This window comes from Haliotis cracherodii, unplaced genomic scaffold (assembly GCF_022045235.1).
Source record: "Haliotis cracherodii isolate W230 unplaced genomic scaffold, xgHalCrac1.p SCAF_3, whole genome shotgun sequence".
NCBI classification, from domain to species: domain Eukaryota; kingdom Metazoa; phylum Mollusca; class Gastropoda; order Lepetellida; family Haliotidae; genus Haliotis; species Haliotis cracherodii.
Genome location: NW_027266286.1, coordinates 43,138,479 through 43,210,567, shown reverse-complemented (window position 1 = coordinate 43,210,567; position 72,089 = coordinate 43,138,479). Strand labels below are relative to the sequence as shown.

The window sequence follows — 72,089 nt, the reverse complement described above, 5'->3', positions numbered from 1 at the left end:
ATATGCATTTGGTCGTTGCTGCATTTTGATTTGATTTAACCATATCAAATTCGCAATTGAAATATTGTTTGTATGCCTAATATAATATTTAAACACACGAGAGTAACAATATCTTTAGCATTTTAATGTAATTCTGAAAATACTCGATGTTTCAGACGTATTTTTAGTCAGTGAAGTAACTTTTGAAAGTGCGTAGGAATACAGTGTATGCGTGAACTGCCCTATTTATCATATAATGTCTCGTAGGTGTAATTATATATGCAGGCTGAAATGTCTTGTATTACATTTCAAAAGTAACGAAGAAAAATATGTTTACATGAAAAACATGAACGTGTTTTTTTAAACATAATGTTTGGAAAAAGAACATAAACACATAAAATGAACACATTTTACTTGTATATAAACATGTAGGGAAAGGGCCACATAAGTTGGATAACAATAAAACCTTTTTAAAACAAACAATTGTTGTGTCATTGTGGGAATGTGCTGACTGTGGTACAATGGAGAACGGGGCGGAATACGAGGATAGTAATACATCGTCAGATATACCAAGATGTTTGGAAGGACTCTGTTATTGAAACGTTTCGTCAGTCTACAGCTGATATGTTATCACATTCTGTATCAGACAGTGACAGAGACCAGGTTCCACTTAATCTCGAATCTGCTGTAGACACTTTAGTTGATATATTTCATATTTGTGCTGAGTCCTGTGATCTTTTAAGAAAGATGTATAAGCAAAGCAAGTCAAACTTTCCATATCAATTTTTGTTAATTTGTTTTAGGAGTTGGTAAATATGTATCAAGCACAGCACTATTGGCTGAATGGGGAATATATGGTTTGCATGTGGGTTATCATATGACGTTTGTTAAATACTGGTGTAAACTTATAAGAATGAATGATGAAAGATATCCCTGACAGTGTTATTTGTTAATGAAGAAGCTGGATGAATGTGGTAGAATTACTTTGGCAAGTCATGTTAAATATTTACTCGACCTTTATGGATTTGGTTATGTGTGGCACGAACAGATTATTAGTGATGTTAATTGTATCTTGCAGTTGTTTATACAGTGTTCGTTGGCTTGTAACAAACAGAGTATACAGATGAAAATTTATGTTTGTGTGTGTTTGTTTGTTGTTTAACGCCGCACTCAGCAACATTCCAGCTATATGACGGCGGTCTGTAAATAATCGAGTCGGGACCAGACAATCCAGTGATTGACATCATGAGCATCGATCCGCGCAATTGGGATCGATGACATGCATCAACCAAGTCAGCGAGCCTGGAAACCCGATCCCGTTAGTCGCCTTTTACGACAAGCGTCTGAAGATCTATTCTACCCCGGAATCTTCACGGGTCTGAAAATTTATGAGACTTGTAATTTAAGGTTACGTATTATTCACACGTTGAGATATCATTGGATATGGAAATTATGTTGCAGCTTTCAGAAATACATATCACAGATATATGCTGTGCCTGTCGAGAATAAGTGAATTGTCTACACCAAGTTTTCTGGGGAGAAGAGAAGCTATTATTTATTCACAACGCTTTTGTCGGCTATGTGAAAATGGTTCTATTGAGGACGAAGTATATTTTGTTTGTCTGCCCGTTTTACACATCATTAAGACAAAAGTATATTCCTGTAAGATTTTATAACAATCCATTTATTAATACCTTTAGCAAAATCTCTTGAATAGAAAAAAGGAGGAGGAAGCTCTACTACTACGTACAAAGACCAAATATCATACCCTAAGTATTGTTTTCAATGTAAATTGCCTCAACTGTGTGTTACTATATACAACTGAAATTTACATGGGCCTATGGCCTCCCATACATGAATAAAACATAAGAGGTGAATTGCTTTGTCGCAATATCTTGTGGATATCTCTGGGCGATGTGGCGATGGCCACTCTCAGTCACCATAGTTTCCATACACTACGCCCACAGGTCCAGAAACACATTCAAATAACGACGTCCACAAGCCCCAATATATCTGTGTAAAATCCTGTGAGTTGTTGTTTTAAATCGTCAAGCTACCACAACACACCCATTCTAGTGCATAACGTACAGAAGCCCACCGTCTATCCAGTGTTCGCTCCAAAAGGTAACCTGCTTAATCACCGGGCCATGCAAATGTCTGAAACTAATTTTTTACCTCATTGTGTAGCATGATGATTTGTCGTCTTCTATTTTGAAAAAAGAGGGATGGCTGAAATGTTATGAGCCTAACTACGAAGGAAGTAAAGTATCCCCTGAACGTTTCCAAGGATCAACACGCCTGGAAGGCTTTGGTTGACAAACACAAGGGAGAAGTAAAAATTCCCCGCCCGGAGTGTTTATTTCTTAAAAGCATCTGCAGCCTATTTGTCATTTAATCCTGCACATTTCTTTAACTTAAAAGTGTAATGTGTGTCGTAGGATTGTGTTGAAATGCAAGATAAATGTCTGGTAAGTGAGGCTCACTGCTTTATGACGGGGGTCATGCAAAAGGATCTGGAACTAGGTTGTGATCGTGCGTGTATACTCATTGTTTACCCGAAGTGCACCATGACGTGAAAATTTTGGCGTCGGGCTAAAGATAACGATTATGGTTGAAACCAAAAGCTGTATTCCTTTAAAATATGAATTGTAGTCTGCAATAAAATGAATTGAAGAAAACAATGTAATTTTGGGGGCCAACAATGCTGTTTCTTCCGTAGTTGGAAGAATAATATTGGCTCACACACTAGGCAACAAACATGGAGGATGCAGGATCAAATTGACTGGGCATTCTCTGGACATGCTATCATCAGTTATCTCCATCTGAAGGGCTAACTCTAAAAGCCCTCCATGCGGGTAAAGCATCACCTGTACGGGACGATGCTCCTTTCTTTAACACTCTTTAGAGGTGCTTAGCGTAGTTAAAGAGTGAAAAGAGAGCCTCGAAGATGATCCAACATAAGGAAGCCCTTCAACTATCACCACAGAGGAAAATGTTGATTAAATACATGACATGATCATGGTAGATCGAGTTCAGAAAATTCTGAAAAATGAACTTAAAACAGATTTCAACACGCTCGGTTGTAAGGCTTCTTACTCCGATCCGGGTTCATTATCTCTCGTGAGAATATATATTGGTTCAGTCGATTTTGTTAAGCGATTTCTAACCATGTATGAGTTCTTTGGCTCACTACTATCAGCCAGAGACAACACAACAGTCAAGGTATTCTGACCACTCCTCCGAAGATGGAAAAATCTGTATCAAGGTGACCAAAGTTGAAAGTAGGAAACATCACTTAAGGTGTGTTGTTCCACCAGGGCAATGCACATGTTCACAAGTCTGTTGTCACCAGAGCTGCAATACATGACTGTGGTTTTGAACTGATTGAACGTCCTCCTTATTCACTAGGGTTGGAACCGTCAGATTTCCACCTCTCCCCAAGCTGGAAGGACTGATCCTATGGGTTAAACTTTAACGTCGCATGGGCATCATTTCAGCCATATATCGACGAGTAGCTTGAAGGAAGAACTGTCTGTCAAGCAATATGCAAATGATGGTGACATTCATTGGTTCAGGGGTGCAGTTCACCCTCCCTATTTGACGCAAAGTAATCATATTACCAAACACTTTGTGACATGTTCCCAACAAAAATAACAATTAATTGATTTTTTTGCTGTCAAACGTGCATTCGTAATTTTCATTCCATTTTAAGTGAATCGCCATTGTCTAGAACACTATCAGCACTTGAACTATCCAGTCTCTGTCATTGGTTGCTAGCTTGCAACTATGTTATTTTATTTATATATCATTTGTGTGGATAATGAACACAAAACTTATGCATTGTTAAGATTATTCAGCGTATTTTAATACAGACAATCAAATATATAGTATTTAAAAAAAACTCAAACAAATTAACAAAGAAAAGTAGACTGATTTGAAACAATTTCCATTGACTAAAACGAATATTGACAACTATATTGATACTCTATTGGTGAAAAACGTAATATATTCTTTACAGTTTTGGACAAATGTCATGCTATTCACAAAATATCCCGGAGCATCAAAATATTCTTGGAACCAAAAAAGGATCTGGCATGTGTACACATGAAGCTGTCGTTGACTCATTCTGGGGTCACGGGTTGCCAAGTCGCCTAAAGTACCTCAATTCACTGCGCAATATTGCGCGCCCTAGGGTGCCAAATATCCATGCTGGTGGGCTTCAATCCCAGCTTCGCCTTGACGACGTTTCTCTTTTGTCAGGATCATACCTGTTCATGTGGGTTTCACGTGGCGAACGTTTGAGGACTGCAACTCTTCGAGATTTTCTCTCATAGCATGTTGAAACGCGGTAATATTATTGAAATACTTTTCACAGTTGGGTTAAACCAAACGCATAATATGAACATGTATATAGGGGTCTGGGTGGCCCAGTCGTCTAAGCCGCCGCAATTCGCTGTGCAGAGTTGCTTTCCTTCGGCACGCAAGAAACCCTTTTATTGTGGATTCGATTCCCGGTTCGCTCAGATTATGTTTCTAGGTTTGTCAGCACCACATCCATACTCGTGGGTTTCACCGAAGTGGTAATCGTCTGAGACCTGCAACACTTTCCTCCCTCATTTAGCTGACACGCTACAATATATCTGTAATTCTATAACAAGCGGCGTTAAACCCAACTCACTCACTCATATATACATTGAAAATACTAAGAAACCGCTTCCTACAGACTACTGCCATGATAAAATAGCATTGCTTCTCATTTCCAACAGAATTTTAAACAGCATATTGAGGAATTCAAATGATACTTCCCAATGATACATGATTAGAAGTGGTAAAACAAAAGTTAATTATTGTTTGTTATGGTATTAATATGTAAATATCGTGTAAGTATATTTCGACACATTCTGTGATCTGTTGGTACTTCTCCGCAGCCTTCAACATCTTGGAGACACTTTCAACATGATGTCCTCTTTGGTTTGAAGAATGTTTGGATTCCGAGCAAACGTCAACACATCCTGTGAACAAACCATGACATATGCAATTGTGAAATGAATGAGAGTGTTTGCTGCTACCTAATCAGGACCAGGGATGGTGAACTACCTTCAGAAACAAGCTATCCTTATTGCATCATACAGGTGACTTCTCCACCAACAATAATCAGTGCTTGTATTTTGTTTTGCCTTTCTCGTTATTCATTTGGCACAGTGTAACCAAAATTTCAAATAGATGTTGTCAAAAACGAAAATAGAATTGCATTCTGTCGAAGGTGTGGTCTGTATGGCGAACTGGCCCATGTTAAATGTTATGTCGAATGGATGTTGTCGATAACACGGATGTTGTATGATAACCCTGACACTGTATGTTATTCCAGAACTATGATAACCCAGACCAAGTGAAGTGATGTGTTTCATTTCTGTTTCATTTGTGTGAAGTCAAGTTTGTTTTCTACATCGGTTAGTTGATTGTAAATATTTTTTCTGTACACCTTCACGCCAAACATGTATATCTTGGAAAGGAGGAACTAGTCATTTGTTTCTGAATATCCAGAACCACCTCTCAAGTAGTGGACCCCTTATAGGAAGAGGATAATACACATGGTGGTGACAAATGTTTATAAAAGAATCCTACCGGTGTGTCGGGTAAGCGTTCAAACTTCACAGTCCTCAGAACGTTAGCCAAGGCTACTTTAACCTCAACCAGAGCTAGCCGCATCCCAATACAGATCCTTGGGCCAAATCCGAATGCTTGGAAGGAAATAGTTTTGGCTTGTTCTTCATGCCTGAAAGACAATTTCTTGACATCACTCAAATATCATATTACAATCTGTTATGTACAAGTCAACGTTTCGAACACATGAACGCTAATGTTACGTTGTTGTGCGGATGTCTGTGTGTGTTACTGTTACATCAAACGGAATGTAGTGTGTGAGTGAGATTCAGGCCGCTTTGAACAGTATTCCAGTAACATCAGGACGTGTCAGCTTGATTTTGGAGGTGAGATTAAATTGGGTTTAACGTCGCGTACAAGATTATTGCACTTATATAGCGACCAGCCCCTTAACGCCGAGCGCCAGACAGGGTAACAACAAGTACCATCTTTTGGTATGACGCGGCTGGGGATCGTACTCTGGACCTTCCGCTCTCCGGGCAGACAAACCCAGAACCATAATCTGGACGAATCGTGATTCGAACCCACGATCATAGTTTTCTGGCAGGCACAGCGAACTGCCACGCTGAGACAACTGGTCCACCCGTTATCCCAAAATAGATGGTCTAATATTCTGGAATTGGGTGGTATTTTCTACCCGTATTTTCAGAAAGTTTTTTGTAAATAACCAACAAGTTGAATATCAAGAGGTCAGCCCCATACCTTTCAGGCTTGAAGGAATCAGGATCCTCGTAGAGCTGAGGGTCTCTGTGTATTGCCATCACTGGGATAAAGACAGTTTGACCCTTAGAGAGAGTTAAGCCCCTGATTTGAATTGTCTCAGAAACAACTCGGTTGAGCCTGCAATAGAGAGATAGTTTGGTAAAGCATGATGTGATGTTGTAATCTGTTCTTCAACTGTTGTTCTGGAATGAAGTTTAATATGTTGTGGCACTCTACCAGCTGCTTACCAATCATAATAACTTGATCATGCAATCGGTTAAAGTTTTATAATATTACAGGTGGTAGCTATAACACATAATCCGTGCATATTTGACTTTTTAACTCTTTGGCGCCAAACAATGACAACACCACAGGCATTCACCATTCAACTATATTGGTGTAAAATTAGAAGACGCGAGCCTGGTATCATTGAGACTCACCCAATATTATTTTTCTGGAAATATACGCCAAAAGCAGAGAGTAACCAGTCTCGTTTACCCGACTAAACTGTTTCCATTACGCATAAAAGACACACAGCGGTGAAAGTCAGTGATGACACCAGGTGTTCGTGATAAGGGAGAGCTTCTTTTCCCCGGCCTTAGAAAAAGGCATACTGAATCTAAATACTGGTCTTGGGTGTATCTACAGCTGGGGCGTATTCAAGTATATGTCAATTGTGCTTTACATCCAATAATAATACATTTGTAATGCCATCCAGTTCAAACACTATATCTTTGATTTGTGTTGTTTATCGCCAAACTAATAAATATTCCAGCTATATGATGGCGGGCTGTAAATAATCGAGTCTTGACAATCAATATTGTGATATTGTGTGCAATGAACCACGCAGTAGGGGTACGTTGACACGCAATGCACAAGTCACCAGACCTGAGCTCCTGATCTATTTGGTCACCTCTTACGACTATCGTAGCTTGCCGGGGACTGATTCTACCCCAGAATCCCCTATTCCAACTAGTCGCTCTACATGTTAGTCGCATTATGCCACACACGTGAAGTATATGATATTTATGATATTTTGCCTTGATATCCCCATAGTCAAACCTGTTAACTTACACAAAACCCGGTGGGTAGAGTCGAAGCGTCTCAGTGATGACATTGTCCAGATACTTCAGTTTCCCAATGTTGTCGTAGTTCGGTTCCTCCTGGAGACAAAAAACATCAAGAATGTTAGTGAGTGAGTGAGTGAGTGAGTGAGTGAGTTGGGTTTAACGCCGCTTTTAACATTATTCCAGTTATATCGTGGCGTGTCAGCTTAATGTGGGAGGAAAGCCCGAAGTGATGCAGGTCTCAGACGTTTACCACTTCGGTGAAACCCACGAGCACGGGTATGGTGCTGACAAACCTAGAAACATAATTGGGGCGAACCGGGATTCGAACCCACAATCATAGGTTTCTGGCGTGTCCAAGGGACGCAACTCTGCACAGCGAATCGCGGCGCCTTAGACGACTGGGCCACCCGTGCCCCCTCAAGAATGTTAATGCGTCGTTGAGGAAAAGAGTGCTTAAATCGCTTGAGTCGCTTGTTGCAGAGAAAAGAGTAGTAGTGTACATTGTAGAAGGGTATAGGGACTGTGAATCGACTCCTATAAGTTAGAACCACAATAAGATGTAACTAGTTATAATTATGTGTGCGTTTATTCTATGATGTACCTCAGTCAAACAGTTAATGATTCCTCTAATTACATAGGGACAATGCTTCCCACAGACCACAAGCCATAACTTTAAGAACGAGACTGAAAACAGTCCGAGAAGGTCTTACCATTTCTAAGGCATCTTTAACAATTTAATAGTTACTAACATTTCCCAATATTTCTTTGATTTCATTGTACACCTTCTCCTGTACATCCGGGTTCTTGGCCAGGTTGTAGGCTGTGTAGGTAAGGGTTGACCCGGTAGTGTCGTAACCAGCGATAAAGAACAGTATGCACTGAGCAACTATCTCTTCCTCCGATAGATCTGTAAGTGAAAACCTATGTCTTTCATTTCAACATTGTATTGCGGTGCACAGAGAGTATGTAGTCTGATTTATGTATGTGTATCATATATATGAAGGTGTTATATATATATCATTTGGGACACACACACATAATTTTACATTTTTAGCATTTCTTTACCAAATAACCACATTGTTAAATGTATATCTATAGACATGTAAATAATTTAGTTATGCTTATATGGTGTATACAATAAACATGTTCTCTCCTTTTGTTGTTCTCGCTATGTAGAAAGCCAAAGGAGGAGGAATACTCGGAGTGTTCTTATACCCCAGTTAGCAGTTTTCACGTTACGTGGGAGCGTTATTTATCTTATATGAGCAAACAAGTGTTCATGTCACTGCCCTCATCGAATTTCGAAATTCTACAACATCAGTTATCGTTGTTTATGCACCACGTTTTGCTACTTGCACAATAATATATACCCTGTAACCTGAAGTCAAATATAGTGAGAACAAATAACTGGGGGTAATGACCTAACGCACAATGCATGTGTCCTGACTTGACAGATGTCTCGACCAGGCAAAGCAATAATTGAATATATGAATGTGATAGCCCTCACTGTTGGGATACAATGACACACACGGGGGTCTATTTTGCCCCAAGTTGACTACTTACGCCTGACTGAATGTTTGACTGTTTCACCATTGGCGTTTTCTCCAGGCCCCTCCTCTGTCGAAGCGTCCATCATGAGTTGTAGGAAGTCTGGTCTCGGCTATAAAAATGATAATTTTTAAAAACCTTATTTTGTATCTGTGGCACGAATAAGAAAATACATTGGTATTAGTATTATATTGGCACCAATATGTACACACTCTATGCTGAAATAATAGGCACCCATATGTAATAACTTTTACAAGCTACATCAATTCTTATAATTATGAGTACTCTAATGGCCATCCAGCCACGCATCCGTACACCTCACCCCTTACTGTACACACACCATACACCACACACTACACACTATACTCCCTAATGACACCCACAGACAGATACATATAGACACAAATAGACACACCACACATGCAGACAGACACATACCTCCAAATACCCCTAAATGACAGATATTACAAACCACAACACATGCACCACATACACCCACCCCACAGACAGTCACCCGCACAGGCAGGTTCAAATTACCCCTAATGACACGCCCTATAATCAGACACAGACCACACAGACAGGCTTACACGACACACTACACACAGGGACAGACAGACACACAGACATATATACTCAGATAAAAACCACACACAGAGGTAGACAGACAGATAAACATCACACCCTCAGAAAAAACACCACACACAGAGGCACACATCACACAAACAGACACACATCCCTCCCCTACTGACACACCTTACACACCACAAACACATACAACTATCCACAACGCAGACAGACACGCACTGCACACAGACAAGCAGACAGCCGTCGCCCCTTGTGACATACACACATATGAAGTTACACCTCAGACACACACCACACATAAGACACAGAGCTCGAGAATACGCATTAAATAAACTGAAATATATACGCAGACAAAGCAAATCCTAGCGTATCAAATACGCAACAAAAACTATGAATACGCTGATGAAATAAAAATAATGCGTATACAACAACTATTAGATAAAACGATTGCGTATATTACAACAGTTTGCAAAATGATTGTGTGACAGCTGATCGCGAAATTATCTAGCTGGCAGTTACATTCGTAAAAGCTGGTGCGACAAACGTACTGATAGATGCCAATTGAAAAAGCACATCGTGCCTTGTCAATGTACATGTTGTATCTTAATCAGTCGCTGATTGGTACTTAAAAAAATAGCGCCTTTTTATGCAATGCTAGGTTTTAGCAACAAAAATAGTTTCCTGGAGAGTGAGCCGCAAGCAGACACAGAAGTATAAACTAATATGTATATATTTAATGAATTCCAGGGATTGTTACAAAAGATGGGTCCAAGTTAAAAAACCCGAATGTCAAGAAACCGGTGGGTAAAATAATTGAAAACCCTCTGGAAATTGTGTATACCGACTCAAAATCAAACCCTTGGCTCAGCACAGACACCACACACCACCATCTAAAATTGAGTGTTTATATCATACCTCTTGCCGGCGAGCTATCTCATTCCGCCGCTGTTCAATCAGTTCCGCTGTGATCTTTTCAAAGAAGGTAACTACTTTTCGTGGAAATATTCCCAAGCCAAGATTAATGAAGATTGGTTCAAGTATTGGAACAAGATCTACAAACACAAACGACCTTAAGTTGGATACTTTGAATAACAAAACAAATACATGCGTTTATGTAAAATGATTTGGGGTTGTATCATGAAGAGAAGTTACTTTAGCAGGCCTGATAAGTCAGTTCCTTTGTAACTCACTTGTCAATGTTGCGCATGCTTCGGCCAGTTTTGTTGTTGCGAATAGCATCTTAGCATTAGCAACGAAAGGGTCGTTGAAATTATTTTGAGAATCGATCTGAATCCCAAAGGCAGTTTGTGCAATCACGTCCGTGGCGTAAGATCCAAAGTATCTAAAACGAGATCAAATCAAAATATTAATGTAATTTGAACATGTTTTCAGTTTGTCCTTCTAAAGTTATACAGAATACAGAACAGACCTTTAGTTTTTCATCATCGGGACGCTAATGCAGCTGTTTATGTCTCATTAGAAGTTTATACACTTAAATATTTTAATTCAATGACATAAATGGCCAAGTGAGCCTCTACCGGTGGAGAACCCAGGTTAGAATTCGAGCTAGTATGAGCTGTATGAGCAACGAACCAGGGATTCAGGGTGGTATGCTATTCCACGTTTTATTCGAATCTTATATGTTGTTTTGGATATCGTTCTGTTCTGTATCCACACAGGGATTCAACACGGGAAATATTTCAAATATTTGCAAACAAATCGAGGATGTGGGCCGATACTCTTTTTGGTGGCACAAGGATGAATAATGGGGAATTGTATGATACACTTTTGTGATGTGACAACAAATACCACCACAACAAAGTACTCACTGTTTCATATTAAACCTGTGATTTACCCCCCTGTCTTTTGAGAAGTTAGTGGTTAGAGTCTTCGCACAATCGTTGATTGCTCCGCACATCTAAGTACAGAAGAGAAAACTAATTTATGCAATGCTTATCAATGAGCCATACTCGCTGTCACAAAGTGTAACAATTCACCTCCTTGGTTCGGTGGATAGAACGTCTGCACGGAAGGTCAGTTGATTCATCCGCTGGTCGTGTCATACCGAAATACGGTATTATATGGCACGCAATGCCTGGCATTACTGGTCGCCTCGGAGGCAGTAACCCCGGAGGCGTGCACGCACGTTGTAAATATTAGTGAAATAATCGCGAACTTTAACCCCATTTCACTTCACCTCACCAAATGTCATAAAGTTCAAAGGCCAAAGATTTTATTTTATATGCTATGGTAGTTTCTTTACCTTATATCTTTTTTATTGCTTTTTCAAAAAAGACAAAAATGATAAATGATTTTTTATAATTGAAATACTCATACTTATATGAAACTCACTCACTCCTCAATACAGAAACGATGAGAGTACTCACCCGCCTCAGTTTGACGCCAGTGAAAGTTGGGGTCATGATATTTCTCACTCTCTTCCAGGTATCATCCTCCAGTGCAAACAATGCTAAACTAAACGGGTAGGGTAATGGAAATTTCTGAAAACAGAACATGACAGAAACAGCTGAACAGACATAAGTGATAAACAAAAATAGAGGTTTATCTTCATTTGTGTGATTACACTATCTCCACAATAATTGATTTCGCATCCATTTTTCGGGGTTAATAGCATTTGGCGAAAATCCCGTGAAGTTTCCTCGTTTCCGAGTTAGAATTGTTCTTGAAGCGGTTACCATGGTCATCAACAGCTAAGGCATGCTGATATGTTCAGTGTTTTTTTCGGGATCGGGTGGTCAGGCTCGCGGACTTGTTTGATGGATTTTATCGTATCCCAATGGCGTTGATCGATGCTCATGATGTTACTGGATTGTCCGATCCAGACTCGATTATTTACAGTCATGTAGCTGATACGTTAAACAAACAAACAAACAAACAAAGCAGTTGCTTATATGTTCAGTGTTTAGTTTTTAGGATGAAGTTATCACATCAGTGACATTATCGGTTTCAGTGGAGCTTAAACATAACTAACAAAAGAACATATTGCTTACCCGCCGGTTTCTAAAATTGTCGAAACTCTTGACGAAAACCTCCTTCAGAATTTCAAGATCAGTGATAACATAGGCGGGTTGTCTTCCCAAGAAGATCCTAGAGAACAGAAACATCAAACTCAATTGGATAACATAGTTCATGTGATATAGCTGCATTGTGGATTCAAACAATATAGTTACACAGAAGATGGTATATATGAGGGCTTGTTAAGACTTCTCATATCGATAATGAACCTTTTTAATTCCAGTCAGGAAGAGGTCTCCTGACGCCACCCTGAAAACCGATTAACGGCAGCTTTGATGTCATCGTTGTCGTCATAGCGCTTTCAACGAAGGTGTCCTTTCAGTTTAGGAAACAGGTGGAAAATCACTTGGTGCCAGGTCTGGCGAGTATGGCGGGTGGGGAAACACTTCGAACCCACACTGTCGCACAACAGCCTTTTGCAAGTGTGAAAAGAAAGTGTGTCATGAAGTAATAGAACTCCAGCAGTCAACCCATGCTTGTCGCAGGAGGCAACTAACGGGGACGGGTGGTCAGGTTCGTTGATTCGGTTAATGCATGTCATCGTTTTCCAATTGCATAAATCGATGCTCATGATGCCTATCGCTGGCTTTCCAGGCTCGATTCTTTAGTCAGTGAGTTACAATGTCAAATCGGCAATATAACAGCCATTTCGTGACGAGGGAAAGTTAGATTATATTAATAACAGATATATTTAAATCGATCATTTACAGACCACCTTCATACAGCGGGAATATTGCTGAGGGTGGCGTAAACAAACAAACACACAAAGTATTGGTAACTAGTAGTTCTGTTGCAGGTGGGTAGGTGAGTTGGGTTTAACGCCGCTTTTAACAGTATTACAGTCATATCGCGGCGTGTCAGCTTAATGTGGGAGGAAAGCCCAAAGTGATGCAGGTCTCAGACGTTTACCACTTCGCTAAAACCCACGAGCACGGGTATGGTGCTGACAAACCTAAAAACATAACCGGGATTCGAACCCACAATCATAGATTTCTGACGTGCCCAAGGGACAGCGAATCGCGGCGCCTTAGACAACTGGGCCACCCGTGCCACCCACTTGTGTTGCAAGTTGGTGATATACGTATTCTTGAACATACCCATATACGGTTCCATATTTCTGGCTCCAGTCGTATAAATCATTTTGGAAACCCTGTAAAAATAAGAGAGTATAACTGCTGCAATATTTAATTTTGTCACTATCTTCACATTATAATTAAATTCCGTCACACAAATAGCATCATTTACCTCATCCACCACATCAAGGTTAAGATCATCGATGTAAGAAAAAACCCGTGAATATATGGTACAAGTAAAAAAATAGGGGATTACATTATACATTATTTGGGTTACTGATACGTCCAATTTGGAAATATCCATCAAATATTTGTCTTTTAAGACAGCGCTGAACAAGGCTCTTTGTACAAAGTGCATACTGAACTACACTTAACAATATAGACACCAATGGCTGGAGCTGCTGGTATATTGTTTGACATAAAGGGAAAGAAGGTGACACTATTTTGAAGCCTGAAAAGAAGTCTACCCTCTCTGGTATAACAACTGGGACTCGTAGATCCGTTCCGAGATATGTGATTTATATGAGTATGATGGAACCTACAACATCAAAGGTGTTCCCAACAAAAGGGTACGGTGCTGGCCCCGGAATGTCCCGTTTCTTGAAGTAATTGTGGTTCCATGTTCCATATCTGTCGAACATAATGTGACAATTAGCACATAGTTGAAGCAGATATCCATTGTTTGAGACAAGGGGTGTCGCTATTTTAAAACAATTGTCTTAAATGATGCATCGAGTTCAAGAAGATCGCGTTAACGAAGTTTCACAGCATTTGTTAGTTGTTAGAACGTTATCCATGAACAGAGTTTTATGCCACTTTAATGATCATTCCAGCCTCATATTTATAGGCCCCCGTCCTGCAGCATAGTGCTTAGATAAACAACAAACAAGACGCGTAAGCTTGGCCAATAGGATATTTCAGGCGTGTTACGACCGGAGAACATTCGAAATAAGCTTCACACCTTGAATCGTTCGGAATAAACGTGGAGACCAAGGGAAAACGTTCTGCCGGGCCCGACAGAACCTGCATGTACGTTTCTCTAGGTCAACTATAGGACTCTTCTAAAATTAAGTTTTAGTTACACGCCATTGCATTTTGTTTTAGGATATCAAAGAAACTTGATAGTAAGTCTTATGATTGCAATAGTATGTATATACACATCAACTGTCCACTTACATGTATGCGAGCACAAACGCCGCCAAGGCCAGAAGGTAATATAACGGGACGTCCACTAGCCCCAATATCTCCATGTTGGTTTTGTCAAATGCTCCCAATGCAGCCAGGGACGTTTGCTATTTATTGTGCAGACGAGACACGTGACCAAAAAGTGGCGAAGGTTATCTTGCCCCGGCAGCGGCGACCTTTCATTCGTACGATTGCACTGCATGTGCCTCGAAATGAGGTTATCGTGGGAGTTTTTAAGTTTGTTCGTGATCCTCGAAAATCAATGCATATGCAGGTATCTTTCCAAATGACAAACATGTATCTATGGCGTGGCATTGTAAGTTTAAGAACTTGCGCAATATTTACTTTTGTGAATTATTTCATGTTTTCATATCCCTTTCGTACAACCGACTGAGAGATGTATGAGTATGGAAAGGGGTTCGTTGATACGGGCGTCGGGATAGTCTTGCAATTAAAGCAATGACTTGACCCTGAAGACCCTCATCGACCACTCTACTGCCCACAACACGAGAGTCACTAAATGTTATCGTCATAAAACCTTGCATTAAATGTCTTGACTTAGGTCTTACTAGTACTGGAAACAACATAATAACATCGCAATAATATTAGTGTAAATATGTATCCAAAACGAATGTGTCCCGCGTTTGGTTTTATACCACGACACGGAGGCAAGTGATATATAGCTAGCGAGGGGTGCATAAAATCACATGTACCCCGAATGATACTGCTGTAACAATTTTTTCTGACAAACATGTTTTAATCTGACATTAATATTATTGACATTTATAGGAAACGGCTGTTTGAAGAGCTGCGGTTAACTTGTGACTGTGTTACGTGACTTTCAAGACTCGGAAAAGACGTCTTTTTGCTTCGAAGTGGGGTATACCGGATATATGAGAAAGATATTTGTTTTCAGATCTAAGCAGTTGAATGTATGGATGTATTTATTCAGGTTATTTATACACATGTTAGTACCTTAGTACCTTAATGTACTGAAATATATTTCAGGTGTACATTAATGTACTGAAATAGTTTGCAGATGTACATTAATTAATCTACTGAAATAGATTGCAGGTGTACATGTATGTACTGAACAAATTGCAGGTGCACATTAATGTACTGAAATAGATTGCAGGTGTGCTTTTATGTACAGACGTAGATTGCAGGTGTGCACTAATGTATTTAAATAAATTGCAGGTGTACATTCATGTACTGAAATAGACTGCAGGTGTACATTAAGGTACTGAAATAGATTGCAGGTGTACAGAAATGTATTGAAATACCCCCCCCCCCCAAAAAAAAAAATAAATAAATAAATAAATAAAATAAAAATAAAAGAATTTTTTTTTTTTTTTTTGTATTTCTGTGTCTGTTGTCAAAGTTACGAAGCTCAACGACTTATGGCTCTTTGGGCGTTTTCCCGCATCAAATTGCCACTCTGTGATCAAAATTATATACTCTTAAAAAAAGGTGTAAAATTTGCTTACATAATCACGATTCCAACGCCAATTCTGTCGATCTCCCGACGTCAGTACACACCGGCTCGGCTTGTCCGTCTCACGGTACCTGAACCGGTACCTGAACCATTCCCTGAACCTTTCTCCCTTACTGTAATGATATAGCCCTAAACAAAGGAAGTCTAGATATTTCCCAGGTTTTGAATCGCCCATCTCACCGAGGCTCCTTTGCAGTTTATATGTAGTTGCCTGTTTCTTTCCCAATTGCATATTTTCAAAGCGTGAGTCTATTGCTCTTTTATCAGTTCAGTGTAGCTTAAATTCGCTCAACCAAACAGTTCTCCTCCTCTGCTAAGGCCATACTCTGCGTGCTGCGTATCTGGTATTCTGTTATACAGGCCCTGACACAAATTTAGTATCCAATGCAGCCCATGCAAATCTGTTATTGCTGGCGAGTCAGAATTAATGCAGGTTCTGGGATTGTTTAAATTATATTGTATTTTAGTGGGAAATATTTACACATCTGAAACTAGATGTTGGTCCTTGCTAGACGCGAAACCACACCTCTGACAGTCCGTCTAGCTTTGAGACATGCGGGGTACGCACTGTTGGGTTAGATATCCTTCGCAATCCTGGAATTGCGTAGCTGCACAAAACAGTCCTCGGCAGACTTTGGTAACTCGGCGTCGGCTTGACCTGGGTCGCCTTTGGTGATACCAAAGGTTAGAAATGGTGCTATTGGACACATGCCTATACCCTGGCTGCAACTAACTGCAATTTCCTTGCTTTAAATCAACAGACAGCTCTGTTCCGTTGTGCTTTAGTTAGTCGTGACATGTCCTCACAGTTTAACAGGTGCTAACATACAATGGTGACTGTTAACCAGCCCATTTTTCTATTTGTAATACTGAACATACTTGTGCAATGATACGTTTATCATGTGGTTTTAGTTTTCTATCATTGAGATATCGCTATATTGTGATATTGTTAATTCACCCAGAGACCATATTATCATGTGGTTTTATTTTTCTAATACTTGCGCGATATGCATTTGGTCGTTTCTGAATTTGCTGATGTGATTTAGATCCAAGCGTCCATCGATTTATGCTTTTGTAAATAACGACACAGCCTTGTTTTCATTTGGAGACTTTAAAATATGGCATTGAGATATCGCTATATTGTGGTATTGTTTCTTCACCAAGAGACCATATTACATGGTCTCTGCTACACCATATCGCGATATCATTCTATTGCCATACTGTTAGATCGAAATATTCTTGTATCGCCTGACCATATTGGATGATCATCTATTTGCCATGTTGCCATGTCATGTTATGTTATCGCTCTGTTATGTTGTTCTGTTGCTATGTCGTGTCATGGTCTCGTCGTATCGTGTAGTTTTATTTATCGCGTTGTCATTGTGTGTTATAGCTTTGTTGTTTGTAGCTCTCAAGCAATGTCCTATCAGACTGTTGCGATATCATGTGGATATCTCTGGGCGATGTGGGGATAGCCAACAGGGCCCAGAAACATTAAATTAACAACGTCCCTAAGCCCCAATATCTCTGTGTAAAATCCTGTGAGTTGTTTTTTAAATCGTCAAGCTACCACAACGCACCCTTCCAGCGCATAACGTAAAGAAGGCCACCGACTATCCAGTGTTCAAATCGTGACCTACTTTGAATGTAAGTGTGTCTGACTGCTTAATCTCAGGGTCATGCAAAGGTCTGAAACTAGGTTGCCAACGCAGTTAAGAGGTGTCTGAAAAGATCTGTGCCTAACTACGAAGGATACATAGTACCCCCTTACCGTTTCCACGTTTCAAGTAAAGGATAAAACACGCCTGCAAGGTTTTGCTTGAAATACACGAGGGAGAGGTAATCATTCCCCGCCCGGAGTGTTTAATTCTTTAAAGCATTGTGGTTTGTCGGCGCCTCTGCAGTCTAGTGACTCACTCTATAGGCAACTTCTACAAAGGTTCCAGGGACGAACCCACTGAAATAAAGTGACATGTGTCATTTAATGTAACATTAGTCGGCACTTTTCCTTAACTTAAAAATTGTGATCGCATGGACTGTGTTCAAATGCAAGATAAATCTCTGGTAAGTGAGGCTCACTGCTTTATCACGGGGGTCATGCAAAAGGATCTGGGACAAGGTTGTGACAGTACGTGTATACTTAGTGCACTATGACGTGGCGACTTTTGCGTCGGGCTGAAGATAATGATTTTGGATGAAACATGTGCTGTACTCCTTTAAAATTTGAATTGTAGACTACAATAAAACAAATGAGCCTAAACAATGTCATTTTGTGGCCAACAATGCTTTACCTTCGAGTCTGAAGAATAATATTGGCTCACTCACTAGACAACAAAAACGAAGGATGCAGGATCGAATTGACTGGGCATCCTCTGGACACGCTATCATCAAGTATCTCCAACTGAAAGGGACAACTCTAAAAGCCATCCATGCGGGTATAGCTTCACCATTATGTTGATAAAATACATGATATGATCATGGTAGATCGACGGCTCACTGCACGCCACACAGCCATTACAGTTGACATCTCTTATGAGAGAGTTCCGAACATTCTGAGAAATGACCTGAAAACAGGTTTCAACACACTTGGTTGTAAGCGTTCTTTCTCCTGACAGAAAAGATCCGGGTTCATTATCTCTCGTGAGAATATATATCGTTCTAAAGCAGGCCCATTCGATTTTGTAAAGCGATTTCTAACCATGTATGAGTTCTTTGGCTCACTACTATCAGCCAGAGACAACACAACAGTCAAGGCATTCTGACCACTCCCCCGGAGAAGGCACAGTCTGTTCCATCAGTTGGCAAATTGATAGCAAGGTGACCAAAGTTGAAAGTAGGAAAATTCACTGAAGGTGTGTTGTTCCAACAGGACAATGCACATGTTCACAAGTCTGTTCACCAGAGCTGAGATGCATGTCTGTGGCTTTGAACTGATTGAACGTCCCCCTTATTCACCAGAGTTGGCACCGTCAGATTTCGAACCTCTTCCCAGCTGGAAGGACTGAGTTAAACTTCAACGTCGCATGGACATTATTTCAGCCATATATCCACGAGTAGCTTGAAGGAAGAACTGTCTGTCAAGCAATATGCAAATGATGATGACATTCATTGGTTCAGGGGTGCAGTTCACCCTCCCTTTTTGACGCAAAGTAATCATATTGCCAAAGAATTTGTGACATGTTCCCAACAGAAATAACAATTTATTGACTTAATTTTGCTGTCAAACGTACATTCGTAATTTTCATTCCATTTTAAGCGGGACATCATTGTCTAGAAGACTATCGGCACTTGAACTATCCAGTCTCTGTCATACGTTGCTAGCTTGCAACTATGTTATTTTATTTATACATAATTTGTTTGGATCATGAACGCAAAAATAATGCGTTGTTAAGTTTATTCAGCGCATTTTAATACAGACATATACAAATTTATCAAATATATAGTATTTAAAAAGAACTCAAAGCGAATGAACAAAGAAAAATAAATTGAATTGAAACAATTTCCTATGACTAAAACGAATATTGACAACTGTACTGATACTCTACATGACGAATGTTGACAACTATATTGATACTCTATTGGTGAAAAACGTAAAATATTCTTTAAAGTTTTGGACAAATGTTACTCTATTCACAAGTTATCCCGGGGCATCAAAATTCTCTTGGAACCAGAAAAGGATCTGGCATGAGTACACATGAAGCTGTCGTTGACTCATTCTGGGGTCACCGGTTGCCAAGTCGCCTAAGGTACTCCAATTCACTGGACAATATTGCGCTCCCTGTAAATGGTGCCAAATACCCATGCTGGTGGGCTTCCATCCCAGCTTTGCCTTGACGGTTCGCCCCGATTATGTTTCTAGGTTTGTCAGCAGCATACCCATGCTCATGGGTTTCACCGAAGTGGTAATCGTCTGATTATGAGACCTGCAACACAGTGGGCTTTCCTCCCTCATTTAGATGACACACTGCTATATATCTGTAATTCCTTAAAAAGCAGCGTTAAACCCAACTCACTCACTCATATGTACATTGTAATACCAAGACATCGCTTCCTACAGATTACTGTCATGATAAAATAGCATTGCTTCTCACTTCCAAATTTTAAACAACATGCTGAGGAATTCACATGCATGTAAAGATTCATACTTCCCAGTGATATATAATTAGAAGAGGCAAACCAAAAGTTAGTGATTGTTTTGTTATGGTATATATATGTAAATATCGTGTAAGTATATTTCGACACATTCTGTGATCTGTTGGTATTTCTCCGAGGCCTTTAACATCTTGGAGACACTTTCAACATGATGTCCTCTTTGGTTTGAAGAATGGTTGGATTCCGAGCAAACGTCAACACATCCTGTGAACAAACCACGACATATGCCATTGTAAAATGAACGAGAGTGTGCGCTGCTACCTAATCAGGACCAGGAAGGGTGAACTACCTTCAGAAACAAGCTATCCTTATTCCATCATACAGGTGACTGTTCTCCACCAACAATGATCAGTGTTGGGATACTCTATGACACACACGGGGGTCTATTTTGCCCTAAGTTGCTACTTACGCCTGACTTAATGTTTCACTGTTTCACCATTAGCGTTGTTGTCTCCTGTCCCCTCCTCTGTCGAAGCGTCCGTCATGATTTGCAGGAAGTCTGTTCTCGGCTGCAAATATCATAATTTTTTAAAACCTTATTTTCTATCTGTTGCACGAAATAGAAAATACATTAGTACTATATTGGCATCAATATGTACATACTGTATGCTGAAATAATAGGCTCCCACATGTAATATACTAAATAACCCTCTTTATAGCTACAACAATCCTTGTAATGATGATTACACTAATAGCCAGCCAACCAGGCATCACCCTTTATTATACACACACAACACGCCACACACTACAACCCCTAATGGCACACACAGACACATACATATCGACCCAGATATACGCACCACATATGCAGACACAGACACCCCTACATACACACATCACGCTCCGACCGGCTCAAATTACTCCTAATGACACACACACTATACACAAAGCCAGACCTACACGACACGTCACACACAGAGACAGACAGACAGACAATCACAGAGATAGACACACCACACACACAGGCACACATCATACACACAGAAACGCACCGTACCCACTACTGACACACCATACACACCAAAAATACACATACAAATGTCCAAAGTCACGCACCGCACACACAACAGACAGGCACACATCACCCCTTATGGCACACACACTATACACAGACACCACACACCACTATCTAAAAGAAATTGTTCATATGAAACCTCTTGCTGGTGTGTTTTGTCATGCCGCCGCTGGTTCATCAGTTCCGTGGTGATCATTTCGAAGAAGGTAATAACTTTTCGTGGAAAGATTCCCAAGCCAAGATTAATGAAGAACTGGAACAACATCTACAAACACAAACGACCTTCATTTGGAAACTTTAAATAACAAAACAAATACATGCACTTATGAAAAAAGTGACTTGGGGTTGTATCATGAAGAGGAGTTACTTTAGCAGGACTGATATCAGTTTCTTTGTAACTCACTTGTCAATGTTGCGCTTGCTTCGGTCAATTTTGTTGGTTTCAGTAGAAAGGGTCGTTGAAATCATTTTGAGAATCGATCTCAATCCCAAAGCCAGTTTGTGCAATAACGTCCTTAGCATAGGCTCCACAGTATCGAAAATGAGATCAAATCAAAATATTGATGTAATTTGAACAATTTGTCGGTTTGGCATTCTGAAGTTATATCTAAAACATACCTTCAGTCATCATCGGGACGCTCATGCAGCTGTTTTGTCTTATTAGAATTTTATACACTTAAATATTTTACTTCAATGACATAAATGTGCCAGAAAGTGTCTCCCGGTGGAGATTCCGGGTTGGAATTCATCCCCAGCAACCAATATCTTTCACAAGAAGCTAAAGGGAACGGGTGGTCAGGCTTTGTGACAATTGATCATCGTATGCCAATAGTTTGTCTGACTTAGCCTTGGTCATTTACAGATCACTGTCACATAGCTTATATATTCTGCGGTGTTAAACAACAAACAAACACAACGTTATTACTCGTCGTGTGGTCAACAACATGAGCAACGATCCACGACGAATACAGGGTGGTATGCTAATCTTATATGTGGTTGTGGGTATCGTTCTGTCCTTGATCCACATAGGGATTCAACACGGGAAATATTAATATTTCAAATATGTGCAAACAAATTGAGGATATGGTCTTAAAATCCTTTTGGCGGCTCAAGGATGAATAATGTGGAATTGAATGATATAACTTTGTGATGTAACAACAAATACCACCACGTGTACTGTACAAACTGTACTCACTCTTTTATATTCACTCCGTCATTCCCCCTCCCCGTGACTTTAAGGAAGTAAGAGTCCTTGCACAATCGTTGATTGCTCCGCACATCCAAGTACAGAAGAGATAACTAATTTATGCAATGCTTATTAAGGAGCCATACTAGCTGTCACGAAGTGTAACAATTCACCTCCTTGGTTCGGTGGATAGAACGTCTGCACGGAAGGTCAGTTGATTCATCCGCGTCATACCAGAATACGGTATTATATGCTACTTAGTGATACCCTGCCTGGCAGCAAGTACTGGTCGCCTCGGAGGCAGTAATATGTCTGAGTGGAGTATCCATGTTAACCTGCTACATAACAAACCGGCATACATCCGCACTACTACAGCCACACATACGCGTGTACCAACGTAGCTATATACGGGTGTAAGTGAAATAATCGCGAAGTTTAACCCATTTCATCTCACCTCACTAGATGTCACATATAAAGTTCAAAGGCCAAAGGTTTTATTGTATATGCTATGGTTGTTTCTTTACCTTATACGTTTTTGATGCTTTTTCAAATAAAGACAAAATGATAATGAAATTATATAACTGAAATACTGTTCAAAGTGGCATTATACGAAACTCACTAACGCCTCAATATAGACAAGATAAGGGTACTCACCTTTCTCAGTTTGACCACAGTGAAGGTGTGGCTCATGATATTTCTCACTCTCTTCCAGGTATCATCCTCCAGTGAAAACAATGCTAAACTAAACGGGTAGGGTAATGGAAATTTCTGAAAACAGAACAGGACAGAAACAGCTAAACAGACAGAACACAGTGATAAACAAAAATATAAGTTAATCATCATTTGTGTGATCACGCAAGCTCCACAATAATTGATTTCGCACCCAAAGTTCATTTTAAGGGTAAATAGCAGTTGCCATTATCACGTGAAGTTTCCAGATTAGTTTAGAGTTGTTCTCGAGTAAATATGAATTGTCAATATTAATTCAAGATAATAACCATCCCAGATTATCCACCGAAATAGATTCCATTTGGCGTACAGGGCATGTGACAGATATATGAATGGACCTTGAAGATCAGTGAAGACACCAGGTGTTCGCGAAAAGGGTAGGCGTGTCCTGCCCTACCGGTAGTAGCCATACACATAATTTGCATACAACAGAAAGTGTGTATTGCCTGACTTTGCACAGCAGTACTCCTGGTATGGGACGGCGGCCTGTAAACAAACCAGACAATCAAGTGATCGATGAACCGGTAAATCTGGAAACACGATAGTGCATTTGCTGATTTTGTTGAAACCGATAAACCAAGGCGACTGACGGGATCGGGTGGTCAGTCTCGCGGATTTGTTTGATGGATTTTATCATATCCCAATGGCGTTGATCGATGCTCATGATGTTACTGGATTGTCTGATCCAGACTCGATTATTTACAGTCATGTAGCTGATACGTTATTCAAACAAACAAACAAACAAAGCTGTTGCTGATATGTTCAGTGTTTAGTTTTTAGGATGAAGTTATCACATCAGTGACATTATCGGTTCCAGTGGAGCTTAAACATAACTAATAAAAGAACATGTCGTTTTACCCGCCGGTTTCTAAAATTGTCAAAACTCTTGACGAAAACCTCCTTCAGAATTTCAAGATCGGTGATAACAAAGGCGGGTTGTCTTCCCAAGAGGATCCTACAGAACAGAAACATCAAACACAATTGGATAACATAGTCCATATGTTATCGCTGAAATGTGAATTCAAACAATATAATTACATAGAAAATGGTACATACGAGGGCTGGTTAAAACATTCTAAGCCTTACAAACAAAGGTCATCGTTGTCGTCATACCGCTTTCCACGAAGGTGTTCTTTCAGTTTAGGAAACAAGCGGTAATCACTTGGTGCCGGGTTTGGCGAGTATGGAGGGTGAGCCTTGAACCCAAGTTGCCACACAGCAGCCTTTTGCAAAGTAAACACCCGTAAACCCGGGTTAGAATTGATATTCAGCAACCCATGTTTGTCGTAAAGAGGCGACTAACGGAATAGGGTGGTCAGGTTCGTTGTTTCTGTTAATGGATGTCATCGTATCCCAATTGCAAAAATCGATGCTCATGATGCCAATCACTGGATTGTCCTTCCAGACTCGATTATTTAGTAAGTGAGTTAAAATTTAACACCACATTGGCAATATGTCAGCCATATCGTGACGAGGGAAAGTTATACATTAATAACAAATATATTTAAGTCAATTATTTACATACCGCCGTCAAAAAGCTGGTATATTGCTGAGGGCTTGGTTAAACAAACAAAGTATTTATAACTATAACTACTGTTGCAAGTACATGTGTATGTGATATACGTATACTTGAACATACCCATATATGCTTCCATATTTTTGGCTTCAGGCGTTTATATCATTTACGAAACCCTGTAAAAATAAGAGAAAAGAACTTTGCTGCAATATCATTTTTTGTCAGTACCTTGACATGATAATTATGACTCACTATGTACCTCATCCACCACGCCAAGGTTAATGTAATCGATATTAGAAGGAAAACACCGGAAATCCTGAACCTAGTCAAAATTAGGATTGCATCATGACCTTTAACTTTTTGAAACCTTTACAGAGGCATTGGATGTTGTAACCATGATGAAACAACTTTTAAGACATCGACGAATGAAGCTCTTCGTATAAAAAGCATGCATGACCTCTGGTATCTCAAAGGGGACTCGTGGGTTCATTCCGTGATATGCAGTGGGGACAAGTTCTATTCACTGACGAGTCACAGCGATGGACGGATTCGAGTGTACCGACGTCGAGGTGAACGTTACGTCAATCATTGTGTCATGAAAGAAGATCGGTTCGGGGACGGCAGCGTTATGGTATGGGGTGAGACTACAGCAAGACAGAGGAGCCGTTTGATAGTGGTAGGGGTAAATCTCCATGGACAGCGCTTCCGCGACGAAATCATCGGCCCTCTTGTTCTACCGTTTTTGCGTCGTCATGGCCCAGGCATTGCCTTTCAACATGACAACGCCCGGCCTCATATTGCTCGATTTGTTCAGGATTCTCTTCGACAACACAACGTGAATGTCATCCCCTGGGCGGCTCGCTCCCCTGATCTCTCACCAATCGAGCATATGTGGGATGAGATGGATCGGTGCCTTCGACGTCAACCACGTGTTCCATAGACACTCCAGGAACTTCAAAACATGCTCCAGCAGATTTGGACAGATATCCCACAGGACATTGTGCGACGCCTGGTCCATTCCATGAGACGAAAATGTGTTGCTTGCATCGCAACCAGAGGTGGACACACACGCTATTGATTTGTAAATTGACATTTTGGCATGTTCATGTTTTTATGAAATCACGCAATTCTGAAGTCAGTATGGCAAATTAAACCATTTGAACTCTGACAGGAGTCATTTATCTGTTGCAAACCGAAATTGTTTCAGATTTGGTAAAAAGCATAACTTTTCCCGAGTGATGCTGCTACAAGGAATTTATCTAACAAACATGCTTTAATCTGACATTGTAAAATTTATAGAAAACAACAGTTTGATTTAACTGAGAGTTACTTGTAACTGTGTCACGTGACTTTCAAGACTCGGAAAATGCGTCTTTTTGCTTCGAGGTGGGATATAAGGGATATATAAGGAATATATTTGTTTTCAGGTCTAAGCAGTTAAACAATGTATGAATACATTTATTTAGGTTATCGCGATCGGGAACTGTACGCCTGGAGTTTCAGCAAGGATTCAGGTGCCTCCTGGAGTTGACGTAGCTTGCAGGTACAATAGATTGCAGGTGTACATTAATGTACCGAAAAAACATTGCAGGTGTACATTAATGTACCGAAATAGATTGTAGGTGTATATTACTGTTCTGAAAGAGATTGCAGGTGTACATTAATGTACTGAAAAACATTGCAGGTGTACATTAATGTACCGAAATAGATTGTAGGTGTATATTACTGTTCTGAAATAGATTGCAGGTGCACATTAATGTACTGAAAAACATTGCAGGTGTACATTAATGTACTGAAATAGATTGGAGGTGTATATTGATTAACTGAAATAGATTGCAGATGTACATTAATGTACTGAAAAGGATTGCAGGTGTACATTAATGTACTGAAATAGATTGCAGGTGAGACATATATGTACTGAAATAGATTACAGGTGTACATTAATCGACTTAGTTAAATTTCAGATATATATTCATGTACAGTAATTGCGCTTTTGCTTGGGATGTCTACTGTACATTAGTTATATTATGATATATTTAAAGTAAGTATCGTGTACCCTGGAAATATATCCGTGATGATAAAAACGGGATTCAAGGATTGAAGTATTTTTTACTCACTAGTGAGCATTTGTTCTCGCCCAATATTGTGTTTCTTGGTCTGTCATCAAAGTGGTAAAGGTCAACGACTTGTGTCTCTTTGTGCGTTTTTCCGCATCAAATTGCCATTCCGTGTTTAAAAATGATATACTCGTATAAAAGGCGGGTGTTCCACGTTGAGCCAAGTTACTATTACCAGAAGGCTGCGCTGCCGCGCCCTACAGAACCTGCACGAACCTATAGGCCTCTTCTAAAGTTGATTTTTTTTTTTACAAAACAGTGAAGTTTGTTTTAGGCTTACAAAAAGGTTTGTTCACAAAGCGTTAGAAATGCAATATAATGAATTTACATATGAAGGTGAGCTCAACCCCCGTCTTGGCCAGAAGATACAACGGGACGTCCCCTTGCCCCAACATCTCCATGTTGATATGACGAGTAAAAGAGCGAAAGAATCCCACGAGGACGTGTGTCCTATTTATTGTGCAAACAAGACATGTCAGCCTGACCTCGCATAGTGCAGACAGTTACCTTGCAGGGATAGCGGAGACCTTTCATTCGTATGGATTGCATAACATGCACCTTGAATGTCCCGAAATGACGTTGCATAGTACGGTTTGTTCGTAATCCTGGACAAGGTGAGAGATAACTGCAAATGTATATCGGTGTGTTCAGTGCATATACACGGGTTCCGCCTGATAAACATCTCAGTTTAAGGGGTGACATTGCAAGTTTAAGAAGTTTCGAAATATTTACTTTTATGAATTATGCGTTTATATCTGTATTGGACATCGACTCTGCTTTTTACACACTTTACACACTTTACCAGTCAATATGGCATGATATAGATATCAGTGGTACAGTAAGATTAGATACACTACTGACTAAAGGTTCCTTCCTCTAACATGCGTTGAGAACGCATGTAACACGCATGTGACACGGGTGCTCAACGCGTTGCACACGGGTATCACACGTGTGGCGGACGGTTTCCACGCGAGTGACCAACGGGGCGCACACGGGTTGCGTAACGCGTTGCCCATGCGTGCAAGGGGAATGAACTTCTAGGCAGTAGTGTATGTCATGATACGAGTATATATCACATCTCCAAACACTGAGCACATAGTTTTAAAGACAATTCAGGATTCAGGATACCGTTCGTTTGAAAACGTCCAATTTCGTGTGTTGAACCTGAATCAATAATTAGGTTATTAATTCGTCCTTGCCATTATACAATTTTAAATACCGATCACGCTGTGAGTGTTTATTGTGAACCTCAGTGGAATCATAGTCAACCATGCCAAAAGGTGAGACTAGATTTACAATATACTTGTAAGAAACGCGTTCTGTTTCACTTTTTAGGCTAGCATTTGTCATCCAAGCGAAGGACTCCTCAGGGTTGCTGATCCTCTCAGCACACTGCACATTAACTCGATGCAGTGGTCGTGCAGATAGCCTCTCCTTGAAAAACTGAGTCTGGGACGATTTGATATGGCACTTTGCTTGGTTGACATTCATTTCTGTTCCGTCCAACCGTACAGGACCATCAACAAAATCAACACTTACATTGAGATCATGTCCCACATACTTGGCTCGTTTAAGAAAACTGAGGAATGCCTTGTTTTCATCATGGGTCTTGGCATGCTTCTCAAGAGGATCATCACACAAATAAACGTGTGCAAAAAGTGCACAATACAACTATATTATGAAGGGCCTCCACGTTAATCAAACCACGCCCTCTCATTATAATTGGTAAATATAAGCGATTGAGGGAAGGACGAGGGTGGTGGGATCTATTGTCTGTCATTATTCTTCGTGTGAGGGTGTCAATATCCTGAATTTCTTGTTTCGTCCAATCAACAATACCAAATGAATACGAAATGATGGATACAGCATAAGTATTTGTTGCTTTGACTTTATTGCGAGCTTTCAGGTCTAAGCTCCAAATTTTCTGAAGTCTCCCCCAAGTTTTTCTGGAGTTTGTCCCTTCTCTGCATTCCCAAATACGTATCATCATCATGACTGCAACTACTACAACTACTACTACTACTTCTGCAACTACTACTACTACTACTACTACTACTACTACTACTACTACTACTACTACTACTACTAGGGCGGTCGGGTAGCCTAGTGGTTAAAGCGTTCGCCCGTCACGGCGAAGACCCGGGTTCGATTCCCGACATTGGTACATACAATGTGTGAAGCCCATTTCTGGTGTCCCCCGCCGTGATATTGCTGGAATACTGCTAAAAAAGCGGCGTTAAACCATACTCACTCACTCACTACTACTATTACTACTACCACCACTTTTATTCGTCTTGACATGTCTTGACATGTCGAGTTTCTACGTGTAGTAGTACCATCTTTCGTAGCCTAGCTAGAGTTTAATTGGACCAACTCCTATCTGTACCATATGACCTAACAGAATCACACCAGTTAGGGTATATGTTTTGCGATTCCAACACAAAGGATACTGCAAACGATTAAATTTATAATCACGAACAGCTAAATATTCTGATGTATTTGGCTTAGACGCTCGTAGAATGCCTACTTTCACCGTGATCATGATCTTGGTGTTACAAGTAACATTGGGAAATCCTTATTATCCTGATAATAATGTCATAACATTTACAGTGATTCATGAGTGTTGCTTCTTGGACTTGAGCTTCCCTTCATTTCAGCTCTGATCAACCAGGCACCAGTACAAAATCAAGCATGCGTGCGACCAATTTGCTTGATATGACCCATCTTGATACCATAAGTCGCTAACTTCAGTCCCAACATATGAGATGTTCTACTTGTTAAATGCATTTGTATGTCAAGAAGTATGAATATGTGTGATTTAGGTCCTGTCAAACCAAGAGTAGAGGGGTCGGTGTACCTCCATTACCCGGGCTTCCCTGGTAGTGTCGGTGTGAACAGCCGCTCTGTCGTTAGGATCACAGGGAAGAATATAAATTGGCATTTGGTAGAACAGAGTAACAGACAAACAAACTTGCCAAGTCAAGATGTCTTTTTGCTTGGAGCTAATATAACAAACTACCCAAGTCAAGATAATCCTTTCTTGAAAGAAAGGGATAGTGTAACTATAGAACAAATATAGAACCATTATGGTTGAGTCATCAATATGAAAAATCATGCAAAATTTAAAATGAATTCAATTCAATTTATAAGTGATATGTGTCATAACAATGGTTTTCTTTCGCTTGAAGAACTATACAGAAGATTTAACTTACAACAAAGGTATCAACATGATTTATTTGAATCTACTTTCAAGAACAAAAGGATCTCGGTTTTTATTATATATTCATCAGTTCAAACAAATTTGATAAAAATCGTGATAAATGGGAAAATATAGCATATAGAAAATTACAATGGAATAAAGTATTTACCCAATTTATATAATTAGAAAATCAACTAAAGATGTGAAATTGTTAGAGTTCCAGTATAAATTCATATTTAAAGTCATTTACACTTAAGAATTACTTAAGATGAAATTGATTGATAATGATGTATGTTCCTTTTGCAACCGTAATAGCGAAGATCTCTTACATGTATATTGTGAATGTCTCCGGTTTTTTTTGTCTTCGTACAATTTGGGACCTTTTCAGAGGTTGTCACGGACATTTGTAAAACAGAAAAATATGTTGCTTATATCAATAACACTCAATATTTATTGTCTAAAATGGAATTATTTGGTAAACATACTCTGTTTGATCAAGAATCACTTCATATTTGATTTTTTAACATTTAGATCCTACCCATTGTTTATTAATGTATTTACAACAACTACTTTTGTAACCATAGCAAATTTTCTCAAATTTGATTATGTTTTTATGTTTTCAAGTCAAGTTCCTGACACCACTGATCGACTGAAGCACTCATAAAATATAACGTAATTACAATTATGAATACATTATACACTTGTTTATACCCAAACACCCACAGTTTAAAAATAATGCCTCCAACCATGTACAATTAAAATAATATCATATGCTGTTATGCTTAATATATTTTCTGTATGCTATTGGAATGAAATAAGAATTGTTTGAAAAAAACAAAACAAACATTGGCCGAAGAGCGGATAAGACGTTGGGTACTCGACATCTCAGGTGACGGGAGACAACTCTGGACAAACATGAGCGTGGACATTACAACAGGGCATTGCCAGGAACAGCTGCAGAAACAGTAATAGTCTATGATAACCAAGAACGTGTTGCTGGTATGAATTAGTTCGTAAATCAAGTTAATCTGTTGGCATGTCTCCTGATATGATAACCATCAATTTATCAATCAATTTACAAGTAAAATGTGATGCCGGTCGTGATGTGAATTTTGCTTCGCTTTGCGGGAAAACACGTTATTATTTCAATTTAATTAACTCCAGTTTTTCCTTCAAAGGATTAAGTTTTTTTCATAAACCAAACTAGCCTGAAAGTATGTATAATGTCTGATGTGTCTAATGTATCCTGTGGCAAAATAGGATTTCGACTACCTCTTTAGAACTGCTGGTTCCATCAAATGAAAACTGCTGTGTAGCCATATTGAAGGAAGCACCCCTTCTTTAAGATAAACATGTAACTCGGACTGGGGGATTGTTTCAGAAATAAGTTGTTCGTAGGTTCTGGTCAAATAGATATAACTTTCACCGTTAATAGTGGATGCATCAACCATCAAACACCCATGTCAACACAGCAGCCATCACTTTCAAAGGCTTTCGGACACACCCACAACAGCAGCAACAGCAAGTACACCTTCTGCAACTGTCGGTGAGTGTCTACTGATGACTTACGGGATCAGTATAATCAGCTGCTTAAATGATTGAATTACCATTGTACTTGTGGTGTTTTTATCTGTATGAGTATGAACATTTGTGACGCGTAAAAACATACATGCTGACACTAGTGTTTTCTTTGGCTATATTGTATTAATACCTTGAGACTTCCTGTTGCTATCTAAGTACTAGCACACACAATAGCTGTCATAGAATGTCCTTTATAATACGCTAAAACATCAGTACATCACTACTCCAGAAGGTGTGATCAGAGAGCCTGACTGTCTGAAATGACGCGGCAATTATCCCATGTTTAATTAGTCACGAAACTCACCTACTATCCCTATCCCTATCCCTTTGTATCACAGTAACCTTCTTTACTTTCGTCTTGTTGATAGAGCGTCTGCACGGAGAGCCGGAGGTCGATGGTTCGATCCGCGGCCGGGTCATGCCAAAATACGTTAAAATATGGCACTTGTTGTTACGCTGCATGGTGCTTGGTATTAAGGAGATGAAACAAGGACCGTTAAAACTCTGTCATCAACACACACACAGGTATCTGTCTGTGGAGTCAACTGTATTCATGCTGATGAGGGAAAGTAACTACATAATTCACACAGTTACACGTCCATGTTGTGAATGATTTGTGACCAGATTTGGAATTCGTTTTTTACGAAATAAAGACTGCTAAATTGATATCAGATGCCGGCATACAGACATGGTGTACAAGCGCAAATGGACGTGTGGGCTGTTAACTAAAATAACTTTCCTGAAGTCACATTTACATTGATATGTAAGTACATAGCCAACATTGTCCTGGTATGATAACGCTGTGACGAGTGGAACTGTTCATACGACCATGCAATCTGTTGCAAACTTTCAATTTGTGTAGTGACATACTTTTCCTGTAAATGTCACGAAGTGTTTTATGGCAATATTGCATGATTTAATATCGCAAATTCAGCAACACTTGTCAGAAAGTCATTGTTTCTATTTGTATATTTGGACAGATACCATCGCAGTAAAACAAATGAAAAAAAAACACAGTCATATATGTACAGAAATCTTGAAAATTAAACTTATCAATATTAAGGATTACTTACAATGGACAAAACTGTCTTGTTCCCACAATAATGTATGTATGTAACATTTGCGACATTCCAACCAAGTAAATATTTTTTATCAGCACTGTGTTTAATTCAATTGTTAGCTTCGATAAGGAAGAGATCAGATGTTGGTAAAGATCAAAATGTTCTGGTTCAGGGGGTAGAGACTACTTCTTTTACTGCCCCCGTACAATTTTTAACAGACAAATGCCGCCGATAAAATAACTCTGAGCAAATGCATGTTTATGTGGATATTTTCCAGTTCGCCATTCAGACGTGACCCCAATTACATAAACATGGCAATTATACGATGAAACTTGTACAAACAGCCCCCGATAAGAACACAGGAAACTTTTTGTGTATATATGAATATTTTGCATACTCTAGTCAAGACCGCAACAGATAATATAGCACATGACAAATATATGAGGAAACTTGTACAAACAGCCTCCAATAAGAACACAGGAAAAGTACATGTGTATATGAATATTTTCCGTACTCTAGTCAAGACCGCAACAGATAATATAACACATGACAACCACAGGTAAATGTCAATAATTTATGTACTTTTCAGAACGTAGCCCTGGTAATTAAATACAGAACTGACCCTTCCCCAAATCTGAAGGAAAACATTTGGGATAAGGCTTATGCTATTTAGCTTTATATATCATGAATTATCATGAATAGTACTTGAGTATTTTCAAATACTCCAAAGTGACATGCAGAGTGATCGTAATGGAGCTGAATATATACTCAACAACAAAAGTTCATGTGCCACCAATATTTTAGTGTATTTTTTCAAACAAGTAAAGTTTGGTTTTCAATATTGTAGTACATGCATGGAATCAAGTCACAAAAACGCAACTGCTACAGAAAAGCATGCATTCCATGCAAAAGTTGACTTGCATTTCACTACCCAAGAATGGGTATAAAAACATATGCTTTAACGGGATTCCATATGCAGTGTTTAGCATCGTGCTGACACCAACCACTCAAAATTAACAAAACCAATAAAATTACGCAATTTTCAATATAACGAAATGCCACGCCTGCCTGAAAATGAGCGTCTGCGAGCCGTTGGTATGCTTTAAGCAGGATCGAGTCAACGTAATGTTGCAAGACAATTTAACGTCCACAGGAACACCATTTGGTCTTTATGGCAACGTTGGCAACAGACGGAGTGGCAGGCCACGCGTAACCAATACTCGAAAAGACTATTCCAGCCAGCAACAGTGACTGCAAGAAGCATCCCTGGCCTTCGACGAATATCTTCACAAACCGTTCGTCGTCGCCTCAGATCTAGATGTGCAGGAATTGTCGCCAGAAGACCCATTTTGACAGGACACCACTGTCAAGCACGTCTACAGTGGTGCAGACAGCGTCTACCCTGGACGGCCATGCAGTGGGGACAAGTTCTATTCACTGACGAGTCTCGTTTTCACCTCAGCCACAGCTACAAATGTATGGACGGATTCGGGTGTACCGACGTCGAGGTGAACGTTACGTCAATCGTTGTGTCATGGAAGAAGATCGGTTCTGGGGCGGCAGCGTTTTGGTATCGGGTCAGATTACAGCAAGACGGAGGACCCGTTTGATAGTGGTAGAGGAAAATCTCCATGGACAGCGCTACCGCGACGAAATCATCGGCCGTGTTGTTCTACCGTTTTTATGTCGTCATGGCCCAGGCATTACCTTTGAACATGAAAACGCCCGGCCTCATATTGCTCGACATGTTCAGGATTCTCTTCGACAAAACACCGTAGATGTCCCCCCCCCCCCACACACACACACACACACACACACTGACACTCGCACACAATCTCTCTCTCTCTCTCTCTCGCACACACAATGACACACACACACACTCACATGCACACACAAGCTCACACTCACACACACACATTCACAAACTACCCCCACCATCAATCAATCCTTTAGATATCAGAATTATAACAGTCTCAGTATTGTAGAAAATAATCCTTGTAGAGTCGGAATACAAACAAATACAAATTGCGATGTAGTTCCACCACATGAAACACATATAGTTATTTTCTTCCCTGTTCGCAGCCAACCAGACAACCAGAGACATTCTCCTCACGCGTATTTGCTATCATACCTGGCGAGACTTTTGGTTCTTGTTTTCATTGTGTTGGTTATGACATAGGTTCAGTTTACATTGAAATACTACGTTTGGCATCGCGATATGTGTAAGGCTTTGGTTTAACTGAATGATTCATGTGGTCGGAAATCGATGTCCGAGAGTAATTTCGTGCTGATATGTTTGACATGCATGAACCTTCTGTTAGTTACATTGCATGTGATTCAACCGTGATTGTATGGGACTTTCATAAAGGCGTCATAATTCATACTGAATAGGAATACAATAGTTTTACGACATGAATTGCCTGAGTCGACATGTTGTGTATCTATGGACATGCAGAAAGGATGTCTTGTACTTCTGAGAACTGAGATTGAATAGTTATGCATGCTGGAAGAGTGTTTGTGCTTTTCGTGTATGTCATATCGGCTGTACAAGGTGAGTAAAAGGACTGACAGACTTTCCATTTGTGTACTTCAGTTTGTGTAACACATGTATGTGTTCATGTTGGCAACTACATTGTCATCAGACTTCAATATTTTAATCCTAAAACGGGGATGGTGGGGGTGGTAATCCTATTCGTTTGCATATGGATCTTTGTTTAAAAACAAACCAATATATATATATTGGTTTGTTTTTATATATATACATGTTTGTTTGTTTGTTTGTTTATATATATATATTATCAACTCAATTGATGACCTCTTATATACAACCTACCCAGTCACTGGAACATTCCAGACAGTGCCCTCACCCTCATCTAAGTATAGTAACTTCCTGACGACTGATCACTGTCCAAACACAATATAATGAGCGTCTAACGAATCTCAACAGGAACAATGTAATACAGTTACAATCACTGTCAAACAATAAAATACACTGTCATACAACCATATAGATGCTCCTGTGAAGTCACTGAATGTAACAACGTACTAGGATTTACACATACTAGTGTTTTGCTACATTGTATATCTAGGAAACAGAAAGTGGATATTAAACAGCATGAAGATACAAGTATTTCAAACAATCTATCGGATATGGACATTCTATCAATAATTCTATTCACGCAAATACGATCCTTGGATTTCTGATTTGTTATATAGATTTGAGACATTACAACTTTCTGCAGCATTCATACAATAGGCTATATCAGACAAAGACTTGCGTACATTTTTAAGTGCAAAATACGAAATTCGTGTGCGTGGTTTACTGATCACCATGATCTATAATGAAATTTTGAGGATGAAAGCTGCTAAGACTCGACTTAAATGTTACATGTTTTGTACTTATACCATTCCATGAGTAATGTGTTATTTGATACAGAATTACATTTCCATAGGTCATCAATACATTAATGCACCTCTCACTCAAATTACCTGCGACTGCAGTAAAATGTTTTACATTATATTTAACGAGGTATATTAATTAGACTGTGATTGAGTTATAATAAATAAATATATAAGTGTATATATAAGGTGACACCAGAACTGGGAACAGATGTATAGAGGGGTTGTCGAGAGCCTTTACAGTACAGCTTCAGTGTTTTGACGGTGAATGGATACATGTCGAGCAAGAGGCGTATGGGGATGGAGACGCCGCGAAATGTCGTCTGAAATCAGCACAGTCGTGTAGTAAGGTTCACAACATCAGCCAGAATGGCCTGATCGTCAACTGTAATGGGAAACAATCATGCCATGAAGTTTTGATCGCAACACCCCGTATAAACTGTAACACACAGATGCTGCTGCTGAAGTTCAGTATACCTGCATCAAAGGTGAGACGCACATTTAGTATCTGGTCAAACTGTCATAATCATCATGGTTTGCTTTTAATGATGAGTTACTGATTCAATAAAACCCACATGAATGTTTTTAGAAATGAACCCCAAATAGTCAAAAGACTGGTTGCGACCGAATGGGTTTTGCGACTGCTCTGAAACATTGTAGCGACCTCAGTGAAACACCTGAAACCTTATTGCGATAGTCAAATATTTTGGCCACCAGGAGGTTGCATCGCGGTCGCATTGTCTGTGTGACTGAGGCTTAAAGGGATCGAGTGGTCAGACTCGCTGACTCGGTTGATGAAGGCCATCGTATCCCAATTGATCATGAGTGGATCCATGCTTACGATGGCACTCTCTGGATTGTCTGGTCAAGACTCGATTACTCGAAGACTTACTAGATGGTGCGCCTCCGTGGTCTAGTGGATAGAGCGTCTGCTGGTGATTAGAACATGACAACAAGTAACTGACATACACTATACACACATGTATTGAGAACAAAAACAGTAAAATAACAAATAAGTAGAGAATTGACGCGGTTGTCATTATGTTGATCTTATATTTATGTTGATATTATCGTATTTGAAACGTTGTCCTTGACTTCACACCTAGAGGTCAACGATTAGTAACTTGTGGCCACCACCACGATTTCATGACTGTTGGGATTTCATGCCCAACATGTAATTACCTTTAAAACATCCATTATAATGCATGATTAACAGGCAAAAGGAAACAGGAAAATATATTGCGTCATTTGTTTCATGTATGAAAGATGGGACGATATCTAAAAGTATTATTACTTGTAGTAGTAGTAGTAGTAGTATATAGACATCCTCATAACAGTGTTAGTCTTGCGAACGAAATATTGTTCGTTTCAGTATTCATTAATGCATATTGACATGCCAAGGTTATGAAGGAGCTGTGCCGACGTTTAAAAAAAGATATCCACACATGGCTGAAGCAATAAGTTATAAAATTATATAGATAATATTAGAAAGACTTATAGTGGCCACCAAATATGAAATCAGGCGACCCTGTCTCTTGTAGTAGATACACTACTGTTATAAAGTTCTTCGGGAAGAGAGTAGAAGCATTGTTAAGCAGTTACATATGTCAGTGCAACAAATGTGAAGTTGTCTCCATTTCACACTACACTCTTTAAGTAGTTGTTTATAGAATATCAGAGTCAATTCTCCATATACCGTTACCCCCTCTACCACCCACCTCCAGTCGATCGTTCAGCTATCAAACTGCTAATATCCACAATGTTGTACAAAATAACCCTTCTAGAGTCGGAACATAAAAGCAATGCATAAAGAAGCTCTCTGTTGCAACAAGAGAGACAGTCTAGCCCTTGAGTATGCTCGCAACATACAGTTACGCGACATTAAACACACATGTATGCAGTCAACTTCCCTGTTCGTGGGCCACCAGGGACGTTTTACTAATGCATATGTGCTATCAATAGCTCGAAGCTACCTTGTGAGGATTGTACATATTGTCACTGTGTTGGTTATGACATTTCGTTAATTTGTGTTTGTTCAGTTTACCATTGTGTCTTTGTGATATGTGTAAGATTATGGTGTTAGATGTTCCAGTATATGTACCCGAATGATTCCTTGGGACACAATGACAGATTTAAGATGTCCCAGGAAAGTGATTACGTGCTAACAGGTTTGAAGTGTTCAGAAGTGAAGCTGTTTACACTGTCTGTGATTCAAGGTGCGGGACTTTCCGAGAGGGGACTTGCTACATACAAAATAGGAACACAACCGTTTTACGACATGTAATGCCTGAATAGAGTCGACTTGTTGTATCCACGGACATACAGAAAAGATGTAGTGTACTTCTGATGACTGACATTTAACAGCTATGCATACTGAAAGAGTGTTTCTGGCTTGTGTGTATTTCGTATTGGCTGCACACGGTGAGTAAATAGGCAGATAGACTTTCCATTGGTTTGTGTACTTCAGTACGTGTACCAAGATTGTTCGTGTTGGTAACTGTAATTTCATCAGGGACGTGTTTGCTTACTAATCTTTGAGTGAAATCGAGAAATTGCGACAATAGTTGCCATTTGATCTTGGTACTTGTGATTTGTTGTGACTAAAAGTACATACATGCAAAAACACAACAGCTTAAATGTTCAACTCCTTTGATGGCACTTGCATTTACACTTTCTAGTGTTGATACACGACTTGTCAAGGAAACATAAGATGGTATCAAAAAGCATAAAGTTACATGTATTTCAAAACAGTCTATCAGATTTGGAAATTCGCATCAATAATTTTATTTACGCAAATACAATTTTATTATTTCTGATAGATTTGAGACCATTACTACAATATTAATTCAATAGCCAATATCAGACTTAGACGGAAAAATGTCAGTCATGACATCATTTCTTTAAAATGTCACGGGATTCGTTTCTATAATTTAACTGACAGCAAAATACATAAATACACGTAATTTCTAGTGACAAATGGAATGCGATAATGAACGACTCAACAGTTACATATTCAAACATCATGATTTCCTCAGTATTGTCTCACACAATATTACATTAACACGTCCCATTATAATTCTGGAAACCCAAAAGTCCAGAAACTCTACGCTCTTTGCCCAGTCTCGGTTAAAGTTATTTACAAAATTAAACATGCCGTTTTCATGGGAACATACCAAGGAAGAAAAAATGAAAAAAAAAAATTGTTTAAAAACTCAATATTTAGACTATGTCGTCCATGGGCGAGAAAAAGGTTTGGCCCATGGGCGAGAACATGTTCCTTTACTTAAAACTCATGATTTTGTTTCGCAAATACATTTAATATATTCATTCAAGTATCATGACACAAAATTTAACTCATATTAACTTAATTCAACGATTTTATAGCGATATTGAAATATTTCGTCCATGGGCGAGAAAAAGGTTTGGCCCATGGGCGAGAATATGTTCCTTTACTTAAAACTCATGATTTTGTTTCGCAAATACATTAAATGTATTTATTGAGTGAGTGAGTTGGGTTTAACGCCGCTTTTAACATTATTCCAGTTATATCACGGCGTGTCAGCTTAATGTGGGAGGAAAGCCCGAAGTGATGCAGGTCTAAGACGGTTACCACTTCGGTGAAACCCACGAACACGGGTATGGTGCTGACAAACCTAGAAACATAATTGGGGCGAACCGGGATTCGAACCCACAATCATAGGTTTCTGGCGTGTCCAGGGGACGCAACTCTGCACAGCGAATCGCGGCGCCTTAGACGACTGGGCCACCCGTGCCCCCTGTATTTATTGAAGTATCATGACACAAAATTTAGCTCATTTTAACTTAATTCAACTATTTTATAGCGATATTGAAATATTTCGCCCATGGGCGAGAAAAAGGTTTGGCCCATGGGCGAGAATATGTTCCTTTACTTAAAACTCATGATTTTGTTTCGCAAATACATTAAATGTATTTATTGAGTGAGTGAGTTGGGTTTAACGCCGCTTTTAACATTATTCCAGTTATATCACGGCGTGTCAGCTTACATTAAATGTATTTATTGAAGTATCATGACACAAAATTTAACTCATTTTAACTTAATTCAACGATTTTATAGCGATATTGAAATATTTCGCCCATGGGCGAGAAAAAGGTTTGGCCCATGGGCAGGCCCATGGGCGAGAACATGTTCCTTTACTTAAAACTCATGATTTTGTTTCGCAAATACATTAAATGTATTTATTGAAGTATCATGACACAAAATTTAACTCATTTTAACTTAATTCAACGATTTTATAGCGATATTGAAATATTTCGCCAATGGGCGAGAAAAAGGTTTGGCCCATGGGCGAGAATATGTTCCTTTACTTAAAACTCATGTATTTGTTTCGCAAATACATTTAATGTATTCATTCAAGTACCATGACACAACATTTAACTCATTTTAACTTAATTCAACGATTTTATAGCGATATTGAAATATTTCGCCCATGGGCGAGAAAAAGGTTTGGCCCATGGGCAGGCCCAGGGGCGAGAACATGTTCCTTTACTCAAAACTCATGTTTTTGTTTCGCAAATACATTAAATGTATTTATTCAAGTATCATGACACAAAATTTAACTAATTTTTACTTAATTCAACTATTTTACGGCGTTATTAAAATATTTCGCCCATGTTTTCGTCAGTCCCTTTCAAGCATCAACTAACTGTTTGCAAAGTATATTGTATCATGTGAAATATACTTTATATTATATCATTACATTACTATTTAAAAAGGGCATTTGGTTGGATGTTTCCTTTAGTTCTACAAATTTCACCTGTTTTACATATTGTAGCGATCTTTAATGAACCCGGCCTTACCCCTCAAAACGTTTTGACAGTTTATCATACGAATTCATGTGCGTGTACTCCAATTCATTGGAGTTATTTTCCACAACATTAAATTTTAGTTAGTTTCTATTTCATTTCCCATTTTATGTCCCGTTGATACATCACACTGGGCAATTACGTGACACTAGGTATGCAATATACAGGTACGCGTGCGCGTATTTTAATGAAAAAAACTATTCGTCTTTTATTGCATAACGTTTGGCTGAATATCTTACATTCTAACGTGTTATGTGTGTTGTAAACTGACGAATAGCAAGTAATTGTCATGCTGTACGCATGGTTCCATATACAAATTCAGTTATACAACCGGTATGAAACTGAGAACTGAGATACCAAGTACAACCTGCATTCACACACGGAAGCAATATACTTGTGTGTATGCCCTCTCCTCTAAAAAATGTATCACTAAAGTATTTGCATTGTAATAAATATAGTAATGATTTTCAGTTTTTTACACCTTTGATTGATACGGATTACGTACCTGTAGTCTAGTCACTGTCTCTTATGTATCTGCTTGTTAGAAATTTCAAATGTCTTGTTATAGCACTGTTCCTAAAATACGGCAGTTTCTTTTATCGGGTATAAATAGTTGATTCGTCTTGTCACGCAGTCATTTTTACTTGATCGAATGATTTCCACAAAAAATTACGGCAGAGAGTTTTGTATTTTTATATTATATTTTTAGAAGATTTTAGAAGATGCTTACATCACTGTATCTCAGAACGTAAAACTGATAACATTCAAACATGTAATTAGTACACAGTTAATTGTTACATATAATTTCCTGCATATTCCTTTTTGAACAAAAAGCCTACATGTATACTGATATCGGTGTCCACTGTTAAAAGGGTATTTGTGCAGTCAGCCATGGTAAATGGAGAGACAATAATAAGGTGATTAATTATAGTCTGTTGCAGAATATGCGGTATAAGTGTAGTCATTGATACATATACACATTACACATATACAGATGAAATACACGATATGATGCAGTGCAAGAACAAATCAAGATACGGTTTCTATTAAAAATAATTATACGATTTTGGATTTAATTAGCATTTTTAAATTTTCAGGCCAACACGGCTCAGATACAACATCGGCATATTCAACTGGAGTTGTTTTCTGCCGGTCGTAAGTTCATTGTTTGACTGAGCACACTCGTGTCGGGGTTGCGATATTTTCTTCTCTTTGTTGGCAGCCTGCCACCGGTCTGAATTTTGAGAAAGGTCTCAGCATGCTTACAAACTTGTAGATGTTGGGTGCGGTTAGGACCAAACTTTTTCAGCTCAGAGTGTTAGTGGTCCTGGAACCCATAGCGTCAAACAGGTTCTGCACAAAACGTCCATCAGATTCTACTGTTCAGCAACATTGTCACTGAATTTCAGAACTCTGGCATGATATAATAATCAAGGATTTCGAAGGTGAACGAGGGGAAAGGCAGACGCACGTGGATTTACCCTCAGGTTATTATTGTCTGGAGTTCACATTTTGGGGCATTTCATATACTAATTGAACAGAGTTCACCTGCACATGTCCACTTTAGTGATACAGACTGTAACCAAAAATGCAATGAGCCGTAGCTCTTAATCCCTTATAACAACGGTAACAACAACCAGGGTGAGGACACAGTAAGGTTAAACCGTGTCCAACAGACAATCTGAGGTGGCTATCTCCCATCAAGTCAGCTCTGTTTTTAAGCGCATAGTTATGTTTTTACATATTGAAATAAAAGGAATTTAAAAATTATATTTAACAAACCTACACATTACCAAATACACAACTTTATAACCCTTTCTAGACTTCGTTCCAATTAACCTGGATCATTCAACTCGCTCGCGAAGGTCGTATGCGACTTTAAAGTGAATACGTCTACAGTGTACAAGTAACTTTTAACTGTATCATATATACTCATGATAAGCAATTATTTTCGTTCCTAATTCGAATGAGCACATTCTGAGGCTAAATCTGCAAAAGGACAGATAAAATATTTCTTTGTACAATGCAAACGATACAAACGTAGCGGCTGATAATAGAGACAATGATTTAATAATCTGCAATATATCAAGTGTTCTCGTTCAATCTATTGTACATATTGAAGTGATTGTAAAGTTTCAAGGAGTACTAAAATGTGGTGGTATAATGAATGTATTTAGAATATGAATAGCGAAAAACAGTCACCATATCGGATGTACATGTATAACTTGTCATCCAACACCACGCTTGTGCCGAGGCCCATGGTCATAAAACTAATCGGTCCCATAAAAGGAGCAAATAGTTTCGCAGATACTTCTTGCTATGGTTCACTCCCAATTGTCAGACGACCTAATCATCAGTCAGACCAGTCAAGTGTGACCAGCGTACCTGCCTGGTTTTGGCTCCTAATTACTGAACTGCCCAATACTGTCATACTGTGGGCAGAGTAAGCGGCCTCGTTGAGTGATACAGACTAACCAGATTATGACTGTGTTTGTAAGTTGCGTTTAATCTGTGTCGGGTTGCAGTTGTTTTATTAGTCAAGACTAGGGGTAGTTTTTTCAATGAAACCTTTTAGCCGTTGAGTTTGTTTTGCATTCATTTCATTAAATACATTGTTAGGTAGAATAATAACACGTTATATGGATTAAACATCTCCCTAATCTGAGTATAAACTCACATGTACTCTAAGTACCGTACTATATTACTTTGCGGAGAAACTGAGTATAATTTTTGAGTTGGCATTGTATGCTGTCTGATGACTTTACACAAATCCCCGCATTCAATAGACCCGTAAGAAGCGACTACTGGGATCGGGTGGTCAGGCTCGCTGACTTGGTTGATGCATGTCATCGTATCCCAATTGCGTGGATCGATGCACATGATGTCAATCACTGGATTGTCTGGTCCAGACTCGATTATTTACAGACCGCCTTCATACAGCTGAAATATTGCTAAGTGTGGCGTTATACAACTAACAAACAAACAAAACACAAAAAGAGAAAGTGTATGAGTACTAAAACTTGCAATAGATATGCGTACCCTACGTACACACATGAGTCCCATTCGACAGTCTACAACACACGAATAACTGTCAAACAAGTTTGGGTACCCCTTCTGTTCAGGCAAGTTATTTAGTTCGATAATTTTGTATTAAAATCCTTTCAATTTGTTTTCATCCTTTTTCCCTATTCCATGCATGTTTATGTTGCTACATCTTATTGCTCATGTTTCCAAGTATTGTAAAACACTTTAATGTTTCTCCTTCTTAATCTAACGTTATAACATTTCCGGTCATTGCCATCATCTAATAGACAAGAGATGATAGCAAGACATATTTTATTCGGTTTTATGGTCTATGCGGTCTTACAATTGATTTTATTAGTCTTTAAATCTTATCTTATCTTATACATATTTTCACAAACAGGGCTGTTAACTGATATAAGGAATGTGACATCCAGTTGAGGACTGAATACGACGTACGTTAGTCTGGTAACGACATTTCTACAATAAGTTTTTGAATAAACCGTTAATACGCCAGTTGTGACAGGGATGATGGTATGGTAGATGTAGCAGACATATTGACAGCCGTTGTTACGCGAGTCACTAGGTTATTAGTACGGCATTGGCCTTTTTGATTGGTACTATACTTTCTGTGGCCACTGGCGGACGTAATTCAAACTCCTTCCACACTGACATCGCACCAAATATATTTGTGTACCGATTACATAACTCTTACTGACAGGGTAGGGTGGTAGTTCACGCGAAACGGACGACACTGTGTATATTGAGCGGCTCCTTTGATATCGCCTCACAACATACTTTTAATGAATGACCAATTAAACGATGATACACATCAGGATCGCGGAGAAAATACAAGCTTCGTTCGCGTTGAATATATATATCAAGGCACAAATTCATCTTTCATAAACTTTTTGTGTCTTGGTGCTTAATATATCCACATATCAACGAAAATATGTAATACATGTATCCACAAAAACATACATGTACAGGCTAGGTATTTGCCCACAGCAACACCTGCATAACTGTTTATTCACGCGTGGTGTGGCAGATTGTAATTGACCGACAACAAGTATTGTAGAATCACCTGTAAATAAGGCCGACACTGTAATTAGATACAACGTACTAAAGAGAATATGAGAATTATCATAAGAAGGCTGTTACGTTTTTCTTAACTATTACCATTTTCATACCAAAAGTGACAATGCAGTTAAAAGTTGCTTTAGTGTCACAATATTCACTCACGTTTTCCTCAATCGCATTGAAACATAAAACCTACTGGTCAGTTCGACACTGCTTGTAATGAAATAATTATTTCGAGATTTCGTTAGAATGTAAGATATTCAGCCAAACGTTATGCAATAAAAGACGAATAGTTTTTTTCCATTTAAATACGCGCACGCGTACCTGTCACGTAATTGCACAGTGGGATGTATCAACGGGTCATAAAATGGGAAATGAAATAGAAACTAACTAAAGTTTAATGTTGTACACGGACATGAATTCGTATGATAAACTGCCAAAACGTTTTGAGAGATAAGGCCGGATTCATTAAAGGTGTTGGGTGCGGTTAGGATCAAACTTTTTCAGCTCAGAGTGTTAGTGGTCCTGGAACCCATAGTGTCAAACAGGTTCTGCACAAAACGTCCATCAGATTCTACTGTTCAGCAACATTGTCACTGAATTTCAGAACTCTGGCATGATATAATAATCAAGGAGCTCGAAGGCAAAACCTTTTCTCGCCCATGGGCGAAATATTTCAATAAATATGTAAAATAGCTGAATTGAGTAAAATTGAGTTACATCATGTGCCATGAAAATAGTAAGAACACCTGCATGTATTTGCGAAACAAAAACATAAGTTTTAAGTAAAGGAAAATATTCTCGCCCATGGGCCAAACCCTTTTCTCGCCCATGGGCGAAATATTTCAATATCGCTATAAAATCGTTGAATTAAGTTAAAATGAATTAAATTTTGTGTCATGATACTTCAATAAATACATTTAATGTATTTGCGAAACAAAAACATGAGTTTGGAGTAAAGGAACATATTCTCGCCGATGGGCCTACCCATGGGCCTACCCATGGGCCAGACTTCGCCCATGGGCAGGCCCATGGGCCACATTTCGCCATAGGGCGACATTGTCTAAATATTGAGTTTTTGAACATTTTTTTTTCATTTTTTCATTAAATTTTGTGTCATGATACTTCAATGAATACATTTAATTTATTTGCGAAACAAAATCATGATCATGAGTTTTAAGTAAAGGAACATATTCTCGCCCATGGGCCTGCCCATGGGCCAAACCTTTTTCTCGCCCATGGGCGAAATATTTCAATATCGCTATAAAATAGTTGAATTAAGTTAAAATGAGCTAAATTTTGTGTCATGATACTTCTTTCAATACATTTAATGCATTTGCGAAACAAAAACATGAGTTTTAAGTACAGGAACATATTCTCGCCCATGGGCCAAACCTTTTTCTCGCCCATGGGCGAAATATTTCAATATCGCTATAAAATCGTTGAATTAAGTTAAAATGAGTTAAATTTTGTGTCATGATACTTCTTTTAATACATTTAATGCATTTGCGAAACAAAAACATGAGTTTTAAGTACAGGAACATGTTCTCGCCCATGGGCCAAACCTTTTTCTCGCCCATGGACGAAATATTTCAATATCGCTATAAAATCGTTGAATTAAGTTAAAATGAGTTAAATTTTGTGTCATGATACTTGAATGAATACATTAAATGTATTTGCGAAACAAAAACATGAGTTTTAAGTAAAGGAACATATTCTCGCCCATGGGCCTGCCCATGGGCCTACCCATGGGCCAGACTTCGCCCATGGGCCACACTTCGCCCATGGGCAAATATTGAGTTTTTAAACAATTTTTTTTTTATTTTTTCTTCCTTGGTATGTTCCCATGAAAACGGCATGTTTAATTTTGTAAATACCTTTAACCGAGACTGGGCAAAGAGCTTAGAGTTTCTGGACTTTTGGGTTTCCAGAATTAAAATGGGACGTGTTCATTGATAATTGTCATAAATACATTCATGCACCTGTCACCTCCAGATCAATGTTGATTGCAGCATGTTTGTTTCAATGTGGTCTGAGACTGACGTAAAAACATTTCGACTATATTTTGCGAAGTATATTTGACAGTGAACGAGTTACGTTATATTCAAAGGTGACACCAGAACTGGGAACAGATGTATAGAGGGGTTGTCGGGAACCTTCACAATGCAGCTTCAGTGTTCTGTCGGTGAATGGATACATGTCGAGCAAGAGGCGTATGGAGATGGAGACGCCGCGACATGTCGTCTGAAATCAGCTGAGTCGTGCAGTAAGGTTCACACCAGCAGCCAGAATGGCCTGATCGTCAACTGTAATGGGAAACAGTCATGCCGTGAAGCCATAACCGCATCCGTCCTTACCTGTAACATCACAGATGCTGCTGCTGACGTAAAGTACAACTGCATCAAAGGTGACATGTTTTATAATTAGTTCTTGCTTGACGGAATCAACTTGGGTTGTTTTCAGTAATATCACTCTCTGATTCAATTTAACCCACATGCATGACTTTAGATATTAATCCCAATAATCATAAATACATATGTGAATGTTCTGTACGTTTAAGAACCATGTTATTTTCCGTTTTCTATCAAAGATTGATCTGGTCACAGCAGGTGTTTGCCGTTCATGGACAGTCGATGTGGTGGTACATGACATCTAATCTCTTTCTTTGCAATTCTTGTTATTGTTTGCATATCGCACAATACATTCATAGAAGCATGTATTTTCCTACATGGTGGTTCCGGGAGTAGAACACACTAACACCCATACAAATCGCAATGATAGGATGGTTACAAAGTGTTGTTCTGTCTAACCAACTGTCATCCTACTCTACATCTTGGCACGTTGCTCGTGTTACCGTGCACTGGTTTGCCCGATCAAGATTCCATAATGTGCAGGATGTTGTAAAGCTGGAACATTACTCAGCGTTTCCAGATTATCGGATACATAGAGAATCTCACCCTCGTGTCTTTTGATATCAAATATAGCAACGAGTGTGGATATATTTGATATCAAAAGACACGAGGGTGAGATTTTATTTATCATCCAGCATCATTCTTTCCACGTTTTCAATTTGTAGACAGGAATTAGCAGTGTCTTCAGTGTAAAAAGTACTGAAAACAGCTTCAGTAGCAGAGCCATTAGTGATGTCATTTGATTGTGACGTCATGGTAACCAGTGACGTCACAATGGTCTGCAAAGCATTGTGATGTAATTTCGTTGCAGCGATATCTACAGTGTAGATATCGCTTGATCTAATCCTAGCGATATCTCCTGTGGGAGCCAGTTTTGGATGATAAAGTGCATTCCTGCGCACACTTTGGCATAATGCACAAAAATATTTTTGTCAACATATTTTAAAAATATATGTGTTAGATTAAGGTTTGATTAAAATCAGAAAAAAATACTACTTGACTCTATTAGTCTGATGGGACAGAGTGTAAGTGAGATTGATATAAGATTAATCATAGTGCGTAAACGTATAACGACATTTAATATATCATATTATAATAGGGGCATAAGGGTGATCCAGTCGCATCCTAAGAACCTATCATCATTAGAATTGGTCCTCAGCAATTAAGCGGTGACTAACAGGATCAAGTGGCCAGGCTTACTGATCAGTGACTTGTTTGATTTTAGGCCATCGTTTCTCAATTGCATTGTCCGATGCTTACGATGTAAATCATTGGATTGTCTGTCCCAAACTATTTGCAGTTCGCCGTCATGTAGATGGAATATTGCTGATCTTGCGTGCGGCGTTTAACAACAAACAAACAAACATCTGATAATTTGTTAATTTTGCTGCGAGACACTGCAGGAATAATGTAAGACTAACATGGTATGCTAGCCTGTTGATGTCATTGCAAGACTTACTGATGAGCCTTATGATGGACTACATGGTCTCGTGGATGGAATCTCTGCTCGGAGATCGGAACATGACAACATGTTACTGACATACAGTAAACGCACATGTATTGCAAGTCAGTAAACGGAACAAACAAGAGTATACTTTCTGTAGAGAATTAACACTTGTGTTATCAAGGATTCGCGGTTCAACGTATCATGCACCATGCGATAACTGTTTCTGGTTATGCATGTTTGGATTGTATCGTCGTTGTCCGTGACTTCACATCTCGAGGTGAGCGTGTAGTTCCCTGAGGCCACAACCACGAGTTCACAACTGATTGAGGCAAAAATGTAATTACATTTAAAACATCCATCGTGTCAGGCTTTTAGGATATGAAAATTAAGTCACATGGGACAATATTGACATTGTCGTGATCAGCCACATATTTAATTGTGGCTTTATGCGTCTATTGTGTCAACTATTTCGCATCATCACAATTCTAGTTTCTTCCATAGTTACATGTACGTATGAGATACAAATATGGTAACAGGCATCATTTTACAGAAAATTACACAGATTATTATTATTATTATTATTATTATTATTATTATTATTATTATTCACCTGATGAAGGAGTAAGCATATACTCCGAAAATGTTGTTTTCCTCATGATAAAGAAGTTGCCATCCAAAAATTCTCTTCCTTATCATTATATTGTTCGTTACAATATTCATTAATACATCGTGACATGTCAAGGTTACACGTGTTTGAGTACCATATTTCGTTACCTGGTAAGTGTTGCACTGACTTCTGTTTGTGATTATAATTATGACAAAACAAAACAACAAGCGCGTACGAATACTGGACTGCTTTCATAACATCTTTCACCACCACTGCCATCAATTATAGTATATAAGTTTTGTAATTAACACCCAAAGGATACTGCAAACTGATTAAACTTCCTGACTAGAGCCTGACTAGTCGCTCATGCCAGCTGACTAGAACTACATGCCAACTGTCCCTGCATCATGACCTGAGTTTGACCCTGGTAATAATGCTATACCATTTCCAGTGATCCATGAGTGTTTCAGCTTCATCCTTGATCCACCGGGCGCCAAGACGAAATCAAGCAGCATGGGAGCAAGTTGTTATGATACAATATGTCACTAATCTCAATACTAACATGTAAGTTGTTCTACTTATTATATGCGTTGTGTTTCAGGAAGTATGGATATGTGTAGTTCAGGTACTGACAGAACAACAGTAAACGGGTCGGTGTATCTCCATTCCCCGGGCTTCCCTGGCAGTGTCGGTGTAAACAGCAGCTGTGTTGTTAGGATCACAGGGCAGAATATACTGGTATCATTGGTAGAAGAGCGGATGAAGACAGGGATACTTAACATCTCAGGTGACGGGAGACAACTCTGGACAAACGTGAACGTAGACCAATTCAACAGGGTGTTGCCGGGGACAGCTGCCGAAATAGTAATAGTCTACGATAACCATTATCAGAATGGATCAAATGTATGGATACGTGTTTCTGGTATGTATGAGAGTTTAAATCAAATTTATCTTTTGATGTGTTATTTGTTAACCATCAATTTATCAATAAATTAACAAATAGAATCTGATGCTGGTCTTGATTTGAATTTTGCCTCGCTTTCCGAGAAAACGTGTAATTATTTCAATCTACCTTCAGTCAGTTCAGTGTGATCAATTTAATGATAAATTTCTTTTCATGAACCAATCTATCCTGACAATAAAATATACATAGTTTCTTATTTGTTCAATTTATTATATTGAAAAATTGTGACAGCCTCTCCAGAACTGCTGGTTCCCTCAAAGGAAAAGTACAGTGTAGCCATAATGGAAAGAAGCCATTTTTTTACAATGTTCCGTAATATACTAAGAAAATATGATGACTTGACTGGTATGCAGTAGCTTTCAACATATATTATAACATATTAAATTGTATTCACAGTTGTTTGTGTGGTAACTAGTTCCTCCGTAAATAAATGGCATGACCCACTACTCTTTGGTCATCTAGTTTCCCCCGTGTCCAGAAGTTGCATCACTTATTTAAGATCAACATGGAACTCGAACCTAGAGACTGCTACAGAAATGATTGTTCACAGCTTCAGGTCAAATGAACATAACTTGGCGACAAACATTGGATGCATCAACCACCCCAGTACCCATGCCACAGGCGTCATCACGTTCACAAGGTACAACCAGTCCAAGTACTTTGGACACACTGACCACTGCAGCAACAACAAGTACACCTTTGACTTCCATGGGTGAGTGTCACCTGATGACGAGACCGGTGAAGATTCTCGGTTAGAATAGGTCTTCAGCAACCTATGCTTGCCGTAAAAGGTGACTATGCTTGCCGTAAAAGGCGGCATAACACAACTCCAGAAGGTGTAATCCGAGAGCCTGACTGAAGGAAATGACAAAGCGACTTGTCCCATGTTTAATTAGTAACGAGAACTCAACTTCTATCCCTATCTATTGTTCCTATTCTGTTAAGAGGTCGAGAAATAGTTTGATTTGCTCTGTGTGTTTGTTTGCCATACTATTATTGCAGATATACGATGACGGTTTGTAAATAATCGAAACTGGACCAGACAATCCAGTGATTGTTATTTGTGAGCAACGATCCACGCCATCTGGGTACGTAGACACACAATCAACCAAGTCACCGAGTGTGACCACCCCGATCCATTTGGTCGCCTCTTAAGACCAGCGACGGTTTCTGGGAATCTCATGTATTTTTTCCGGAATCCCCACGACGACCATGCATACTAATCACAGAGGAAATCACTCATGGTGTTTCATTTACCATACAGATTCACTAACTACGTCAATAGCAACAACACTACGGATATCCATCGGCTTCACTAAACTGTCTGAAAGAACTACCTATACTACTGCTCAGGGATCAACCGACACAATGACATCCCTTACATCTACAGCCCTGTCATCAACACACACAGGTATCTATATGTACATGTAATAACGACAACCAATGACATTGTTATACGAAATATTGAAATAATTTCGTGTAAGAGTGTGCATGCACGTGTGTGTGTATACACGCGCGCTCGTGTGTTTGTAAGCCCAAGTTGTGCAATGAAAGCACAGACAAAAGCAGAAATCTTCACGTTAAAGGCTTCATGTATCTCGTTTCAGACAATGGAAGTATTGTTTTACCCTTAGCCGTGTGTGTGGTATCATGGGTCTCATCATCGTGGCGCTCACCATATATATGTAAGTACATCAAACTGTTTGATTTATACGTGTGATATTATGGCACTTGGCGATGAAGTCAAAATGCAACCTTGTAAATATTATACAATGATCGTATGCAAAACGTCTATTGCTGCAGCATGGTAAACAAGCTATCCAGGAACTCGCACGGTAATTCACCTAATACTGAAACGTCAGTTCATTATGGTGTGCAGAGCATCTCTAATGAATCCCAGGGAGATGATGACCATATTCCCACCAGTGGCACCACAAAGACATATCCTGGCCTCAGCTATGATGTTGAAAGAAATATCTACAATGGAATACAACGTAATGCAAGTGAAGACGGTGACGAGCATAGCTACGGTCACATAAACAGAAGTGAAGGACCTTCGTATGTCAACTCGGTCAGTGGAGATGATCCATACATTAACGCCTAGAGACAACATATATACAAGCTAGTGTTTCAGATTGTTGCAGCATATAGTACCATTATTCGCAGGTATAAGATCAGTCAGTGCGTATTTGCACTTATCAAGAATAACATGTAAAGTTTATTTTGTAAATTATGTCTCTATATCATGATCCATATATACTCAAAGCCATTGAAAACGCAATTCAGTGTTCAGAAGGTGTGTATTTTATGACAGTGAAAAAAACACCCAAATGAAACCAACCAAAATGACAAACACACCCATCACATGAAATGTTAGCAATAAAGTCCGTAAGAAACACGCTCGTGGATGACGTCCCAGAGGCTCAGAACGAAGCCGGGACCACCCAGGATCAATGGCGGACATGTCCACCATGTCTACTGACGTATTCCTGTAGTCGCTTAGGCATGAACTGACAACTCAGGAAACGTTGTTGAATGTTCTGCCAGTGATGTTGTGGGGGTGAGTGAGTAGGGTTTTACGCCGCTTTTAGCAATATTCCAGCAATATCATGACGGGGGACACCAGAAAAGGGCTTCACACATTGTACCAATGTCGGGAATCGAACCTGGGTCTTAGGCGTGACGACCGAACGCCTTAGCCACCGGGCTACCCGACCGCCCCTGATGTTGTAGGGACTGTGTTAACTCTCGCACTGTCTGAGGCGGTTGCTGTTGAGTTACAACCCTCCGTCAAAGCTCGTCCCAGTGTTGAATTGAATTCATGACAGGTGACATGGCAGGATGTTGTTGATGGTCAGAAAGTCTCCCGTGAACCTTGACATCTTTCCAAAACACAGCGGCGTTGACGGGTCCCAAAATTATCAAAAGGTACAAAAGGTTGAAACGATGACACAGTCGAGTTATCATGCATGGATGGACGTTAACACGTCTGGCGACGATCACTTGAGTTGCCCCTTCTTGAAAGCATTCCGATCGAGTCTTGGCATATTGAACAAGTGACCGATGACCATTTTCGTGTGTGCTTTTAAAGAACCTGGGATCTAGCTTTTCACGTGCAGCATGTGTCCAGCAACAGTGATTGTGTTTCGGTGCAGTGTGCACAGTTGCGTTTTTCACTTTCTGATTCATTGCTCCAAGGTGTTTCGAACCCGAATTGTCACAAGGGGACACATATCTCTCACAGAACTATCATGATGTTTTAAAAGGTTTTGGGCAATTTCTCTTTTTACAAGTACGCTCATCAAAAGCTATAATTGTGTTTTCAATGGCTTTGTGGTAAATCCTCATTCCGCCCTATTTTACAAAGTTTCGTTTATCACCTGATCAATAAGCTTGCTTGATAATTGTATTTAGTTTACCTGCTTTGTTTATTAATTAATATTATTCTAAGCCTTGAACATATCTGGTAATGCTTTTTCACATTCCTTTGAAATAAAATAGTCGTCTGTATATTCAGTGTGAGACTAACCGGTGTTTCTATAAAGGCGAACGTATACATATACACTTTATTTTGGCAATTATTTCTCTAAAGTTTGAAATTGTGTTCCATATTTGTTCCATATTATACACATTCCAGTAAATCCTTGTTCCATAACACTTAACAATATTTCATGTATCAACTGATCAATCAGCATGTTTGAAAAATATATTTAGTTTTTCTGCTTTGTTTTTAATTATTATTACTCTAGGCTTTGAACACATGTGGTTATGCGTTTTTACATTCCTTCCGAAATAAAATATTCATATTCCAATGATTATCTTTGTTCATCATCCGATATTTTTTAGTTATTAATTCAACTACATGTCATGACGTTAGACAGTTCATAGATAAGAATATACAATGCCATTTAGAAAGTGGTCAAATGTAACTAATGTTATATTTGGGATAACACTTTCTTAGTAAAGTACAGATTCTAGTACTTTTTTGGGTTGAGTCCCGTCCGGGATTCGAACCCACACCTGCCAGGGGGGTACTCAAAGTACATGATCTAGACTACCAGTTGTCGGACTTCCATTTTTGTGGAAGCCTCGGTGGCTGAGTGGGTTAGATCGCTGACTCTGTGTGCTGGCGATTAGGTGCCTCACCCTGGCAGGTGTGGGTTCGAATCCCGGACGGGACTCAACCCAAATAAGTACTAGAATCTGTACTTTACTAAGAAAGTGTTATCCCAAATATAACATTAGTTACATTTGACTACTTTCTAAATGGCATTGTATAATCATAGCTTTCGGACATGGGAGCCGTGCCAATTTACACTTGTCAGGGGGGTACTCAAAGTACGTGATCTAGACTACCAGTTGTCGGACTTCCATTTTTGTGGAAGCTTCGGTGGCTGAGTGGGTTAGATCGCTGACTCTGTGTGCTGGTGATTAGGTGCCTCACCCTGGCAGGTGTGGGTTCGAATCCCGGACGAGACTCAACCCAAAAAAGTACTAGAATCTGTACTTTACTAAGAAAGTATTATCCCAAATATAACATTAGTTACAGTTCATTGATAAGTCTGTAATAACTAGACCCGTGAAGATTCCGGGATAGAATAGGTCTTCAGCAACCCATGCTTGCCGTGAAAGGTGAATATGCTTGTCGTAAAAGGCAACTAACGGGATCGGGTGGTCAGCCTCGCTGACTTTGTTGATGCATGTCATCGATCCCAAAATGCGTGGATCGATGCTCATGATGTCAATCACTGGATTCTCTGGTCCAGACTCAATTATTTACGACCGCCGTCATATAGCTGGAATATTGCAACAAACCAACCAACCAACTGTAATAACTATATGCAAATATTACATTACTTTCACATGGAACAGATATGTCTCTGTCATGAAATGTTTATAAACCTCTGCCATCTAATTTGATATCAGAACAAATGCGACATCAAATGTGTGTCGCTGGCAGGTGTCTGCATCGAAAGGCTATCAAAGACATGGAAATAATTGAATAAACATTTTCATTATATATCATAATAATAATATTATAATAATAATAATAATAATAAATCTGCATGGTATGATTCCGACTATATCATTAGTGTTTATGAATCTCTATCAAGTGGTGATGATACCAGGTGTTTGTGAAAAGGTAGTCGTATCCTGCCCCTACCGTGGCACCAGGCACATACAAAGGCAACACAACTGCTTACCTCGAAAAAAATACACGAAACATAACGGTACAAGTCAAAATAGGGAATTGTAATGGACATGAATTTTGTCACTGATATTTTAGAAAAATAGGATAGAATAAATGGGAGAGTATGCGTTTTGTACATTTCAAAATCTGTACATGTAACGAACGTAGGTTGTCAAACATATAGAGAATCTCACCCGAGTGTATTTTGATATCAAATATATCAACACGAGTTGATAAAAGTGGAAAAATTCCGAGGCTTGCCGAGGATTTTTGCCACTTTTATCAACGAGTGTTGATATCAAAAGACACGAGGGTGAGATTTTATTTATCATCCAACATCATTCTTTCAACTTTTTCAATTTGTAGACAGTAATTTGCAGTGTCTTCAGTGTAAAAAGTACTGCAAACAGCTTCAGTAGCAGAACCATTAGTGATGTCATTTGATTGTGACGTCATGGTAACCAGTGACGTCACAATGGTCTGCAATGCATTGTGATGTAATTTCATTGCAGCGATATCTACAGTGTAGATATCGCTTGATCTAATCCTAGCGATATCTCCTGTTGGAGCCAGTTTTGGATTATAAAGACGTTTTGAATATCTATGAGAATCATCAAAATAATGTTAAAAAGACATTGTTTAAATGCTTGGGATCTTAGCCATGGTATAGAAGGTAAGGCCACTCGGACCCCGCGTCTCGGGGTCTAACTGACCATGTCAACGATAAAACACCGGGTGTTCGTGGTCTTAACTGTATCCATGCTGATGGGGAAAACTAACTACATAATTCACACAGTTGCGTCATCTTGTTAAGGATTTGTGGCCAGATATGTAACTTGTTATTTACGAATTAAAGACTTCTAAATTAATACCAGGTGGCTACAAGCACAATATAAAAACAATATTTTTCCTTAAGTCACGTTTACACTGACATGTAAATACATTGCCCACATTTTCCTGCATGATAGCATACTATGCATACGATCATGCCATCTGTTGCGAACTTTCTCTCTGTGTAGTGTCATGCTAGCGCTTTTCCTGTAAATGTCACAATGTGTTTTATGGCAATGTTGCATTACATGTAACACTTGTCAGAAAGTCAAAATTATCCTGTTCGATTTATGTTGTATACTTGGACACGATTCCATCGAAGTAAAACAAATTTAAAAAGACTACAATCACATTTTTACAGAAATCATGAAAATGTAACTTAACATGATTAAGCATTGCCTACAATGTACAAAACACTCCCTTTCGAAATAAAAAATCAATTTTCATTGAAACATCTTTGTTCATAATCCAGCATGTTTTTTGTTATCAATTCGACTGCAGATCGTAACGTTAGACAGGTCTTAGATAGGTATATTTAAAGTATACGTGAACGTTTACTTTCACATGAAACCCATTATGTCAATGATGAATCAATGTTATTTTTGTCTGTCATCTAATATGATGAGAGAAGAAAATGACATAAAACGTGTGTTGTAGGCAGGGGTCTGCACCGACAGGCTAAAATAGGCATGGAAATATAAGCGACATTTCCATAATCCCTTGTATATATGATAATCGTGTGTTTTTAAATCACTATTAATTAGTGATGGTGAGAGGTTAAGACGGTAAGGCCACTCGGATCCCACGTCTCGGGGTATAACCCATGTAAACGCTAAGACATCGCCTCCTCGTGGACTTATCTGTATTCATGCCGATGAGGGAAACTATCTACATCATTCACACTGTTGCGTCAATGTTATAAGTGATAAGTAACTTGATACGCAATAAAGAATGCTAAATTGGTGACAGACATGGTGTTCAAAAGCAAATGAGCAACATATGTAGAAAATTAATTGTGACACAAAACAATACCTTTCTTCAAGAATACATTGATATGTAAATGCATGGCCAACATTTTCCTGGTATGATATATACATGTAGCTCTGTGACAATTGGTACTCTTAATACATTATGCAGTATGTTACGAACGTTGTGTTATGTCCTGCTTTTGCCCTCAAATGTCACAATGTGTTCTATTGCAATATTGCCCTGAATACCTTCAATCCAGCAACACTTGTCAGAAAGTCAACATTGTCTTGTTCCACTTGTTATGTATACTTACACGCGGTACCATCGCAGTCAAACAAATTTGGAACACACTGTCATATTTTTACGGAAATCTAGGAAATCAAACTTAGCAATATTAAAGATTGTTTACAATGGACATATGTCACCACAATAACCTATGTCTGAACCCATGTATACATCACAACTGCTGAAAGCTGTCACAAGCATTTCTCATACACTGATAATGTTTTTTTTATATTGCTAACAATTGAGGTAATCATGTTTGTATATATTTGTAGTTACATAATAGATATACCACAAATTTATTCTATTTAAGTTATCTTAGATGTGAAATAACGCCTGCCATCATTCTAAAGTCATCCTCTCAGATGACTTGTATATGTATATATATATATATATATATATACTCAACAACACGGCAGCGTTATGGTACAGACGAATGCAGTCAGAGATCATCCTCGGAGTGGCAGGCCATGCGTAACCAATAAATGACAAGACAACTTGATTCGAACAATACACCTACGAAATCGATTCCAGCCAGCAACAGTGACTGCAAGAAGCATCCCTGGCCTTCGACGAATATCTTCACAAACCGTACGTCACCACCTCAGATGTGCAGGGATTGTCGCCAGAAGACCCGCCAGACGTCCCATTTTGACAGGAAACCACCGTCAAGCACGTCTACAGTGGTGTAGACAGCGTCTACCCTAGAAGGCCATGCAGTGGGGACAAGTTCTATTCACTGACGAGTCTCGTTTTCACCTCAGCCAAAGCGATGGACGGATTCGTGTGTACCTACGTCGAGGTGAATGTTACTTCAATCGTTTTGTTATGGAAGAAGAATGGTTCGAGGGCGGCAGCATTATGGCATGGGGTGGGATTACAGCAAGACAGAGGACCTGTTTGATAGTGGTAGAGGGAAATCTCAATGACAGCACTACCGTGACGAGATCATTGACCCTGTTGTTCTACCGTTTTTGCGTCGTCATGGCCCAGACATTACATTTCAATATGACAACGCCCGGCCTCATATTGCTCGACTTGTTCAGGATTCTCTTCAACCTGGCCAGCTCGCCCCCCTGATCTCTCACCAATCGAGCACATGTGGGATGAAATGGATCGGCGCCTTCGACGAGAACCACGTGTTCCGCAGACACTCCAGGAACTTCGAAACATGCTCCAGCAGATATGGACAGATATCCCACAGCGCGCCTGGTCCATTCCATGAGACGAAGATGTGTTGCTTGCATCGCAACCAGAAGTGGACACATACGCTATTGATTTGTAAATTGACATTTTGTCCTGTTCATTTGTTTATGAAATCACTCATTTTCTGAAGTCAGTATGGCAAATTAAACCATTTGAAAACTTACAGGAGTCTTGTATCTGTTGCAAACCGAAATTGTTTAAAAAACAACAACATAACTTTGCATTAAATCTTATTCAATGTCATGGGAGCTTTTGTTGTTCAGTATACATGTATATGCCCGTTGTGTCAATGTCAGACATTTAAACTGCTTAAACATCCGAACACAAGGCTGGTATCAAGCACTATTGCAAACATTTGATGTATCGTAAAAACTGTCGAAATAACTTCCTAAACTTCCAGTTTTTCGTCAATATATTCAGTAAGCCTAACGCTTACTCACCTCAGAGAGTCATAGTTCTTATGTTTTCCGGCCATCATCGGTCTTATATTACTCTCCCACTGAAGATGATTTATAATATGTTTTATCCATCAGCCCCAAAACAAACACACACCAATCCTCGAGTATTTAGATTATTGTTACGCGCTTAACATGATGTCGCAGTGACACATATGGGAAGTTATCTCCATTTTACAATACAGGCGTGAGTCAATATGTGAGTCATGCTGTATAGCAAGAGAAGACCTGGCTGACGAGAAAAGGATAGTGTGCTATATATATATAGTTACATGTACGCTCCATTAAACATACATGTTTACAGTCATTTTACTTCCCTGTTCCATGGCAATGGTGGTGAAAGCAGTCCATTATTAGTAGGTCCGTGTTGTTTTGTTATGTCATGTCAGAAGTTGAGTTTACCCATGCATATTTGCTATCAGCAATTCTAAGCTACCTGGTGAGGCTTTTGGGTTCGTATTTACATTGTCCTGGTTATTATATTTCATTTTTCAGCTTACACTGAAAAACTTACTTTTCGCCTGTGTGATATGTGTAAGACTCAGGTGTCAGGTGTTCCTGTATACCCGGATGATTCATGGGGACGGGTATTAACACATTGAAGATGTCTCAGGAGTGATTCCGTGCTGACTTGAACCTTCCAAAGTTGTAGACATTGCCTGTGATTCAGTTGCGAATGTGTGGGACATTCCTACAGGCGACTTGCTACATACTGAGCACAACAGTTTAACGACATGTAATGCCTGAATAGAGTCGGCGTGTTGTGTATCCATGGACATACAAAAAGGACGTAGTGTGCTCCTGAGGACTGAGATTTAACAGCTATGCATGCTGAAAGAGCACTTGTGCTTTGCGTGTATTTTCTATTGGCTGTTCACGGTGAGTAAAAGACAGATATACGTTCATTTGGTTTGTTTACTTGAGTATGGGTTGCATTGTTCATTTTGGCAACTACGATGTATATTTTCATCAGATTTCAATATAATAAAAGTGGCAATCCTGTTCGTTTGTTTATGAATCGTAGAATAAGACCCAGAAATTGCGACAGCGGTTGCGATATGATCTTGGTACCTGTGATTTGATGTGACTGAAAGTACATGTATACAACAATACAAAACCTCAAACGTTCAGCCCCCTTGATGTCTCTGAATGTAACAGCGCACAAGCATTCACATTTACCAGTGTTGCTGCACTATGTATCTAGGAAACAGAAAGGGGTATCAAACAGCATGTATATACTAGTACTTCAAACGATGTATTAGATGTGGAGATAGAGTTAATACTTTATTTGCGCAAATGCGATCCTTGGATTCCTGATAGGTTATATATTTTCGAGATCATTACAATTTTTACGGGATAATGTAATAGGCAATATCAGACTTAGAAATGTCAGTCGTGCAGCACTTATGTAAAGTACAACGGGATTCGTTTACTGATTTACTAAGCATAATACATAACTAATTTAATAAACCACTCAACAGCTGCATATTGTGTATTCCCATAATATGATTTCACATTAGTGTTTTATTTGATAATTAATGATTACAGCTTTTGTACACGGCAGTTACCTGCGACTGTAGTAAAAACGTTTAGATCTTATGTAGCGAAGTATATTTGAACGAGTTATAATTTATTCAAAGGTGACACCAGAACTGGGAACAGATGTATAGAGGGGTTGTCGAGAGTCTTTACAGTACGGCTTCAGTGTTCTGTCCGTGAATGGATACATGTCGAGCAAGAGGCGTATGGGGATGGAGACAATGCGACATGTCGCCTGAAATCTGCTGAGTCGTGTCGTAAGATCCACACCAGCAGCCAAAATTGGCTGATCGTCAACTGTAATGGGAAACAGTCATGCCGTGAAGTCATGACCGCAACACCCCAAACAAACTGTAACTTTACAGATGCTGCTGCTGAAGTAAATTACACCTGTATCAAAGGTGAGACGTAAATTTAGTATCTGGTCAAAGTGACATAATTAGCATGGTTTGCTTTTAATAATGAGTTACTGATTCAATAAAAAACCCATGTATGATTGTAGATATTAAACCCAGTAGTCATAAATGCATATGTGAATTTTAGAAGAAAACAAAATGATACTTTCATGACAAAAGGTATATTCTGTTGTCTATCAATCGTTGATATGTCACATTATGTGTCTGCCATTCATGGACATTCGATCTGGACGTGCACAGCATCTCACCTCGTTCTTAGCAATCCTTCCTATTGTTAGCACATCACACAATACATCCATACATGTATTTACCCCAAGGTGATTATTGGAGTAGAATAACTTAACACCCATACAAGTCGCAAGGATCGGAAGAATGTATGCGTTCAATTTGTACGTGTTGATACAAATGGAAAATAAACTACCTGTCTCTATCCATGTGAAAACAGATGGAGAGAGATTAGGGTAATGTTGTGCATTTGAGTTTTTCATCTTCCAGTCTGGTTTTAAAATATATATTGTGATAAGAGGTCATGGGTGATTCTGTTGCAATTTGAGTGTCAGAAACCTGTGAACGTATGATCTTCTATGATTGTTTCTAGTTTCCTTTGTACAATACCAGTGCTCGTGGGTTACACCAAAGTGGTAAACTCCCAAGACCTGTATTGCGTCGAGCTTTCCCACCACATCAGGCTGATACCCTGTGATATAATTGAAATATTATTTAAGGCGGCGATAAATCCAGTTCACCCACGTTTATATTACAATTGAGAGCTCTCTTGAAGATACGGGTTATAAATGGTCTTCAGCAATCAATGCTTCTAGAAAGAGAGTTGAGACTCGCGGACATGGCTGATGTAGGCCATCGTATCCCAGTTGCGTAGATCGATGCTCATGATGTCACTCACGGTCCAGACTAGAGTAATTGCGGATCGCCGTTGTGTGTATTACTGAGTGTGGCGTTAAACAACAAACAAACAGCTGATAGATTCTTAAGTTTGCTATGAGACACTGCATGAATAGATTAAGACTAGTGAACGAATGTTAGTTAATGTCATTGCAAGACTGACTCATGAACTTTATGACGGACTGCCTCCAAGGTCTAGGGATAGAGCGTCTGCCTGGTGAGCGGAAGATTGGTGGTTCGATCTCAACATGACAATGCGTAACTGACGTACAACACACAAATATGTTTTGAAAAATAAAGTTAACGCAACAAAGAAGACCAGTGTATATCGTCTGTAGCTTGTTGATGTCATTGCAAGACTTACTGATGAGCCTTATGATGGACTACCTCCATGGCCTCGTGAACGGTGTGTCTGCTTGGAGATCGGAACATGACAACATATAACTGACATACAGAACACGCACATGTATTGCAAGTCAGTAAACGGAACAAACAAGTGTATATTTTCTGCAGAGAATTAACACTTGTGTTATCAAGGATTCGCGGTTCAACGTATTATGCACCATGCGATAACTGTTACTGGTTATGCATGTTTAGATTGTATCGTCGTCGTCCGTGACTTCACATCTCGAGGTGAGCGTGTAGTTCCTTGAGGCTACCACCACAATTTCACAACTGATTGAGGCAAAAATGTAATTACATTTAAAACATCCATCGAGTCAGGCTTTTAGGATATGAACATTAAGTCACATGGGACAATATCGAACTTATCGTGATCAGCCACATATTTAATTGAGGCTTTGTGCATCTATTGTGTCGATTATTTCTCATCATCACATTTCTAGTTTCATCATCATCATCATCATCATCATCATAATTATTATTATTATTATTATTCACCTGGTGAAGGAGTAAGCATATACTCCGAAAATGTTGCGTTCCTCATGATAAAGAAGTTGACATCCAAAAATTATCTTCCTTATCATTATATTGTTCGTTACAATATTCATTAATACATCTTGACATGTCAAGGTTACACGTGTATGAGTACCATATTTTGTTACCTAGTAAGCGTTAAATTGCACCGACTTCTGTTTGTGATTTATGACATAACAAAACAACAAACGCGTACAAATACTGGACTGCTTTCATCACATCTTTCACCACCATTGCCATCAATCATAGTATATGTTTTGTAATTAACACCCAAAGGATACTGCAAACTACTTAAACTTCCTGACTAGAGCCTGACTAGACGCTCATGGCAACTGACTAGAACTGCATGCCAACTGACTAGAACTGCATGTCAACTGTCCCCTGCATCATGACCTGAGTGTGACCCTGGTGATAATGCTATACCATTTCCAGTGATTCATGAGTGTTTCAGCTTCAGCCTTGATCCACCGGGCGCCAAAACGAAATCAAGCAGCATGGGAGCAAGTTGTTATGATACAATATGTCACTAATCTCAATACTAACATGTAAGTTGTTCTACTTGTTATATGCGTTGTGTTTCAGGAAGTATGGATATGTGTAGTTCAGTCAGCACAACAGTAAACGGGTCGGTGTACCTCCATTCCCCGGGCTTCCCTGACAGTGTCGGTGTGAACAGCAGCTGCGTTAAGAGGATCACAGGGCAGGATATACGAGTAACATTGGTAGAAGAGCGGATGAAGGCAGGGATGCTTAACATCTCAGGTGACGGGAGACAACACTGGACAAGCGTGAACGTAGACCAATACAACAGGCTATTACCGGGAACAGCTGCCGAAACAGTAATAGTCTATGATAACCATGATCAGAATGGGTCAAATGTATGGATACGTGTTTCTGGTATGTATGAGAGTATAATCAAATTTATCTTTTCACGTGTCTCCTTATTTGATAACCATCAATTTATCAATAAATTAACAAATAGAATCTGTCGGTCTTGATTTGAATGTTGCATCGCTTTCCGTAATTATTTCAATCTACCTTCAGTCAGTTCAGTGTGATTAATTTAATGATAAAGTTCCTTTCATGAACCAATCTATCCTGACAATAAAACATACATAGTTTCTGATTTGTTCAATGTATTATATTGAAAAATACAATTGTGAGAGCCTCTCCAGAACTGCTGGTTTCATCAAAGGAAAAGTAGAGTGTAGCCATAATGAAAAGAAACCATCTTTTAAAAAAATTCCGTAATATACCAAGAAAATATGATGACGTGACTGGTATGCAGTAGGTTTCAACATATATTATACTGTATTCACAGTTATTTGTATGGTACCAAGTTCCTCAGTAAATACATGACGTGACCTACGACTCTATGGTCAGCTAGTTTCCCTTTGTGTCCAGAAGTCGCATCACTTATTTCAAATCAACACGGAACTCAGAACTAGATAATGCTACAGAAATGATTGCTCACAGCTTCAGGTCAAATGAACGTAACTTCCAGGCGACATACATTAGATGTATCAACCACCCCATCATCCACGCCAACACAACAGCCATCACGTTCACAAGGTACAACCAGTCCGAGTACTTTGGATACACTGACCACTGCAGCAACAACAAGTACACCTTTGACTTCTATAGGTGAGTGTCACCTGATGACGATGTTTCATGAGCCTGGTCAACGGTGATCAGTTGGATTACCATTGTATTTGTTTGGGTATACGTATGAGTATGAACATTAGTGATGACACGCATTTGACAAAACTAGTGTGGTCGATGGCAACAGTGTTATTACCTTGAGTTTTCTTGTCTGTATCTAATTACTAGAACATGTAATAGCTTACAAACACTGTCCTGTACAATACGTTAAAACATCAGTACAGCACAACTCTAGAAGGTGTAATCAGAGAGCCTGACTGAATTAAATGACTTGTCCCATGTTTAATTATTGACGAGAACTTGACTTCTATCCCTATCTATTGTTCCTATTCTGTTAAGAGGTCGAGAAATAGTTTGATTTGCTCTGTGTGTGTTTGTTTGCCGCACTATTATTGCAGTTATACGATGACGGTTTGTAAATAATCGAAACTGAACCAGACAATCCAGTGATTGTTATTTGTGAGCAACCATTCACGCCATCAGGGTACGTAGATACGATACACAATCAACCAAGTCACCGGGCCTGACTGACCCGATCCATTGGTCGCCTCTTATAATTAAGAACGGCGACGGTTTCTGGGAACCTCATGTATTCTTTTCAAGAATCCCCACGACGGCCATGCTTACTTACTACAGAGGAAATCACTCATTATGTTTCATTTACCATACAGATTCACTAACTACGTCAATACTCACAACGCTACGGATATCCAACGGCATCACTAAATTGACTGAAACAACTACCTATACTACTGCTCAGGGATCAACCGACACAATGACATCCCTTACCTCTACAGCCCTGTCATCAACACACACAGGTATCTATATGTACATGTAATAACGACAACCAATGACATTGTTATACGAAATATTGAAATAATTTCGTGTAAGAGTGTGCATGCACGTGTGTGTGTGTGTGTATACACGCGCCCGCTCGTGTGTTTGTGAGCCCAAGTTGTGCAATGAAGGCACAGACAAAAGCAGAAATCTTCACGTTAAAGGCTTCATGTATCTCGTTTCAGACAATGGAAGTATTGTTTTACCCTTAGCAGTGATGTGTGGTATCATGGGTCTCATCATCGTGGCGCTCATCATATATATGTAAGTACAACAAACTGTTTGATTTATAAGTGTGATATTATGGCACTTGGCTATGAAGTCAATATGAAACCTTGTAAATATTATACAATGATCGTATGCAAAACGTCTATTGCTGCAGCATGGTAAACAAGCTATCCAGGAACTCGCACGGTAATTCACCTGAGACTGAAACGTCAGTTCATTATGGTGTGCAGAGCATCACTAATGGACCCCAGGGAGAACATGACCTTATTCCCACCAGTGGCACCACCAACACATATTCTGGCCTCAGCCATGATGTTGAAAGAAATATCTACAATGGAATACAACGTAATGCAAGTGAAGACGGTGACGAGCATAGCTACGGTCACATAAACAGAAGTGAAGGACCGTCCTACGTCAACTCGGTCAGTAGAGATGATCCATACATTAACGCCTATAGAGACTAACACACAAGCTAGTGTTTCAGATTGTTGCAGCATATACCATTATTCGCAGGTATAAGATCAGTGCGTATTTGCACTTATCAAGTATAACATGTAAAGTTTATGTTGTAAATTATGTCTCTATACCATGTTCCATATATACTCAAAGCCATTGAAAACGCAATTAAGTGTTCAGAAGGTGTGTATTTTATTACAGTGAAAGAAAACCAAATGAAACCAACCAAAATGACAAACACACACATCACATGAAACGTTAGCAATAAAGTCCGGAAGAAACACGCTCGTGGGTGACGTCACAGAGGCTCAGAACGAAGCCGGGACCACCTAGGATCAATAGCGAGTATGTCCACCTTGTCCACTGACGAATGCCTGTAGTCGCCGAGACATGGACTGACAACTCAGGAAACGTCGTTGAATGTTCTGCCAGTGATGTTGTAGGGGTGAGTGGGTATCGTTTTACGCCGCTATTAGCAATATTTCAGCAATATCATGACGGGGGACACCAGAAAAGCTTCACACATTGTACCCATGACGGGAATCGAACACGAGTCGTCGGAGTGACGAGCGAACGCTTTAACCACCAGGCTACCCGATAACCCCTGATTTTGTAGGGACTGTGTCAACTCTGCCACTGTCTGAGGCGGTTGCTGTTGAGTTCCAACCCTCCGTCAAAGCTCGTCCCACAAGTGTTCAATTGGATTCATGTCCTGTGACATGGCAGAATGTTGTTCCTGGTCAGAAAGTCTCCCATGAACCTTGTGGACGTGCATTGTCATGCTGGAAAACACGCTGGTGTAGGGCGCCATGTTGAGCCAGTAATGGCAATAGTGCTAGGCGAAGGGTATTATTCACATAATAACCACCAACTGTGGGAACGAAAACTGATGGTACTTCCCAAAGCATTGTACCGCCTCCTCCAAAGCGACACCTTTCCAAAACACAGCGGCGTTGACGGGTCCCAAAAGAACCAAAAGGTACAAAAGGTTGAAACGATGCAGCAGTCGAGTTATCGTGCATGGATGGACGTCAACACGTCTGGCGACGATCAATTGAGTTGTCCCTTCTTGCAGCATTCCGATCGCTTGGTTCCTGCTGGCTTGGTCGAGTCTTGGCATATTGAACAAGTGACGTATGACCATTTTCGTGTTTGCTTTCAAAGAACCTGTGATCTAGCTTTTCACGTGCAACATGTGTCCAGCAACAGTGATCGTGTTTCGGTGCAGTGTGCACAGTTGCGTTTTTCACTTTCCGATCCATTGCTCCAAGGTGGTTCGAACCCCAACTGTCACAAGGTGACACATATCTCTCACAGCACTATCATGATGTTTAATTATAAAAAGGTTTTGAGCAATTGCTCTTTTCACAAGTACGCTCGTCAAAAGCTATTATGTTTTCAATGGCTTTGTGGTTAATCCTCATTCCACCACATTTTACAAAGTTTCGTTTATCACCTGATCAATCAGCTTGCTTGATAATTATATTTAGTTTACCTGCTTTGTTTATTAATATTATTCTAAGCTTTGAACATATCTGGATAAGCTTTTTCACATTCCTTTGAAATAAAATAGTCGTCTGTATATTCAGTGTGAGACTAACCAGTGTTTCTATAAAGGCGAACGTATACATATAAACTTTATTTTGGTAATTATTTCTCTAAAGTTTGAAAATGTGTTCCATATTTGTTCCATATTATACACATTCCGGTAGATCCTTATTCAATAACATTTCACAATATTTCATTTATCAACTGATCAATCAGCATGTTTGATAAATATATTTAGTTTATCTGCATTGTTATGAATTATTATTACTCTAAGCTTTGAACATATGTGGTTATGCGTTTTTACATTCCTTCCGAAATAAAATATTCATATTCCAATAATTATCTTTGTTCATCATCCGATATGTTTTGGTTATAATTCAACTAAATGTCATGACGTTAGACAGTTCTTAGATAAGTATGTTATAAGTATATATATATATATATATATATATATATATATATATATATATATATATATATATATATATATATATATATATATACACACACATATATATACATATATATACATATATATATATATATATATATATATATATATACATATATATATAGGGACGTTTATGCAAGATTATGCAAGTGTGTGTGACTGCTTGAAATGCGAGATTTATTGTGCTAGTCCACAGTTATAGCATGCCGCAGTCTTAACATGGACTTAACATGGACTGTCGCAAGGTATGGCAGTTACGATCACATTAGCGCTAATATCGTTTTGGACAGCGGCACCCTGGCCTTGTTTTAGCATATTTGACAGATTTGGGGATGGGTCTGTAATGATATGGGGTGGGATCACTATGACTGCAAGGACGCCACTTGCTATGGTAATACAGCACTACCGAGATAACATAGCTGTGCTGTTTGCGCGCCATGCTGGTCAAGATGATGACGCTCGTGCCCACCGTGCATGTATCGTACCTGACAACCTCCAGCAGCAGAACATCACGAGATTGCAATGCTTAGTCTTTCCCCCCACAGAACACACTTTGCATACGACAGGGAGTCGTGCCCTTCGCTGTGTTATCCGAAATCGGTCAGGATCTGCAAGAGTAGACACGACTTCCTCAATTTGTCATTGGAAGATTGTTTCGAACCATGCCATGTCACACATGATTGGGTCTCCTATCAATGTTCAAGTCACCTTTAACGTCCATTTTGAGACTACACATGTGTACAGACTTGTTTGTCTTGGTTCTTTGCACCCTTACAATACATTGCCAACATGTTGTTACACTTTTTCTCATCGATCCATTACCATCGCTCGATACCTCTTTGTATTTCTGTAATCATCTGTTAGTTTTGATTATCCCCTACTTGTTTTGGTGAGTGTACTGAGACGTGTGATGATGTGTGAGGTGACTGATATGCGGTAGGTTTCAACCTATATCATACTGTATTCACAGTTAGTTTTATGGCAACCAATTCCACATTGAATGAATTACATAACTTGTGGCTCTATGGTCAACTGGTTTCCGCTATGTCTGCAATTCGCATCTCTTATTTAAGATACACATGTAACTCGGACCTGGAGATTGTTACAGAAACGAGTTGTGCATAGGTTTTGGTGAAATGGAAATAATTTCCGAAGGAGAAATATTGAATATACGAACCCCAGTACCCAGGTCAACACAGCAGCCACCAAGTTCACAAGGTACAACCAGTCAAAAGACTTCGGACACACCAACAACTGCAGCAACAGCAGGTATACCTTCTACTATGGGTGAATGTCCTTTGGTGACGACGTTATCATGATATGTGTGGTTTTTATCTGTATGAGAATGAATATTTATGATGACACACATTTATTAAGTGTGGTCGATGGCTACAGTACCCTGAGTTCGACTGTTTTATATCTAATAGTAACAGCTGACATAGACTTCCCTGTACAATACTAGTTCTGCTAGTTTCTCACCTTGCCAAAGACTTCGCACCACTTTTTAAAGAAAAAAACATGTAACTGAGATGTAGAGATTGATACAGAAATAAATGCTCATAGCTTCAGGTGAAACGGATATAAGTTCCAAGCAACTAATATTGGATGTATCAAGTACCCCACAACCCATGTCAACACAGCGACCCTTACGTCCACAAAGTTCCACCAGTCAAACGCATTCGGACACACCGACAACTGCAGCAACAGCAAGCACATCTTCTACTACTACGAGTGAGTGTCACCTGATGATGTTTTATGACCCTGAGCATACGTGATCAGTTATATTAGCTGGCTATAAGATTTAATTATAACTATATTTTTAGTTTTTACCTATATGAGTATGGACATTTGTCATAACACACATTTAACAAGTGCCGTCCATGGCTACAGTTTTATGACCTTGAGTTTTCCTGCAGTTATCTAATTACTAGAACATGTAATAGTTGCCCTGTATAATACCCCCAAACACCTGTACAGCACCACTCCAGAAGGTGTGGGCAAATTAGACAGCCTGACTTAATGAAATGACGGGCCAGCTTATCCCATTCTTAGTCACCGGAACTATCCAAGTCTATAATTCCTGTTGCTTTAAAAAGTTGAGATATAATTTGATTTGTTTTCTTTCGTCCATAAATGTGCCTTCTACCATTTCAATAACATGGAACTTACAAATATACATAAATGCAGTTTCACTTCATTCTCTGTGTCAATTTTACTCGAAGACATCACGTTCTTGTTGGGTGTCATACCATGTAGAATTCAGCTGATGATGGTAGAGGTACTGTAAGAAGAGTAGCGCTGAAGAAGCATACTTAGCATACGAAACCTATTTGTAAACAATCACATCAGCGAACACCAGTCAAGGCATACATCTTATTATCTCACCGACATAGTCAATGTCTAATTCAACTTTCTCAGTATTACTGTGTACATACATCAGGCCAACATGTCTTTTGAAGGTAATTTTCTGAGCACTACATGATCACAGAGAGACACGTCATTAACGTACATGGAGCAAAAAAACTGTCTGACGAGGATCATAGTAACTTTCACTTCCCATTAGCAAAACACTTCCCCTATGAATGAATGAACGAACGAACGAACGAACGAACGAATGAATGTATCCTTTGAATGCTTTACAGCTAATCCACGTACATACATGTATATATATTTCCTCATGTGCAATAATACATGTACGTTGTTTACTCAATGGTCTACTGCGTTGCAAAAACACCCTCAATACATAAAGCTTGCAAATAAACTTCACATAATAGACTAGCTATAGTTGGAAAATCCACCGTTTTCATTCAGGTGGAAAACGCAGATTGCTGATAAGCCTGAAAATGGAAAAAGAGGCTGCTTCCGTTGTCCAGTGGAAATAGCGGTAGTCCGAACAGTGGTTTAATTCTCGGCCGCGTCATACCAAACACGTTAAAATATGGTTTTTTTTGTTACCCTGCCTGGCGCTCGGCATTGAGGGGATAAAGCAAGCACTGGTCAGTTCGGAGTCCGTATACTGTGTCCGAGTTGGGTATCCATGTTAAACTGTTGCAGGTTATTTCAGTGAGCGAGCACTATAAAGGCGGCATTGGTCCAGAATAGTACAAGTAGTCACACATGCGTGCATGCACGTCGCTATAAAAGTACAATAATCTTGAAAGGGGCGTTTTACCCTATTTTATTCACCTCACATCTGTCCGTATATTCTTGTGTGAATCGCCCGACATGCGCACCTGAATATACTGTTTAAAATGCAACGTTGGGAATAACACTGCATTACAAGGCACCGGTGAATATGTTAGTAGACAGGTACAAGACCTAACATCAATAATCACAATGCTACGGATATCAAATGGCATAAGATAACAACCGACACAATGACACCGTACCTCAAAAACACTGTCATCAACACACAAAGGTACCTGGTACTACACACACATGCGTTTGTTTGTTTGTTGTTTAACGCCACACTCAGCTTTATTCCATTTATACGACGGCGGCAAATAAATAAA

At 39.3% G+C, this 72,089-nt stretch overlaps 2 protein-coding genes and 1 pseudogene across 2 annotated transcripts; 2 read left to right on the top strand and 1 right to left on the bottom strand.

Annotated features, from left to right (window-relative positions):
- Window positions 1–3,829: 3,829 nt before the first annotated feature.
- Window positions 3,830–14,943, bottom strand: LOC139474343 (cytochrome P450 3A13-like). Its single transcript, XM_071257324.1, has 14 exons — window positions 14,834–14,943; window positions 14,200–14,287; window positions 13,682–13,734; window positions 12,560–12,656; window positions 11,936–12,049; window positions 11,378–11,466; window positions 10,739–10,890; window positions 10,464–10,600; window positions 8,979–9,075; window positions 8,165–8,322; window positions 7,420–7,508; window positions 6,346–6,483; window positions 5,605–5,755; window positions 3,830–4,991 (listed from the first exon to the last, which is right to left on the bottom strand). The coding sequence occupies exons 1-14, from the start codon at window positions 14,905–14,907 to the stop codon at window positions 4,911–4,913; spliced, it is 1,518 nt and encodes a 505-aa protein (XP_071113425.1). The 5' UTR covers window positions 14,908–14,943; the 3' UTR covers window positions 3,830–4,910.
- A 23,715-nt stretch (window positions 14,944–38,658) lies between these two features.
- LOC139475928 (uncharacterized) lies at window positions 38,659–52,771 on the top strand (annotated as a pseudogene).
- Window positions 52,772–60,092: 7,321 nt separating this feature from the next.
- Window positions 60,093–66,627, top strand: LOC139475783 (uncharacterized). The gene is made up of 7 exons (XM_071258990.1): window positions 60,093–60,480; window positions 61,242–61,541; window positions 63,978–64,292; window positions 64,872–65,039; window positions 65,729–65,875; window positions 66,080–66,158; window positions 66,277–66,627. Exons 1-7 carry the CDS (start codon window positions 60,426–60,428, stop codon window positions 66,584–66,586), a joined length of 1,374 nt encoding a protein of 457 aa, XP_071115091.1. The 5' UTR covers window positions 60,093–60,425; the 3' UTR covers window positions 66,587–66,627.
- Window positions 66,628–72,089: the final 5,462 nt, after the last annotated feature.

Bases quoted from the DNA above. Each gene is read 5' to 3' on its own strand.
- LOC139474343 (XM_071257324.1), bottom strand. From the start codon at position 14,907: ATGGAGATATTGGGGCTAGTGGACGTCCCGTTATATTACCTTCTGGCC. The intron at 6,484-7,419 runs GTAAGTTAACAG...TCTCTATTGCAG, and splicing joins CTCTACCCACCGGGTTTTGT to GCTCAACCGAGTTGTTTCTG. The intron at 5,756-6,345 runs GTATGGGGCTGA...ATTGTCTTTCAG, and splicing joins GATTCCTTCAAGCCTGAAAG to GCATGAAGAACAAGCCAAAA.
- LOC139475783 (XM_071258990.1), top strand. From the start codon at position 60,426: ATGCATGCTGAAAGAGCACTTGTGCTTTGCGTGTATTTTCTATTGGCT. The intron at 61,542-63,977 runs GTGAGACGTAAA...GTTGTGTTTCAG, and splicing joins AAATTACACCTGTATCAAAG to GAAGTATGGATATGTGTAGT. The intron at 66,159-66,276 runs GTAAGTACAACA...CTATTGCTGCAG, and splicing joins GTGGCGCTCATCATATATAT to CATGGTAAACAAGCTATCCA.